This window comes from Dendrobates tinctorius, unplaced genomic scaffold, assembly GCF_039654945.1.
Source record: "Dendrobates tinctorius isolate UK_male_01 unplaced genomic scaffold, ASM3965494v1 ptg000097l, whole genome shotgun sequence".
Classification (NCBI taxonomy): Eukaryota; Metazoa; Chordata; class Amphibia; order Anura; family Dendrobatidae; genus Dendrobates; species Dendrobates tinctorius.
This window is the reverse complement of record NW_027361765.1, coordinates 1-68,704: the sequence shown is the minus strand read 5'-3', so window position 1 is coordinate 68,704 and position 68,704 is coordinate 1. Positions and strand designations below refer to the sequence as shown.

The window sequence follows — 68,704 nt, the reverse complement described above, 5'->3', positions numbered from 1 at the left end:
GTGAAGTCTTGCTTTATGCAGGACGAGCTGACGTTTTTATTGGTACAATTTTCGGGCACATGAGTCTTTTTTTATCACTTACTATTCAGATTTTTGGGAGACAGAATAAGCAAAAACCAGCAATTCATGAATTTCTTTTGGGGGGCGATAATCCTGTGTATGGTAAAATTGATAAGACAGTTTTATTCTTCGGGTCAGTACGATTACAGCGATATCTCATTTATATTTTTTTTATGTTTTGGCGCTTTTATATAATAAAAACCATTTTATAGAAAAAATAGTTGTTTTTGCATCACTTTATTCTGAAAGCTATAACTTTTTTATTTTTTCGCTGATGATGCTGTATGGCAGCTTATTTTTTGCAGGACAAGATGACATTTTCAGCGGTACCATGTTTATTATATCCGTCTTTTTGATCGCGTGTTATTCCACTTTTTGTTCAGCGGTATGATGATAAAGTATTGTTTTTTTTATGATGTTCACTAAAAGGGTTAACTAGCGGGACATTTCATAGGTTGGGTCGTTTTGGACGCGGCAATATGTGTACTTTTATAGTTTATATTATTTTTCATTCAAATATTTATTTAGAGATTGAAAAAAATCAATATATATTCTATTTGTTTTATTCTTTTAAAATATTTTAACAATAATTTATATTTTTTTTAACTTTTTCTTAAGTTTTTTACTTATTCCATAGTTTCCTAGCTCTGGTGACCTGGATGTTGTCATGACAACATCCGCTCTCCATAGCAAAGATTGGGACCCTGCATCACGCCGCGGGGTCTCCGATCCAAAGGCAGAGGGGCTGTTAGCTCTGTGCCACTTCCGGAATGCTGAGATCTTGTTTGATCGCAGTATTTCGGGGGTTAAAGTGTCATGATCGGTCTGTTCGTGTGATAACCTGGAGCTGCCGATAAGACCGTGGGTCAAAGCGCTGCGTGGTCATGCTGTCACATGTCAGCGTGATCCGGCAGCTGTGACTTGTCACCCGCGGTTATGCTACCGCCGGTATTGTCTGTCACAGCACTACAGGGTCATGCTGGCAGATGTCAGTGTTACCCCGCAGCTGACTGTGATCTGCAGTGGTGACCTGCGGTACAACAGAAGGTGTGGGCCGATGAAACTACTGCTCCCATCGGGGCTGCTGAGGGGAGAGTAGCCACATCTGCCGGTGCCTGTGCTCACAGGTAAAAAAAAATGTAAAATTACATTCATCTAATATATAAAGCTCAAAGTGTGTATGTATGTGTGTGTGTGTGTGTGTATGTCCGGGATAGGCATCCGCACCGTCGCAGCTACAGCCACAAAATTTGGCGCAGTCACACATCTGGACCCCAAGAGCATCCTAAGCTATGTTGTGAGGTGAAATTTTAACGCCGCGCGTTCCAATTCACCAAACAATTTTGCCCCTGTCTACATAATGGGGAAAAAGTGTGTGAGCGTCAAGCCCCGCCCCTCATTATGATGTCATAATGCCCCTATCTACATAATGGGGAAACAGTGTGTGCGTATCAAGCCCCGCCCTCATTATGATGTCACAATGGTTGCCATGGCGACGCTGATGTCATCAAGCCCCGCCACTCATTATGATGCCATAATGGTTGACTATGGGATGGAGGATGTGTGATGGGTATATGGGCACTGGACTGTGGGAAGGAGGATATGTATGACGGGTATATGGGCACGGGCCTATGGGATGGTGGATATGTATGACGGGTATATGGGCACGGGACTATGGGATAGAGGATGTGTGATGGGTATATGGGCACTGGACTATGGGATGGAGGATATGTATGACGGGTATATGGGCACGGGACTGGGATGGCGGATATGTATGATGGGTATATGGGCATGGGACTATGGGATGGAGGATATGTATGATGGGTATATGGGCATGGGACTATGAGATGAAGGATGTGTGATGGGTATATGGGCATGGGACTATGGGATGGCGAATATGTATGATGGGTATATGGGCATGGGACTATGGGATGGAGAATATGTTTGATGGGTATATGGGCATGGGACTATGGGATGGAGGATAATTATAATTTGTTATAACTAACCACAGTTAGTTACTATTCCCGGGCAGCGCCGGCCTCTTCAGCTACATTTTTTAAGGTGGGAATAAAAAATAAATAAGAATTTTGACACTGTTTAGAGGTGATGCATTTAAAACTTTCACGTTTACCTGTTCATAGGTTTATATCAGGGCTTGATGTCATCAAGCCCCGCCGCTCATTATGATGTCATAATGGTTGACTATGGGATGGAGGATGTGTGATGGGTATATGGGCACTCGACTATGGGATGGCGAATATGTATGATGGGTATATGGGCATGGGACTATGGGATGGAGGGTATGTATGATGGGTATATGGGCACGGGACTATGAGATGGAGGATATGTATGATGGGTATATGGGCATGGGACTATGAGATGGAGGATATGTGATGGGTATATGGGCACTGGACTATGGGATGGAGGATATGTATGATGGGTATATGGGCACCTGACTATGGGATGGAGAATATGTATGACAGGTACATGGGCACGGGACTATGGGATGGAGGATGTGTGATGGGTATATGGGCACTGGACTATGGGATGGAGGATATATATGACGGGTATATGGGCACGGGACTATGGAATGGCGGATATGTATGATGGGTGTATGGGCATGTGACTATGGGATGGAGAATATGTATGATGGGTATATGGGATGGAGAATATGTATGATGGGTATATGGTCATGGGCCTATGGGATGGTGGATATGTATGATGGGTATATGGGCACGGGACTATGGGATGGAGGATAATTATAATTTGTTATAACTAACCACAGTTAGTTACTATGCCTGGGCAACTCCGGGCTCTTCAGCTAGTATTCACATAAAAATAAAAACCCATTATACTCACCTCACACCAAATCCCCAATGCCGTAGTTGCCTAGAGATAATGTAAAATAATAAACCAACATTTACTCCCTGTCTGCCATAGTCCATGTAATCCAGATTGTCCAACGATGATCTCGCATGTAGACCAGTCACATAGGGCTCTACCCAGCCGTCCGCAAAACACTGACAGGAGCTAATCGCTCGCGCAGTGTATCACTGAGCCACCGTAAGAGTTCACTGGGGTATGTCAGCTTTCACTTACAGCACTACCACTGTGTGAGAAATTTCCCACCCAGCGGTGCCGTAAGTGAGAGCAGCAGAGCTGATGAACTACTTTATGGTGAACTCTCATGGCGGCGCACTGATACACAGCGGGAGGAATACCTCCTATCAGTTTATCACTGGAGCCGGGTAGAGCAGTCACATCTCTTGATGTGACTGTGTTACATGTGAGATTGATGTGGGACACTCGGTAAATGGACTACATCAGACAGGGAGTATTATATGTTGGTTTATTATTTTATTTTTGTTGAAGGAGACGAGGGAGTCACAGATTAGGCATTCAGTAAGTATGGTAAATTAAGATTATTAAAGGAGTCTCTGTGATTATTTCAAATAAAGGACTTTATTCTGGCTGTGTCTTTATTTACCATATAACTATAGGATTAGTAATGGATAGTTATCTTATAGACGCTTTGCCATTACTAAGCCGTGGGCTTGATGTCACCGGACAATACAAAGGTGACATCAACCCCACAAATATGAACCCCACTTGCCACCGCTGCAGGGCAAGTGGGAAGAGCAAGGCTAAGTGCCAGTTTTGCCACATCATATAGATGCGCCTTTTCTTGGGTGGCTGAGAGCTGATGTTTTTAGCCTAGGGGTCCAATATCTATGGCCCCTTCCTAGGCTATTAATATCAGCCCGCAGCTGTCTGCATAGCCTTTGCTGGTTATTAATTACATGGGTACCCCACATCATTTTTTGGGGATCCCCCTTTTAATAGCCATTAAAGGCTAAGTATACAGCTGTGAGCTGATATTAATAGCCTGGTTGTTGTCTGGTTACAGCCCATGTAAAGTCGTTCTGTTAACGCTCCTACATAGGCTGATGACAATGTGTGCGTAGGTTTGTGTGTGTTTGTGTTAACTTATCGGCTTAGTAATGAGGGTGTCAGGCTGAGTGTGAGCTTTTGAGTGTGAGCGTCAGCGTGTGAGTGTAAGCGTGAGCGTCAGAGTATGAGCGTAAGTGTGAGCGTGAGTGTCAGTATGAGTGTGACTATCAGCATGTGAGTGTGAGCATCAGTGAGTGAGTGTGAGCATGCGTGTAAGGATCAGCGTGTGAGATTGTGTGATCGTCAATGTGAGTGTGAGGTTCAGCGTGTGAGTGTGAGCGTCAGCGTATGAGCATGAGTGTGAGCGTAACAGTCAACGTGAGTGTGAGCGTCAGCATGTGAGCATGAGCATCAATGTATCAGTGTGAGTGTGAGCGTGCGTGTGAGAATCAGCATGTGAGTGTGAGCGTCAGCATATGAGTGTGAGCGTGACACAGCGAGCAGCACCAACTAAGAATCGCTGCTGGCTGCCATCCTCGGTGACCGTTTACTTGTCAGTATAACTTTGCAGTCACCAACAAAATGGCTCTGCACTGTGTTCCTAAATGTCATCCTCTCTTATCCCTTAGCAAACACCCACAAGGGGAGGAGAGCAGGGACATCACACACATGTGAGCAGATTCAGTCCATATTTCCTGCTGTGTTAATGTGAGCTAATTGTACACTAGGTTTTTGTGTCAAATTTCAATAGCTGCTCCCTTAGTGTTTGAAAGTGGAAATACCCAAACCTTTTCAAATTATTTTTCATATTTTACTAAACTATAAACAAATGATAATATTTTTTAAGAAAATTTAAACATTAATTCTTTACATTTTTTTTTAAATTGCTGAAAAAAATGTTTTTTATTTATAGCACCTTCCCTTTAAAGTCCTCCCTGGAAGGAATTTCATCCAGGATGTTGGCTGGGACCACCCATTTGACCCTTTTCCTCCTCAGAGGATTCCCCAGTAAAATCACTCCAGTCCCCTTTATTCTTGGCATTATATGTTGTTTTGAGGGGACCCTTTAATGAAAGAGTATCCTCTCCTTCCCAATCCGCTCTGTTCTTTCTCTGGGGGGTTTCTTTACCTCAGGTAGTGTAAAGGGCTCAGCAGCCTGATATTATGAGAGGGGAGGGGAGAGATGACCTCCAGATTCCCCCTTGTACCAAGTCATCAACTTGCTGGCTGGGCTGCATAAGTGAGCCTCGATCCTTCAGCCCATCCTGAGCCTGCTGCTGCTGGGGGGCGACTGCCCCATCTCCTTACCCCCTCCATGCTCATCCTTCACTCCCCTCCATCCAGTCTGCCGAGTGCAGCGTCCTCCTCGTGCGCTGTGGCTGCCTTCTCTGCGCAGCAAGATGGTTCCGGCACCGCCAAGACCGCTTGCTCACGTAGGAGGAAGGTATCCAGAGCTGTAGTGGGAACAACCATCATCGCCCCTATCTGCGCAGGGGTACTGATTCTCTTGGAACCCATTTGAGGAGAAAGTGCTGCAAGCTGTATTAGTTGTAATGTCCGGTGGGAGTTCCTCAGCCAAGCGTCCTCTCAGCACAGCTTCCCAGACACACACCTCCAACAGCAATTTTAAGATCTCTTCACAGGTGTTCAATGATATTAAGATCCGGATTCATTGCTGGCCACTTCAAAACTCTACAGCACTTTCTCGATGCTTATTAACATATGTTTGGTGTCATTGTCCTGCTGGAAGATCCATGACCTAGGATACAAACCCAACTTTCTTCTACTGGACACTATATTGTGACCCAAAATTCATTGGTAGTCTTCAGATTTCATGATGCCTTGTACACAGACTATGCACCCAGTGCCAGAGGCTGCAAAATAACCCTAAAACATCTTTGAAACTCCACCATGTTTGACTGTAGGAACTGTGTTCTTTTTTTGTAGGCCTCTTCCATTTTCTGTAAACAGAATGATATGCTTTAACAGAAAGCCCTATATTGGTCTCATCTGTCCTCAAGACACTTTCCCCGAAGGATTTTGGCTTACTCATGTACATTTTGCCAAACTGCAGTCTACCTTTTTTATATCTGTGTCAGCAGTGGGTTCCTCCAGGGTCTCCTACCATAGCATTTCATTTAATTCAAATTTGAATATTTTGCGCTGACAGTTATGCACCCTGACCATGCAGGACAGTTTGAATTTCTTTGGAACTTGATCGGGGCTGCTTATCGACCATACGGTAAACCTGCGTTGCAATCGATCATTAATTTTTCTCTTCCTTCCATGTCCAGAGAGATTAGCTAAAGTGTTATGAGTTCTAAACTTCTTGATTATGTTATGCACTGTGGACAAAGGAACATCAGGATCTCTGGAGATGGACTTGTAACTAGAGTTGGGCGAAACGGGTCGGTCAAATTCAAAAGTCGGCGACTTTCGCTGAAGTCGGGTTTCATGAAACGAAACCTGACCATAGCGTGAGGTCGGCCACGAGGTCGGCGACCCGAGCACCAAAGTCGCGTTTCAAATAAATGATGCTTCCAGCGCCCTTTTTCAGCCAATGATGGAGGACGCACACTGTGGGCAACGCGATGACATAGGCATCGGTCACCACCATCTTTGAGAAGGGCATGCAAGTGATTGGCTGGCTTTGTGTGGCGTCACAGGGGCTATAAAAGGGCGTGCACACCGACCATCATCTTACTTCTGCCGATCTTAGCATTAGGGAGAGGTTGCTGCTGCTGATTCAGAATAAGGGAGAGCGTTAGGCAGGGAAGAAGAACCAAAAACTGCTTCTGCTGTTAGCGATTTACACTGTACAACACAACAGTTTGTGTGCAGTGACATCAGCTCTGTTGGTTATTAGGCTGCCTTATAAGGCTCCCTGATAGCTGCATTGCTGTTTGCACTCTGCTGTACAAACTGCTTTTTTTAAAAGCAAAAATACTGTTCTTCCTCTTTTCTGCACAGTTACCATTTTTCCACCCTTTTGTGTGCAGCAGTCCTGCTTATTAGGCTGCCTGTGTCCATACTTGGACTGAGAGCATCATTGACAGCCTCCTAAAATCTCTAGTGAGATCCAAATTCTCACCAATACTATATACACCCTCCACCTTGTCATACACCATCCAATTTCAGCCTGTTACATTGAGGTGTAATCTCTACTGGGCCTGACACAATAGTTCAGCATCCTCAAATCTCTACTAAGATTCAAATTCTCACCAATACTACATACACCCTCCACCCTGTCATACACCATCCAATTTCAGCCTGTTACATTGAGGTGTAATCTCTACTGGGCCTGAGACAATAGTTCAGTGTCCTCAAATCTCTAGTGAGATTCAAATTCTCACCAATACTACATACACCCTCTACTGTTATGAATGGGTCACCAAGGAGGAAAAAAGCAACACACGCTAAGTCTCAGAAAACCAGAGAGGTTGGTAAACTATGCAGACTGCAGAGCCCTGATCTTAACACACAACTAGAGGCAGTCGTGGAGCGTGCCTACGATGGTCCTGGATGCCTTGTCACAATAGGAGAGCTAAATAAGCCTAAAGTAAGAAAAGAGGAAAACTAACTCCCCAGAGCAGACCCCAAAGGAAAGACAGCCCCCCACATGTATTGAAGATGAAGCAAGATGAAAACACAAACAAAGGCAGAAAAATAGGCTGAGCAAACGATGGGGCCAAACTAACTTGAAAGGACAGGAAAGGAAAGATACTGTCTGCAATCTGCCAAAAAACCCTACCAAAAATAATGTCCAACTCTTCTGATAACAAAATTAACCCTGAAGTCACTAGACTTCTCCCAATATATCAGCACTCTGGAATATTCTGAGACAGAGCAAAAAGAGGCCAATCTAATAAAGGACAAAAAGGCAAATTGGCAAATACAGATAAATAAGAGTGGAAATTCAGCACAGCCCAGCCAGGCTGGCTGACCACACAAAAACTGAGTTGACCAACAAGAGCAAGTGTGAACATTAGCAAAAAACAAACTTAACTTGAGATGACTGGAGCAGAGCTGAAGTCCAAGACCTGAGAAACAGACTGAATCACCAGCAACAGGATAGGGCGTTGGCTGTCTTATATCCAGTCTGATACTCCAGAGATCCAATCACTATCCTCCTCAGCAGGTGGCAGACCATTACCAATTAAACTAACCTCACTACCTCCTGTCACTACCAGAGGGAGAACGGAAGGAGAACTCCCAGCTGGTTGAGCAGAAAATGAGCTCATAACAGTACCCCCCTTTGAGGAGGGGTCACCAAACCCTCATCCACGTCACCAGACTGATCGGGATGGGCCCGGTGAAAAGCACGAACCAATCTATCAGCATGAATATCCGAGGCAGAGACCCAAGAATTATCCTCCTGGCCATAACACTTCCATTTGACCAAATACTGGAGTCACCGTCTGACCAAGCGAGAATCCAATATTTTCCCTACCTCATATTCCACATTGCCTTTAACCAAAACACGGTCAGGAGGAGCCGCCACAGGAACTACTGGCTCAACAAACCTCTTCAACAGTGATTTGTGAAATACGTTATGGATTTTGAACGTAACTGGAAGAGCCAACCGAAAAGAGACAGGATTAAGAATCTCCAAAATCTTATAAGGTCCAATAAATCTTGGCTTAAATTTTGGAGATGCAACTTTCATAGGAATATTCTTAGGCGACAACCAAACCATATCACCCACTTTAAAGCGGGGACCAATGGTCCTATGCCAGTTGGAAAAACGCTGGGCCTTTTCCTGAGAGAGTGACAACTTATCCACCACTTGGTCCCATTTCTGCTGCATTCTCACAACCACAGTGTCCACACCTGGGCAGGACGAAGATTCCACTTGTCCTGAAGAGAATCGAGGATGAAACCCAAAATTACAGAAAAAGGGTGACATCAAAGTGGCAGAACTAGCTCTATTGTTCAGCGCAAATTCGGCCAAGGGCAAAAATGAGACCCAATCATCTTGATCAGCAGATATAAAACATCTTAAATAAGACTCCAAGGTCTGGCTTGTTCTCTCAGTCTGCCCATTGGTCTGAGGATGAAACGCGGAGGAGAAGGATAACTGAATTCCCAGATTGGAACAAAAGGCTTTCCAGAATCTGGAAACAAACTGGACCCCTCTATCAGACACAATGTTCTCAGGAATCCCGTGTAACCGAACCACCTGTTGTAAAAACAAGGGTACCAACTCAGCGGAAGATGGCAACTTTGGGAGTGGTACAAGATGGACCATCTTCGAAAATCTATCACAAATCACCCAGATAACAGTTATTCTCTGAGAGGCAGGAAGATCAGAAATAAAATCCATTGAGATATGGGTCCATGGCCTCCTGGGCACCGGGAGGGGCATCAGCAACCCACTAGAACGAGAACAGGGTTTAGACCAAGAACAAGTCCCACAGGACTGTACAAAATTCCTGACATCACGAGACAAGGCAGGCTACCAAAACGACCGACTCACCAAATCTCTGGTACCAAAAATACCTGGATGACCAGCCAATGCGGAGCAATGGACTTCAGACATCACTCTCTTTCTCCACTGGTCAGGAACATACAATCTTCCCATAGAGCAACGCTCAGGTTTATCCTCCTGAAATTCCTCCAGGGCGCGTCTCAAATCGGGCGAAATGGCAGAAAGAACAACCCCCTCACCTAGGATAGTAGTAGGCTCTGTCACATTAAGAGAATCAGCAAAGAAACTCCTACAAAGGGCGTCTGCATTAACATTCTTAGTGCCCGGAAGAAGAGACCACAAAATTAAAACGCGTGAAAAACAAGGCCCATATAGCCTGTCTAGGATTCAAGCATTTAGCCGACTCGAGATAAATCAGATTCTTGTGATCGGTGAGGACCACAGATTGATGTCTAGCTCCCTCCAACCAATGTCTCCACTCCTCAAATGCCCATTTCATGGCAAACAATTCCCGATTCCCCACGTCATAGTTGCTCTCAGATGGGGAGAACTTTCGAGAAATTAAGGCACAGGGATTCATCTTAGAAGTCACAGGATTTTTTTGGGACAAAACAGCTCCTGCACCAATCTCAGAAGCGTCTACCTCCACTTGAAATGGAAGTGAGACATCAGGTTGCCGTAGAACTGGAGCTGAAGTAAATCTCCGCTTAAGCTCCTGAAATGCTGAGACAGCCTCAGGAGACCAATTCAGCACATCAACTCCCTTCTTGGTCAGATCAGTCAGTGGTTTGACAATACTAGAAAAATTACCTATAAATTTACGATAGAAATTAGCAAAACCCAAAAAACTTCTGGAGAGCCTTCAAAGAAGTAGGCTGAACCCAATCATAAATGGCCTGTACCTTGGCCGGGTCCATTTCAATAGTCGATGGAGACAAGATAAATCCCAAAAATGAAATCCTCTGTACACCAAAGAGGCATTTCGATCCCTTAGCAAACAGGGAATTCTCCCTCAAAATCCGGAACATAGTCCGGACATGTTCCACATGGGAATCCCAATCACTAGAAAAGATCAAAATACAATCCAGATAGATGATCAAAAACTTATCTACAAAGTCTCAAAAAATATCTTTCATAAAGGACTGGAAGAGAGAAGGGGCATTGGAGAGCCCAGAAGGCATCACCAGGTACTCAAAATGTCCCTCTGGAGTATTAAACGCCGTCTTCCATTCATCCCCGTGCTTGATGCGAATAAGATTATACGCCCCCTGAGGTCAAGCTTAGTAAACCAGCAGGCACTCAACTCTGGAGAATAAATCAGACATCAGAGGTAACGGGTACTGATATTTAACTGTCATCTTGTTAAGTGAACAATAATTAATACACGGTCTTAATGAACCATCTTTCTTGGCCACAAAAAAAAAAAACGGCGCCCAAAGGCGACGAGGATGGTCTAATATGACCCTTCTCCAACGACTCCTTAATATAGGATCGCATAGCATCATGTTCGGGTACAGGTAAGTTGAAAAGCCAAACCTTGGGAAATTTACACCCAGGCATCAACTCAACTGCAAAGTCAAAACTTCTATGAGGAGGCAAAGATGCAGACTTACTCTCACTAAATACATCAGAGAAATCAGCCAGATAATCAGGAATATCATGAGACTGAGGAGAGGTGGAGAAAACAGGAGCGTCCCTAAGAACACACTGACAACCCCAATTCACCACAGACACAGATTTCCTATCCAAAACTGGGTTATGAGTTTGCAACCAGGGGAAACCCAGAACAATAGTATCATGTAAATTATGCAGAACCAAAAATTTACAATTTTCTTGGTGATCTGGGGCAACTCGCATTATCACCTGGGTCCAAAACTGAGGTTTATTCTCTGCCAAAGGAGTGGCATCAATACCCCTCAAAGGAATAGGCATCTGTAGAGGCGTCATGGACAAGCCACAACGTTTAGCAAAGTCCAAATCCATCAGATTCAGAGCTGCTCCTGAATCCACAAAAGCCTTTGTGGAAAATGTGGACAAGGAGCAGATCAAAGTAATTGCCAAAAGGAACTTAGGTTGTACACTGCCTTCAGCAAATGTGTGTGCAAAACGTTTCTCTCGTTTAGGGCAGACAGAAATAGTATGAGAGGCGTCTCCACAGAAAAAACACAGCTTATTACGCCTTCTAAACTCCTGACGTTGCGCCTTAGACAACACCCCATCACATTGCATAGGTTCAGACATTTGTTCAGAAAGTGGCAGCGCCTCCCGTGTAGTCTTACGTTCACGTAAACGCCGATCAACTTGAATGGCTAATGACATAGAGCCATTCAGACCAGAGGGAACAGGAAATCCCACCATAACATCCTTTACGGTCTCTGATAAACCTTTCCGAAAGAGAGCTGCCAGTGCACTATCATTCCATGTAGTAAGGACCGCCCACTTTCAGAATCTTTGACAGTATAACTCTGCAGGATCCTGACCCTGGCTTAATGCCAACAGGGTTCTCTCAGCTTGATCAACGCCATTAGGTTCATCATACAACAACCCCAAAGCCTGAAAAAATGCATCCACATAAGTCAGAATAGGATTTTCAGGTGTCAGAGAAAACGCCCAATCCTGGGGATTGCCGCGCAGCAAGGAGATGACAATTTTAATCTGCTGCACAGAGCTCCCCGATGAGTTAGGCTTCAAGGCAAGAAATAATTTACAACTATTCATAAAATTCAGAAATTTAGACCGATCCCCAGAAAACACATCAGGAGTAGGGATCTTGGGTTCAGCAACATGTGACTGAAGGAGGTAGGTAGAAATTCCCTGCACTTCAGCAGCAAGTTGCTCCACATGATCAGACAGTTGCTTAATCTCCATTAGGAGAAAAAAAATCCTCCTATGGCCCCAGAGAAAAAGAGGAAAAAATATAAAAAAAAAACTGACACTTTTTTTCTTTCCCTTTTTTTTTTCTTAAACAATTCCTTCCTGCTTATGAGTACCCTAGAATCTGCGGTATGGCTGGTGATTCTGTTATGAATGGGTCACCAAGGAGGAAAAAAGCAACACACGCTAAGTCTCAGAAAACCAGAGAGGTTGGTAAACTATGCAGACTGCAGAGCCCTGATCTTAACACACAACTAGAAGCAGTCGTGGAGCGTGCCTACGGTGGTCCTGGATGCCTCGTCACAACAGGAGAGCTAAATAAGCCTAAAGTAAGAAAAGAGGAAAACTAACTCCCCAGAGCAGACCCCCAAAGGAAAGACAGCCCCCCACATGTATTGACGGTGAAGCAAGATGAAAACACAAACAAAGGCAGAAAAATAGGCTGAGCAAACGATGGGGCCAAACTAACTTGAAAGGACAGGAAAGGAAAGATACTGTCTGCAATCTGCCAAAAAACCCTACCAAAAATAATGTCCAACGCTTCTGATAACAAAATTAACCCTGAAGTCACTAGACTTCTCCCACTATATCAGCACTCTGGAATATTCTGAGACAGAGCAAAAAGAGGCCAATCTAATAAAGGACAAAGAGGCAAATTGGCAAATACAGATAAATAAGAGTGGAAATTCAGCACAGCCCAGCCGGGCTGGCTGACCACACAAAAACTGAGTTGACCAACAAGAGCTAGTGTGAACATTAGCAAAAAACAAACTTAACTTGAGATGACTGGAGCAGAGCTGAAATCCAAGACCTGAGAAACAGACTGAATCACCAGCAACAGGATAGGGCGTTGGCTGTCATATCCAGTCTGATACTCCAGAAATCCAATCACTATCCTCCTCGTCAGGTGGCAGAACATTACCAATTAAACTAACCTCACTACCTCCTGTCACTACCAGAGAGAGAACGAAAGGAGAACTCCCAGCTGGTGGAGCAGAAAATGAGCTCATAACACTCTACCTTGTCATACACTATCCAATTTCAGCCTGTTACATTGAGGTGTAATCTCTACTGGGCCTGAGACAATAGTTCAGTGTCCTCAAATCTCTAGTGCGATTCAAATTCTCACAAATACTATATACACCCTCCACCTTGTCATACACCATCCAATTTCAGCCTGTTACGTTGAGGTGTAATGTCTACTGGGCCTGAGACAATAGTTCGGCATCCTCAAATCTCTAGTGAGATTCAAATTCTCACCAATACTATATGCACCTTCTACCTTGTTTTACAGTACCATATAGCTGGTGGTTTTTTGGGTACATTTTCACAAAAATGAGGAAGTATGGTGGAAGAGGCCGTGGAAGTGGGCGGGGGTTGCCAGCTGGGTCGTGTTGGTGGTGCATCTGTTAGTAGTGACAAAAGCATAATAGCACCTAAGGCAGGAGGTGTTGAGCCTGCGTCATTGTCTGGCTCCACAAGGCCTCGAAGGCTCCCTTTTCTGGGAGTAGATAAACCGCTTTTAAAGCCGGAGCTTCAGGAACAAGTTTTAGCTTACATTGCTGACACAGCCTCCAGCTCTCTCGCCTCCTCTTCTGAAGTTTCAAAAAATAAAAGCACTGAGTCTTCAGTGGAGGCTCCTGGTCAGGAACAACACCTTTCCTTGTGTCCTTCACCCCTACTAAAAGTGAAGGATGCGGCAGGCCACACTACAGATTACTCCATGGAGCTCATTTCACATACCATGCCTGGGTTATCAAGTCAAATCGTGAATTCCCCAGTCCAAGATGAATCTGACATGGAGTGCACTGATGCACAGCCACTGCTAGATTTTTCTGCTGGTACATTGACTCAGAGCACTACATTGTCCTCGCAGTGTACTGAGGCAGAATCAGACCCTGATGAAACTCAGGTGCCCCTTCCCGCATGCTATACCACCTTACACGGTGACACAGAGGAAGGTGCACATGAAATTGAAGAGGAGGTGATGGATGACCCAGTTGTTGACCCAGATTGGCATCCATTGGGAGAAGAGGGTGCCGCTGCCAATAGCTCAGAAGAGGAGGAGGATCCACAGCAGGCAACCACATCGCAACAGCTGTTATCTGGCAGGACCGTAGCAGTCCAAAAACGGGTTAAAAAAACCAAAAGAGTTGCAGGACAGCTTGGCCAGACGGTCAAATTAGCACAGCGTGCAAGGCCTCAAAATGTCTTCCATAGTAGGAAGAGTGCAGTGTGGCACTTTTTTTAACAAAATTCTAATGATCAGGCAAAAGTTATCTGTAAAAAGTGCGCAAAGATCTTTAGCCGAGGGAAAAATCTGAGAAATTTGAATACCAGTTGCATGCTTAGACATTTAACTACCATGCACTTGCAAGCGTGGACGGATTACCAAACCTCACGTACCACTGTAAGCCCACCGGTTAGCACACCACCAGCAGCAAATGTCGAGGTGTCGTCGCAAGGGCAAATCAGTCATGGAATCACAATGTTATTGCTACGAAAGACTGAATCTAGGCCATCAGCAACACCACCAACACCATCACCATCACCAACCCTCTCTCAGTCCGCCATGTCCACCGCTAGTTCCACCATATGCAGCTCTCAAGTCCAACTCACCCTACCAGAGACTCTGAGTAGGACACGAAAGTACTCATCCTCTCATCCACGTACACTGGCTTTGAACGCCCACATTGCCAAACTAATCTCGTTAGAGATGACGCCCTACTGGTTGGCTGAAAGCAAAGCTTTCCGCAAGCTCATGGCCTACGCAGTACCACGCTATGACCTACCCAGTCGGCACTTCTTTTCGTGAAAAGCCATCCCAGCCCTCCACATGCATGTGAAAGACCGCATTGTCCATGCACTCAAGCAATCAGTGAGTGGAAAGGTGCACCTCATAACAGATGCATGGTCCAGTAGGCATGGCCAGGGCCGTTACGTGTCCATCACTGCATACTGGGTTAATGTGGTGGATGCAGGGTCCACAGGGGACAGCGGCGGTGTGACAGTGCTGCCTATCCCACGGTATAGGAAACAATTGGCTGTAGGCGTTCGACCCTCCTCCTCCTCCAGAAGCAAAAGCTCGTCCACAGAGCGCAGTCGCACGAGCACTCCATCCGCAGCTGCCAGTGTTGCACACGAGGTGTCCCACTTTCGAACAGTTAGTGGTAAGCGTCAGCAGGCTGTGTTGAAGATGATGTGTTTGGGCGACATCAGACACACCGCGGAGGTACTGGCTGACTACTTGCAGCGACAAACTGAGTCATGGCTGGACAGTCTACATCTTGAGGCAGGCAAGGTAGTAAGTGATAACGGCCGGAATTTTGTGGCAGCCATAGCCCTTTCAAAACTCAGACACATACCTTGCCTGGCTCACACCTTGAACCTGGTGGTGCAGTGCTTCCTCAATAATTATCCGGAGTTAACAGCCCTGCTCCATAAGGTGCGAAGACTGTGCTCGCACATCCGCTGGTCGCCCGTATACTCCAGTCGTATGCAGAAGCTGCAGCGATTGCTCCACCTTCCCAAGCACCACCTAAATATCGACGTTGCAACAAGGTGGAACTCCACTCTGCACATGGTTCAGAGGCTGTGTGAACAGAGGCAGGCTGTAATTCATTTGTGGGAGGATACACAGTCAGGCGGTTTGCGGGCAGACATGGAGTTGTCTGGTGTGCAGTGGTCGAAGCTGAAAGACCTCTGTAAAGTCCTTCAGTGTTTTGAGGAATGCACACGGCTGGTAAGCGCAGATGACGCCATCATAAGCATGAGCATCCCACTTATGTGTCTGCTCATGCAAACCTTGATGCACATTAAGGAACAGGCATCTGCAGCTGAGGAGGAAGAGGAGGAGGGAAGCCTTGATGACAGTCAGCCATTGTCTGCTCAGGGAAGTCTCGTGGACGAGGTGGAGGAAGAAGAGGAGGATGTTGGGGATGATTATTTAGGGGAGGAGGATGCTTCTCAGGGGGCAAGACAAAATGTTGGCATGGCAAGGTCAGATACAGGGTTTGTGCATGACTGGAGGGATGTTGATTTGCCAGAAAGTGCTCCTCCACCCAGCACTCGCAGTGCATCATTGACACCTGGAACATTGGCCCACATGTCTGATTATGCCTTGCAGATCCTAAAGAGGGACCACTGCATTGCCAAAATGATGAACGATGATGACTACTGGTTGGCCAGCATCCTGGATCCACGCTATAAAGGCAAATTCCAAAACATCATGCCACAGGAGAACCTAGAGCTAATATTGGCTAACAGACAAGCAACTCTGGTAAACCGTTTGTTTGAGGCATTCCCTGCACACAGCGGCGGTGATGTTTCTCCCACGAGCCGTAGGGGGCAACATGGAAGAGGTGTTCGTGGGGCACACAGCCGAAGTGGCGTTGGACACAGGGGTTTCATGACCATGTTGTGGACTTATTTCTCAATTACCGCTCACACGACTGGTAATACTACATCATGTGACAGGAGGCAGCAGTTGTCAACTATGTTAACAAACTACTTCTCCCATATCGATGTTCTCCCTCACCGGTCATTCCCTTTTGACTATTGGGCCAGTTAACTTGACACCTGGCCTGAATTGGCACAATATGCCTTACAGGAGCTCGCTTGCCCTGCTGCTAGTGTGTTATCTGAAAGAGTCTTCAGTACTGCTGGATCAATCCTGACAGAAAAAAGGACCCGTCTGTTGACCCAAAATGTTGATGATCCAACCTTCATTAAAATGAACCATGCATGGGTTTCAAATGATTTTGTCCCACCCTCCCCTGCTGACACGTAGGTTGCCAGAAAAATGGCTCGCTTTTGTCCTCCTCTTCCGCGGACTTCTCCAATTACTCCATTTGCAGCTGCTGAATGTCCAACATCAACATATGCCAATTTTTCCACCTCCTTAACTGGGCTGCCTCCCCCCACAAGGCCGGGGTCACCACCTGGCGCACGCACCCATGCGAATGCCATTGCCCTGGACATGTGGGTGGGCCCACTCTTGGGCAACGGCACTGGCACAGGGTCCCTCATAGTACAATCAAGTGTCTCTGACGGTGGGGGTGCACACCGGCGTACTATGAGGGGCCCTGTGCCAGCACCGCCGGCCACGAGTGGGCCCCCCCTGCTTGCTCAGGGCACCAGCACTTGCAATACTTACCTCTCCCTGCTCCACCACTGTGTAGTCTGGCCTGTTAAATACTTCACTGGGACTGGCAATACAATTTTGGTGAAATGATAGATGATGTTAAGATGTAGCTATGCCCTGTCCTGCTGGGCTCTATCGTCAGATGATCAATGGCTTCCTTTTGTTATGGACGCAGACTCACAATGAGTTGCAGTGGTGGTTTATCATCAGCTTAACGGGTTTCTGACTCACAGACGTGTGACATTCCTGCCCACATTTTTAAATGTGTCCTCTCATGCCAATCCAATTGAATCGCCTACGGCCTGTGGCTTCTGTCTTTTGCTCTCCAGAGTTACCTGACAGATCATGATAGGCAGTGAGGACAATGTCTACATCTCTCCCTGTGATCACAATTTGATGGAGATGAGTAAAGGTGATGGGTTCCATGGTACTGCGATACAGCAAACATTTCTTCTCAAGAACTGTTTTTGCTGTCTCCACAGACAAAGTAATTGAGGGTCAGCATCGCCTCTGAGAATTCTCCCGGGAGTTTTTCCCGTGATTAGTAATTCCAAAATTTCTGCAATCACTCGACTTTCCGTCTGTGCTTGTATCGATCTCGTTTCCTCTTGCGGACAGTCTTTTAATGTTTAAACTATACTGTACCTGCTATCCAGTGATACTGTACCGTTTCTCAACTTTCTACAATCACGTCGAATCCATACTGGGCCTGAGACCGTCTGAGTCTGCCTCCTGATATAAAGACATAGATTTTTAATGTGTAAACTATGCTATATATACCTGTTATCTGGTGATACTGTACCCTTTCTCAACTTTCTACAATCTTGTCGAATTCATACTGGGCCTGAGAACGTCTGAGTTTGCCTCCTGATTAGAGATGAGCAGTGTTCGAGTCGACCTGTTCGCCAAGTTAAAATTCCAGCTGTTTTGGGTGGTGTTCGAGCCGTTCATTGAACTCGAACACTTTGCTTAAAATTCGGCTGTTCGAGGTTCCGTTCGAGAACGGTTCGTTCACCAAAAGTGTAACTTCATTTTCACATCAATAATGGTTTTCAATGTTAATAGACTGTTTCATGGCATAGTAGCGGTGTGTAGTAGCAAGCGGTGTAGTGCACCTGTCAAGGAGCTACACCGTGTGTATTTCTAATAATTTTTTACCGCATCTTGTCTAGAAAATCCTTTAGGGCCTTGTAGCACTGTCTGCTACTCAGCAGAGGAGCCCACCAGTGAGCCTAGCTATGCCGCCAGTTTATGAAAGAACCAGATTTGGACTGCATTTAGCACAGTTAATACTTTGGGCCCAGTAACTGTGTCTGCTACTCATCAGAGGAGCCCACCCGTGAACCAAGCTGTGCCGCCTGTTTATGTAAGAACCATTTTTTAACTCCATTTAGCCCAGTGAATACTTTGGGACTAGTACCGGTGTCTACTGCTCAGGAGAGGAGCCCACCTGTGAACCTAGCTATGATGCCCTTTTATGTAAGCACTGTCTGCTCCTCAGCTGAGTTGCCCACCCGTGAACTAAGCTATGCCGCCTGTTTATGTAAGAACTTCGTGCTACTCAGCATAGGAGCCCAGCTGTTAAGCAAGCTACAGCACCTGTGGTTTGGACACTTAATTTTTCCATTCTTTCTGGAATGCCAGTTAGGCCTAATTCCGGAATTCCGGTTGACCTGCACCTACTGGGAAATCCTCGTTCGCGGGGAAGAATTGGAATCCCAGATCCCCATCACTAACGGTGTTCAGCGGGTTATCTGCACCTGTAAGCGACACACGCTGGTCCTTTCAGTGTAGCGCGCATGCAGCCCCGGACATGTAAGGGCATGACAGACCTGTTATTGCTCGATCTCGCGTGCCAGAGCCTCGCGTGTCCCTCTAGCAAGCTTGACGCGTACTGCGGGGGCATGTCGGAGTCTCGTTCGTTAACGGAATTAAGCTGACAAATCGCTAGCACAACTAAAAACGGACATCCACCACCACCCACTGAATCGACAAAGCTTGCAATCTGTCCATCTTTTCTGTAGCTGGCATGGTTGAGGTTTCCAGGGTGGAGTCGAATTAAGCCGCAGGCTCCACTCCTGGTGGTGCCTTTCTGGACATTCCTTTAAGGTTCAGCTTTGCAACCATACTGCCCCCGGAAACCAAACACTTTGCCTTCATGGACGCTGTTCGGAGGTTCGTGGGAATAACGCCACCCGATTGGCAGTTGGCATAATTTATGGTGGGAAGTCCGATGGTATATGATCGTCTTCGATTTCAGATTTTTATTCTTTCTTTGTATTTTACATTTTTATTCCAGCCTTTCTTGACTTCATAAGGGCATGACATGCCTATATCTGTGTCTCCTCTTCCTCCACCTCTTTTCTATATGTAGTTGCCCTTTTCCATATGTTATTTTTATATTCTGAGGATTTTGTCTGCTTTGGGACACCTTTTAAGGTGTTTTGTAATTGTTTTCTATGTGTTAGTATGTGTTTGTGTTTTCCTGCCATTGTTTTCAATGGTGTTCGACGGTGTTCGTTGAACGTTCGACGAACATTCGACGAACTTGCCTCCTGTTCGACGAACCAAAACGAACTCGAACACTAGCGGGGTGGCTCAACACTACGCCTGATATATTGACGTACATTTTTAATGTTTAAAATATGTGTCATGTCTGCCATGTCTGCCTTGTCTGTTTTGCCTCAAGAACCCCTGGAGCGGTGTGCACGCGCATCTCGTGTCTGCTATCCTGCATGTTCCCTAGAGCAGTGTGCACACTCACCTCATGTCTCCTTTCCTAGGATCCTGCACTGTCCGGTTCAGCAATCGTTTCTGCATGTCTGAAACCCTGATCATGTGACCTTTCCTAGGATCCTGCACTGTCCGGTTCTGCAATCGTTCCTGCATGTCTGAAACTCTGATCATGTGACCTTTTCTAGAATCCTGCACTGTCCAGTTCTGCAATCATCCCTGCATGTCTGGAATCCTGATCATGTGACTGTGCTCTGTGATCCTAGAGGAAGCTCTTCCCTGGTCCTGACCCGGAAGTGGTGGTGCTATGCCCTATATCAGACCGCCCCTTCCTATGCTCAGGGCCTGAGTATTGTGTTGCTTCTCTGCATGGCTGCTTAGTCTGTGGGGTTGCTCCCTCTATTCTGTGCCCTTGCACTCTGCTCTTGCTCCGTGCTCGCATTCCATCTCTTGTCTTGTCTTGTGCTTTGTCTCGTGTTGTCCTCCGTGCTCTGTTTGTCCTCGCTATGTCTTCTTGCTATGTCCGTTCTGTACCCTTTCCCTGGTGTGTCTTCCTACACGTGCAGGTCTCCGTTCTGTACCCTGTCCCTGGCGTGTCTCCCTACACGTGCAGGCCTCCTCTCTGTACCCTGTCTAGTCCCAAGGTTCTCCCTTGGCCCGGCTCTGGGCTTCGGCCTACGCTCCGCTGCTAGACTCTGTCCCTGTCCCTGACGTGTCTGTCTACACGTGCAGGCCTCCGTTCTGTGCTCTGTCCCTGGCGTGTGCAGGCCTCGCCTTGTACTTTGCCCCTGGCATGTCCTTTGCATGCGCAGGGTCCTGTCTACTACTCTATGCCTTGTCTCTGATACTTTGTGCGCTCTTGCACTTTTCGTACTAGGCTTTGCTGTGCTGTCTGCACGCGTCTCTGTCCTGTATCTTTGCCTAGCCCTGCCTTGTGGCTCCGTGCCTCCGTGCACGTGCATGGTCGCCTGTGCCTGCCTGGTGTGCCTCAGCCATGCCGCCTCTAGCTGTGCTCGCCTGTGTGCCTCGGCCGTGTCCCGTCCAGTGCTATAGTGGTTACCGGCTGCGTGAGCTGCAGCGGTGCCGCCTCTAGTCGTGCCCGCCTGCTTATGCCACCGTCGGTACCACCTGCCGGTGCCCCAGCCGTGGTTTCCGTGCTCCCTTGTACGCACACTAGTTCTCGCACTGTGCCTTTTCGTGCTACTCTTGCACAAAGCCTTTTGCCTCTTTTGCTCTGCTCTGAACCCTAGTTTGCCTGCCGGATTCCGTAACCTGCCAACCGCTGCCAGAGGTCTGGACCTAGATGACTGCGGCCTGATGTCCGGAGCTGATGTCTGTAGCCTGATTTCTGGACCCTGTCGGTTGATGCCAGCACCCCGGATTCCGATGCCATTGAACCCGTCCCTGGCGTGCCCTCGCACGCGCAGGCCACCATCCTTGTACCCATCCCTGGCATGCCCCTCGGCATGCGCAGGTCTCCGTTCTGTGAATCTGATCCTGGCGTGTCTCCTTGCATGCACCCTGTTTTGTCTCCTAGTTTGTCTGCCGGATTCCTGAAGCCAGCTGACTACTGCTGGAGGTCTGGAGCCAGATGTCTACACTCTGATGCCTGGACCCTGTCAGCCCTTGCCAGTCTTCTGGAGTCCGATTCCTCGCACCCTGCCTTGGACTTTGGTGTGCCCTGGCACGCACCTTGTTATATGGATTCTGTGTGTTCACGTTTTGCACCTGTTTTACCTTGAAGAGTTCCTCATGCATTGGACCTCGGCGTGCCCTTGCACGCATCTTGCTTTGTGTTCTTTGTGTGTTCACCTTTGCATCTGTTGTACCCTGAAGTGTTCCTGAATGAAGTTTACTTGAACTAATGCCTTGTCTCGTCTTGCTTCCTGAGCCGGCCGTCTGGTCCAGCAGCCGTGGTGGCTCACCCCCTTGGTCTTGCCCCTGACACTCCCTGTATAGGGGGTGGTTCCTCACTAGGTCAGCTCACCCTAGGTGGCTGGGTGCCACAGCCCAGAGGGTCCACTCATTCAAAGAAAAACGACTCAGCGTAAGCTGACGTTCGTCACAATATGCTATATATACCTGGTATCTGGTGATACTGTACCCTTTCTACCAGGAAGTCCTCCTCCACCCACCACTCTATGTGTATCATTGACACCTGGAACATTGTCCCACATGTGTGATTATTTCTTGTGGATCTTCTTGTTATATTGTGGTGTGATCCATCCTGAGCGTGTGACAGTCTGTGGGTTAGTCCTGCAATTTAGATGTACATTTAAAAATTACACCAACAGTAGTGTATACAGCTCTACGTTTGTGATACATTACCCATTTCCTGCTTTTTATATTCTGGTCTAATCCAAACTGACCAAGTGAGAGTTATTTTCTGACTGTGGAAATAAATACTGAGATTGACAACAATGACCCCTACACTGTGTACAGCTGTACTCTTCAGATCCATTACCGTTTTACGGCTTTTTATATTGTGTTGTAATCCATACTGAGCCTGGGAGCATCTGTCTGCCTCCTGAAATATCTGCGGAGATTTAGAATGTTTAAACTATACTATATATACAGTACCTGCTATCTGATGATACTGTACACTTTTTCTACTTTTTATATTCTTGTCTAGTCCATACTGAGCCTGTGAGCATCTCTGTGTGACTGATGGAATAAATAGGGAGATTGACAATTCCTTTGACTTTATGGAGCTGTACGCTTCTGATACGTACCATATATCTGATGTTATTTTGGGTACATTTTCTCCAAAATGTTGAAGTATGGTGGAAGAGGCTGCGGATGTGGGCATGGGGGGGCCAGCTGGTGCTGGTGGTGGTGCATCTTCTGGTAGTGGCAAAAGCACAATAGCAGCTAAGGCAGGAGGTGTTAAGCCTGCGTCATGGTCTGGCTCCGGAACGCCTGGAAGGCTACCTTTTCTGGGAGTAGGTTAACCACTTTCAAAGCCGAAGCATCAGGAACTGGTTTTGGCATACATTGCCGAAACAGACTCCAGCAAATATGCCCTCCTCTTCTGAAGTCTCAAAAAATGCAAGCACTGATTTGTCAAGTGCTGGCTCCTGGTCAGGAAGATCCCCTTTCCTTGTGTCCTTCACCCCCACCAGAAGTGAATGATGCAGCAGGCCACACTTCACATTAATCTATGTAGCTTTTTCTATCATACCATGTCTGGGTTATCAAGTCAAATCGTAAATTCCCCAGTCCAAGATGAATCTGACATGGAGTGTGGGTGGCCAGCCAGGGCAGTGGGGTTAATCGGTACCGGGCCGGTGTCTCAGAGGGATGTGTCACGTTGCTGGTGATGACCCGTTCCGTAGCCCTGGGCGTCCATGCAAAGGGGTGAATAACGTTTATAGGTGAATGATACGTGACGCCACCTGTGGTTTCTGATCAGATTGACCCGCGTTACAGTGTCGCTTCTCTAGGACAGATGTTGTGGTGTAGCTAAGGTGTAGAAGCCCTGCACAGGTAGGGCCGTAGTAGCAGGGCAGATGAAAGAGTTAGTAGATGGTGTGCAGTGCAGAATGTAGCAGAGCTGTGCGCCAGGCGCAGGAGAAAGATGACAGACACAGTCATGCAGTTCCTTTACCTGTACTTGGTAAGTGCTGTCCAGGACCCAGAGTACAGATGGAGAAGGAGTTGGTCAGCCTGGAAGCAAATTTGGAATTCTCTCTCTGCAGATAGGTAGTGAGGCCTCTGTTCTAGCGCTTATCTGAGGTACTCGCAGTGCTAAGTTCAATGAAGTTCCCCCTGTTGACTCTCTTTTGGAACTTTCTCGTATGGCAGGCAGCCATAGCCTTTTCCTTCTGGCTCACACACGTCGCTGCTGGGGCCTCCGAGCCATAGTTGGGAACAGAGCATTTACAGCTGCTACTTCCTCCAGTTTCTGCTGCAGGACCATCAGTGTCCCTACAAACTCGGAGACCGGAATCTGGACCATGCGCTCCAGCTAGGAGTGAGCCTTAACTCTGCTCATCCTCCAGCTCCCCTTCTCACGTCCACACACTTCCCCTTCCCTTCACAGACTTCCCTAACTTACCTTCTCCCGACCACAGAGAGCAGCTCCTCAGCAGTCAGGTTCAGAGGTCTCCATGCTGGCCTGGAGTGGAAACTGTGTTGTGTGTTGGTTTAACTGCTAGAGAGATCCTTCGTTGCTCCCAAGCATGACATCACACTCTCTAGGAGGAAGGTAATGTCACTGTGGCAACCGTACTCCTGGGGGTGCCACAAGTGCACTGATGCCCAGCCACTGCTAGATGATTCTGCTGGTACATTGACCCAGACCACTACATTCCCCTCGCACTCTACACAACCAGAATCTGACCCTGATGAAACTCAGGTTCCCCTTCCCGCATACTATACCACCTTACACGGTGACAAAGAGGAAGGTGCAGATGAAAGTGCAGGTTCCTTGAGCAGGTGGGGGGCGTACTCATGGGCGACGGCACTGGCACAGAGCCCCTCATAGTACGCAAAAGTGTCTCTGCCGATGGGAGGGCCCTCCACCCGCCGTCAGACACACCACCGTACTATGAGGGGCCCTGAGCCAGTTCCGTCACCAACGAGTGGACCCCCCCTGCTTGCTCAGGATCACAGCACTTGCAAAGTTGAAATACTTACCTCTCCCTGTTCCACCGCCGTGACGTCTTCCGCATTTCCTGACAGTGACATTCTGGTCACAGAGCGTGATGACATCACATCTGTACGTCGTCTGTCTAAACAGTCCAAGTGCAGTGAGATGGAAGATGGGGACGACGAGGAGTCCAGACTAGTACAGGGATTCCCTAGCGAGGAGACTTATTTAATTGTTTTCAATGTTGGGACAGCAATTTTTGGGGAGCACTATACTCTGGAGAATGATATATGAGGCCCACCATACCCTGGAGCATTCCAAAGGTGGACATCAGACAATGGAGCAGCATTTACAGGGCCCATTATACACTGGAGCTGTCATGATACCAGTGCTGGTGGACCTGCATTTCTGGGGTTAATGTTTTGATCTCAGTGCAGACTCTTACCTGCACACCTGGGACTTAATATGGTGGCCTCTCATTGGTTCTGGGAAAGCTTCTTATAGCCTCAGGAAGCTCCCATCCCCGTCAGTTATACTTTCACCCTTGGCATAGTGTGGTGACCCCTGAGTGTGTTTGTGCTGTGTTCTGGTTGCTTGATACTCTGTGTACGACTCGGTCTGTTCTCTGGATATTGCCTGTTGGATTCTGCTTGGTACCTTCTATGTCTGTTTGGTTTTTTACCCCTGCTTGGCCCCAGCTATCCGTTCTGTCTCATCCCTGGTACTTTATCGCTATCTCTGTGTATGACCTCCGTTTTGCCTGACTCTGAGTATTTCTGCTTTGTGCCCTGCCATCTCTGGAAGCAGGATGCTAAGCCCTGTCCCTTGCAGTCACATGACCGTAGGTCCTTCACTGCTTGCTAGACTTCAGCGTCCCCAGGTCCTGTTTGTACTTTCCGGCTGTACCTGACCCCGGGCCCCTCTTCAGTGCGGGGGAGTCCCTGCTCAGCGGAGGCTGCACACCGGCGCTGACAGGACCCTGACAGGAGCATTAGAAATGGGGCCCATTATATTTGGAGCATTATTTGGGCCCATAAGACAGTGGAGCTTCATCCTTGGGGACTAGGATCTTGTGGTCGCCTACCCTTAGTTCTGATATAAAGAAATTCATTTCTGGTTGTGGGGTCTGCGCTTGTTCTAAAAGCTCTCATAGCCGGCCGGCGGGGAAGCTGATGCCCTTGGCAGTTCCCGAAAGACCATGGACCCACCTGTCCATGGATTTTATTACCAATCTTCCCTCTTCCAGGGGTAATAGGGTGGTATGGGTAGTGGTGGACAGATTTTCAAAGCAGGCTCATTTTGTACCCCTGTCCGCATTACCTTCTGCTGAGACCTTATCCAGGTTGTTTGTGCAGCATGTGGTCCGCTTGCAAGGGGTATCCCTGAATGTGGTGTCTGATCGTGGTGTGCAGTTTGTGGCTAAGTTTTGGCGGGCTTTCTGCAAAAAATTAGGGATATCTCTGTCCTTTTCATCTGCATACCATCCCGAGAGTAATGGTCAGATGGAATGCACTAATCAGTCTCTGGAACAGATCCTCAGATGTCTGACTTCTGCTAGACAGAATGACTGGTGTGATATACTGCCATTGGCTGAATTTGCCTTCAATAGTCGTGTGAGTCAATCCACTGGTATGTCCCCTTTCTTGATCAACTATGGGTTCAGTCCTCACTTTGGTGAGTTTTCTCATCTAGATTTGGGGTGTCCCGGGGCTGAGGACTCTGTTCAGCGGTTAAAAGATACATGGGCAGAAGTCCAGCGGCGTATATCTAGGTCTCAAGGCAGGTATAAGTTTTTCGCGGACAGGAAACGAACACCTGGTCCCATGTTTCAGGTTGGAGAGAAAGTTTGGCTCTCCACGTGAAACATTAAGTTAAAGATTCCATCAGCCAAGTTGGGCCCCAAATTCATTGGCCCGTACAAGATTGTGGAAAAAATCAACCCAGTGGCGTACAGGCTGTGCCTTCCACCCTCTTTCAAGATCCTTAACGTCTTCCATAGATCTCTACTGAAACCTTTTGAAGCAGTCCGGGGAGAATCCGAGTCCGCTGCTCCTCCGGTTTCGGTTGAGGGACATGTGGAATATGAGATTGGTCACATCATAGATTCCATGTTGGTACGGCGGCAGTCAGTACAGTACCTAGTTCATTGGCAGGGGTATGGGCCAGAGGACAGGTCCTGGGTGCCGGCTCGGTTGATGCATGCGGATCGCCTGGTTTGGGCTTTCCATGCTAGGTACCCGGGCAAGCCTGGGGGTCCAGAGGCCCCCCGTTGAGAAGGGGTACTGTCATGATACCAGTGCTGGTGGACCTGCACTTCTGGGGTTAATGTTTTGATCTCAGTGCAGACTCTTACCTGCACACCTGGGACTTAATATGGTGGCCTCTCATTGGTTCTGGGAAAGCTTCTTATAGCCACAGGAAGCTCCCATCCCTGTCAGTTATACTTTCGCCCTTGGCATAGTGTGGTGACCCCTGAGTGTGTTTGTGCTGTGTTCTGGTTGCTTGATACTCTGTGTACGACTCGGTCTGTTCTCTGGATATTTCCTGTTGGATTCTGCTTGGTACCTTCTATGTCTGTTTGGTTTTGACCCCTGCTTGGCCCCGACTATCCGTTCTGTCTCATCCCTGGTACTTTACCGCTATCTCTGTGTATGACCTCCGTTTTGCCTGAGTATTTCTGCTTTGTGCCCTGCCATCTCTGGAAGCAGGACGCTAAGCACTGCCCCTTGCAGTCACATGACCGTAGGTCCTTCACTGCTTGCTAAACTTCAGCGTCCCCAGGTCCTGTTTGTACTTTCCGGCTGTACCTGACCCCGGGCCCCCCTACAGTGCGGGTGAGTCCCTGCTCAGCGGAGGCTGCACACCGGCGCTGACAGGACCCTGACAGGAGCATTAGAAATGGGGCCCATTATATATGGAGCATTATTTGGGCCCATAAGACAGTGGAGCTTCATCCTTGGGGACCAACATATACTGTAGCATTATGTGGAGCTCATCATATATTGTATGGAACATTATATGGGACCAATGATTCTGTATGGAGAAATATATGGGCCTCATTACTCTGTATAGTGCACTATGCGGTGGCCATAATACTGTATGGAGTAATATACTGTCCGTTTTTGGAGCTATTGGAGAATTTAAAATGGATATCAGTCATGAAATGTAAGAAGTGAAGTATTTTTCATTGTACTATACCGCTATTTCTCTGCCGTATCAGAGGATCATGAATTGTGGCATGTGTTAAAGGAGCCCATTGACACTCTTTGGCCCAGGGCCAGTTGCCATGAATACCACCCTGGCTGCCTTACAAGTACATCACCTGTGTTGATTGCTAATAGCAGGACCTAAGAGGAGACCAAGACAGCCGCACATCCCTAACCCCTGTGCTGTTTCGCATTAGCTTCTTCCGGGGGTCTTAATGCAGGAAAATGAGGTGTTTTATATTGTTAGATGTCCAATAACCCAGGTCGTGGGATTGAAAATAGGGGGAGGAAAGATGAAACCTTAATCACCATTTTTGTATTCAGTGAATGTGATGTGTAACTAGTAGGACAAGTAAGAAGATGGAAGCGGCCAGTCATAGACATCATCGGTACATTGCGCTTGTGAAGAATCTGCTGAGTTTTGGGGTGCCAGTTACTAGTAATTAAAAGGAACTACTGGATCTTTAAAAGGGGGTTTATTACAAACAAGGTATTTACAATGACATACATAAGGGAAGTCTAACTAAGAGGAAAGGGTACAATTAAAGGGAAGAGGTTACAGGAGAGGGTAGTAGAAGCTGGGATGTGGGAAAAGAGATATAAATCTGATCCTTACATATATATTAAACCAATACACATCCACACCCATATACAAGCCATGACTCCACCCTTGCTCCGGTATTCTTTGTAGTAGAGTGTCCAATCATCTTCTCCTTGATGGCGTCCTTGGATTTAGGATAAAGTCCTGGTGTCAAAAGGCCTGAGGGCATTCAGTTTAGGCCAAGACTAGATGTCCATCTGAAGAACAATGGCTTGTACTTCACCTCCACATGGAATGTGTGTCCAAGATAAGATGTTCAATTGAGGAGTAATAGCTTATACTCCCAACCACACAGGGGTTATGTATCCTCCAAGAGGTTGGAGACACAATGTCCATCTACAAAGTAGATTCTCTTTATTGAAATAACAAAGGACTTTTCAGTCCTGTACATAATTGCCTTCCTGTGTAATCACATCTTAGATCTTATGGTCAGTCCCTTTTATGTAGGTTTTAGCTGTTATGTAGAGCTCAAAGAATGTTCGCTGCCCTTATAATATATAAACTGTCCATGTTGGCTCCAACAGCTTGATACACTCCCTCTCTGTAAAAAAAGGACTTCTGTAGTAGTGCACAATGGCCCACATGTGTGTTAGCGTGGATGGTCAGGAGCCGGAATCTCCAGGAGTGGACCCTCTGGACCGTGGCACCGAGGGGCCCCGGGCGAGCTGCCAGGAGGAACCGACCCCTATACAGGGGCAGTTAGGAGCAGCCCCAGGGGTTCAAGTACCACGGTAGCTGGTACCGAGAGGGGCGGCTCAGGATGGACTGGAGTAGGACAGTGGGACTGAAGTGTAGATGACAGAACAGGGATGGCACACAGGAGACAGGAATGGAGTAAGACTATAGACTGGAACGTGGAGGAACTGAAGCGTAGATGACAGGACAGAGTTGGAACACAGGAGACAGGAATAAAGGAGGACGGAAGGACTGGAGCAGGATGGAACAGTAACACCGGAGGCAGGACTGGAGTAGGATGGCAGGACTGGAACAGGAACACCGGAGGCAGGACTGGAGTAGGACGGCAGGACTGGAACAGGAACCCCGGAGGCAGGACTGGAGAAGGACGGCAGGACTGGAAAAGGATGGAACAGGAACACTGGAGGCAGGACTGGATTAGGACGGCAGGACTGGAGCAGGATGGATCAGGAACACCGGAGGCAGGAGACGAGGAAACAGGAACACTGGAGCAGGACTGAGAATAACTGTTATCGAACACGGAAGACAGGCTGCGAGGCTGCTGCAGGAAACCCTGAGGACAGCACCGAGAGACTGTAGAGAGCACAGGAGGAAGCAGGGCCCAGTGTGCAAGGTAACAACGATCAGGCGCCTCCCTCAGGGGGAAGAGGCCTGATATAGCCCCGTCTGGTCTGCCATTGGTCCGAAGGTGCTTCCGGGTCAGGGCACAGCCAGAGCACAAGAAGCAGCAGCGAGGCGCGGCCACGGCCTATGGCTCATGCGCATTGCATGCAGGGATGGCGTCGGCCGCGAGCCCGTCAGAGGTGACTGCCGTTGCCGTGGGGTGGAGAGAGGCTGCGGCGTGGGAGCTGAGGCCGGGTGAGTATGACGGAGCGGTGTAACAGTACCCCCTCCCCTAAGCCGCCCTCCCCAGAGATTAGCAAGAAATCTCTTGAGGATACGGGGAGCATTGATATTCTCCCGAGGCTCCCAGGATCTCTCCTCAGGACCAAAGCCCTTCCAATCAACAAGAAAGAATGTCCTACCTCTAACCCTCTTCATAGCGAGAAAGTCCTGCACTTCAAGACATCATCGGCACCCAATGGCTGAGGACCAGGATCAGGCAAGGAAAGGAAGCGATTCAGCACCACAGGTTTCAGGAGGGAGACTTGGATGAGTTCAGAACCCGGAGCGAAGCAGGCAACCTCAATTTGTAGGCGACTTCGTTGATACGTCCAAGAATTTCAAACGGACCGATGTAACTTGGTCCCAACTTGTAGGAGGGCAGTTTCAACTGGATGAATTTGGAGGAGAGCCAGACTTTGTCCCCAACACGATATGGTGGAGGATCCAATCTCCTTTTGATGGCATAATTCTTCATCTGATCAGCGGACATCTTGAGTGACGTATTGGTCTCGGCCCAAATCTTGGAAAATTCAGAGGACAAGGCGTTGGCCGCAGGTACCTCAGAGGCAGGGGTTATCGGAAGAGGAACTCCAGGATGTCTGCCAAAAACAATGAAGAATGGAGACTTGGCCGAGGACTCGCCAGCATGGTTGTTATAAGCAAACTCTGCCCAGGGGAGTAAGTCGACCCAATCGTTCTGGTGGGAGCTGGAGAAATGACGTAGGTACCCCATCAATGTCTGGTTGGTATGCTCTACCTGTCCGTTGGACTGTGGATGGTAGTCCGAGGAGAAGTCGAGGGAAATGTTCATGAGCTTGCAAAATGAATGCCAGAACTTGGAGGTAAACTGATCCCCTCGGTCAGACACAATGCTTTGAGATAGTCCATGGAGTCTGAAGATTTGGTGAATGAAAACTTTGGCCAGCTCCGGCGTCAAGGGAAGACCAGGCAGAGGGACGAAGTGGGCCATCTTGGAAAAGATCCACCACCACCAAAATGACTGTGCAGCCCGAAGAGCGGGGTAGGTCGGTGATGAAATCCATGGCGATGTTTTCCCAAGGAACCGTAGGAACGGGCAACGGAAGCAACAAGCCGGACGGAGGTCTTCTTGGCACTTTGTTTTTAGCACAGGATGGACAAGAAACCACAAAGTTGAGTACATCTTGGCGAAGCGTGGGCCACCAGTAGTGACGCGTGATAAGATCAAGAGTCTTCTTAGTTCCGGCATGGCCGGCCAGTTTGGAGGAGTGCCCCCATAGGAGGGCCTTTCGCTTGAGGTTCTCAGGCAGAAGTTTCTTGCCTGGAGAAGGAGTAAGCCAGTTCACTGGAGCCACTGTGATGATCCTAGTGGGATCAATGATATGCAAAGGTTCCTCCGTTGTTTCATGTGGCTGGAAGACCCTGGACAGGGCATCGGCTTTGGTATTCTTGTTGCCAGGACGGAAACAGAGCTCAAAGTCAAATCGGGTGAAAAATAAGGACCATCTGGCCTGACGAGGGTTGAGTCTCTGGGCAGACTGGAGATAGCCCAGATTCTTGTGGTCTGAGAAGATGACAAAGGGATGAACAGCTCCTTCCAGGAGGTGACGCCAATCCTCCAAGGCCAACTTGATGGCCAGGAGTTCCCGGTCGCCGATCGAGTAGTTACACTCGAATGGAGAGAAGGCCTTCGAGAAGAAGCCACAAGGATGCAGGCGACCGGAGGCAGTTCTCTGGGACAATACTGCCCCGGCACCTGTCGAGGAAGTGTCCACCTCGAGTACAAAAGGTCAACTGCTCTCAGGGTGATACAGGACCGGAGCCGTGGAGAAAGCCCGTTTTAGGGTCAGAAAGGCCTCCTCCACCTCAGGAGTCCAATCTTTGGGTGTAGTCCCCTTACGGGTGAGAGCAGAAATAGGTCTTGTGATCGTGGAGAAGTGGGAGACAAATTGCCGGTAATAATTGGCGAATCCAAGAAATCGTTGTATCGCCTTTACTCCGACGGGGCGAGGCCATTTGAGAATGGCAGACAACTTCTCGAGGTCCATCTTTAGACCAGCATCGGAGATAATGTATCCCAGAAACGGCAGAGAGGTCTGTTCGAAGAGACATTTCTCGATCTTCGCATACAGGCGGTTCTCCCCAAGACGCTGTAACACCAGGCGGACACTTTGTGTGGGACAAGAGGTCCGGCGAGAAGACGAGGATGTCGTCTAAGTACACGACCACACAGGAGTACAAGAGATCCCGGAAGATCTCATTGACGAACTCTTGAAACAACGCAGGAGCATTGCAAAGACCAAAAGGCATGACCAGGTACTCGTAATGGCCGTCTCGAGTGTTGAAAGCGGTCTTCCACTCGTCACCTGCATGGATACGGACCAGATTATAGGCTCCTCTGAGGTCCAGCTTGGAGAAGACCCAAGCCCCTCTGAGACGGTCAAACAGCTCCAGAATGAGTGGAAGAGGGTACCTGTTCTTGATGGTAATCTCATTCAAGCCCCTGTTGTCAATGCACGGCCGTAGAGTTCCATTATTCTTTTTGACGAAGAAGAACCCGGCTCCCGTGGGTGAAGAGGATTTCCGTATAAAGCCTTTGGCGAGGTTCTCTCGGATGTTCTCGGACATGGCGGTGGTCTCTGCAGGAGACAAGGGGTAGATTCTGCCCCTTGGAGGGGTTGAACCGGGAACAAGTTCAACTGGGCAGTCAAACGGCCGGCGTGGAGGAAGGACCTCCACTTCCTTCTTATCAAAAACATCGGCGAAAGAGCTGTAGGCTGGAGGAAGACCCGGAAGGTCTGGAGGTGACCGAGGAGCGGCCGCCAGGTGGACAGGAGTCAGACAGCGAGCTTGGCACGGGTGCCCCCAGCGGAGTATCTCCCCAGAAGACCATTCGAGAACAGGCTGATGAGTCCTTAACCATGGAAGACCGAGTAGAATGGCGTGAGAGAGCTTAGGCAAAACGTAGAAGGCTATCTTCTCTCGGTGTAAGGCTCCAACTTGCAACTCCACTTCTTCAGTGACCAAGGTGACGGTCACCTGTAGCGGTTTGCCATCCACTGCGGCAATCTGGATAGGGTTAGATAGAGTAACCATGGGAATTTGGTATTTGTCCACCTCTTCAGGTTGAATGAAGTTACCTGCCGAGCCCCAATCCACGCAGGCCACCTCGGAACCATGTCTCTCCCCTGAAACCAAAAGCACAGAAATCGTAAGAGGTTGAGAGGGATCATCATCACCCAGGGAGGCCTCTCTTACCTGACCTAGGTGGAGAAGTTTGCCTGTCTCTTAGGACAGGTGCGGACATAGTGTGACGAATCACCGCAATAGAGGTACAGACCTTGTGCCCGCCTCTCTCTCTGACGCAACTCTGCCAACTTTTGGTGATCTATCTGCATGGATTCGACCGAGGAGGGAGAAGAGGACCCGGCCGAATGGGGACTGGCAGAACGGGTGAAAAGGGGAACTGGCCTGGTGGACCTCCTGTCTCTCGCTGACTCGCGAGTGCGCTCCTGGAAGCGCAGGTCAATGCGGGTAGCCAGCGAGATAAGGTCCTCTAAAGTGGACAGGGTATCTCGACCTGCGAGTTCATCTTTTATTCTTCCTGAAAGACCATGCCAGAATGCCCCTACCAAAGCCGCGTTATTCCAGCCGAGCTCAGAGGAGACAGTGCGAAAGCGAATAGCGCACTGTCCGACCGTGAGAGAACCCTGATGTAAGTTAAAGAGTGACTCAGTGAGAGAGGCTAACCGGCCCGGCTCATCGAAGACCCTGCGAAAATTATCCAAGAAAACCGGGAGACTCGAGACTACAGGGTCGTCACGTTCCCAGAGGGGATTCAACCAAGACAGGGCCTCCCCCTCCAGGTTGGACATGATGAAGGCCACCTTGGCCCAATCAGAGGGATATTGCTGAGGCAACCATTCAAAGTGGAGGCTACACTGATTTAAGAACCCCCTACAGAGCTTGGGATCCCCGGTGAAGCAAGGCGGTTTGGCAAGGCGGGGATTCGGGAGAGCTGTAGACGCGGAGGGAGGAGTCGGGGCTGCAGTAGTGGCCTGGAGGGCTGACAAGCGACTGTCAAAGGAGGCCATGTAAGACAAAATGTGGGCTTGAGTATCTTGTTGCTGACCCAGCTCCTGTTGGAGACTGGCCAGTTGAGTGGCATTTCCAGGATCAGCCACCTGCAGGGCCGACAAACGGGTGTCCATAGACTTCATGATCGACATAATGCGTCCCTGATTCTCCCGCAGGAAGAGCAACTCTTTCTGAGTAGCAGCAGTAGTACCGGCGGAGTCCATGGCCTGATCGTACTGTTAGTGTGGGTGGTCAGGAGCCAGAATCTTCAGGAGTGGACCCTCTGGACCGTGGCACCAAGGGGCCCCGGGCGAGCTGCCAGATGGGACCGACCCCTATACAGGGACCGTTAGGAGCAGACCCAGGGGTTCGAGAACCACGGTATCCGGTACCGAGAGGGGCGTCTCAGGATGGACTGGAGTAGGACAGTGGGACTGAAGTGTAGATGACAGAACAGGGCTGGTGCACAGGAGACAGGAATGGAGTAAGACTATAGACTGGAACGTGGAGGAACTGAAGTGTAGATGACAGGACAGAGTTGGAACACTGGAGACAGAAATAAAGGAGGATGGAAGGACTGGAGCAGGATGGAACAGGAACACCGGAGGCAGGACTGGAGTAGGACGGCAGGACTGGAACAGGATGGAACAGGAACACCGGAGGCAGGACTGGAGTAGGATGGCAGGACTGGAACAGGATGGAACAGGAACACCGGAGGCAGGACTGGAGTAGGATGGCAGGACTGGAACAGGATGGAACAGGAACACTGGTGGCAGGACTGGAGTAGGACGGCAGGACTGGAGCAGGATGGATCAGCAACACCGGAGGCAGGAGACAGAGGAAACAGGAACACTGGAGCAGGACTGAGAATAACTGTTAGCGAACACGGAAGACAGGCTGCGAGGCTGCTGCAGGAAACCCTGAGGATGGCACCGAGAGACTGTAGAGAGCACAGGAGGAAGCAGGGCCCAGTGTGCAAGGTAACACAATGATCAGGCGCCTCCCTCAGGGGGAAGCGGCCTGATATAGCCCCGTCTGGTCTGCCATTGGTCCGAAGGTGCTTCCGGGTCAGGGCACAGCCGGAGCACAAGAAGCAGCAGGGAGGCGCGGCCGCAGCCTATGGCGCATGCGCATTGCATGCAGGGATGGCGTCGGCCGCGAGCCTGTCAGAGGTGACCGCCGTGGCCGTCGGGTGGAGAGAGGCTGTGGCGTGGGAGCGGAGGCCGGCTGCGGCGTGGGAGCGGAGGCCGGGTGAGTATGACGGAGCGGTGTAACAGTGTGGAACGCATGTGGATCACATGGTGCGGCACCACCGGAAGTTCTGAGGTACAACATGCACGCATGCGCATAGCATATGACTGCAATAGGGGCTCTATGAGCAATTGTACTAGATCGAGCATACGCACGATGCACAGCCTTTGACTGCCATAGGGACTATACAAGGTATAGGTTAAGCAGGTGCAAGAGCAAACATGAATCAATTGTGAAAGAAACTAGAGTATACAATAGATGACCACAGGGGCTGACAGTAAGGGAATGAAACATAATGGTGATTTAAATGAGTGTGAATGAAGAGACAATTACAGGAAACAAAAGAAAAGAGGAAGTGAATGTACAGTAACTGGGAAAAAATGTAATGAATATTAAGTGCTGTTAGTGCTAAAATACTATAGGGAACAAAATATGCATATACAGTATATGTAGACATATACAGTGGGGCAAAAAAGTATTTAGTCAGTCAGCAATAGTGCAAGTTCCACCACTTAAAAAGATGAGAGGCGTCTGTAATTTACATCATAGGTAGACCTCAACTATGGGAGACAAACTGAGAAAAAAAAATCCAGAAAATCACATTGTCTGTTTTTTTTTTCATTTTATTTGCATATTATTGTGGAAAATAAGTATTTGGTCAGAAACAAGCAATCAAGATTTCTGGCTCTCACAGACCTGTAACTTCTTCTTTAAGAGTCTCCTCTTTCCTCCACTCATTACCTGTAGTAATGGCACCTGTTTAAACTTGTTATCAGTATAAAAAGACACCTGTGCACACCCTCAAACAGTCTGACTCCAAACTCCACTATGGCGAAGACCAAAGAGCTGTCAAAGGACACCAGAAACAAAATTGTAGCCCTGCACCAGGCTGGGAAGACTGAATCTGCAATAGCCAACCAGCTTGGAGTGAAGAAATCAACTGTGGGAGCAATAATTAGAAAATGGGAGACATACAAGACCACTGATAATCTCCCTCGATCTGGTGCTCCACGCAAAATCCCACCCCGTGGGGTCAGAATGATCACAAGAACGGTGAGCAAAAATCCCAGAACCACGCGGGGGGACCTAGTGAATGAACTGCAGAGAGCTGGGACCAATGTAACAAGGCCTACCATAAGTAACACACTACGCCACCATGGACTCAGATCCTGCAGTGCCAGACGTGTCCCACTGCTTAAGCCTGTACATGTCCGGGCCCGTCTGAAGTTTGCTAGAGAGCATTTGGATGATCCAGAGGAGTTTTGGGAGAATGTCCTATGGTCTGATGAAACCAAACTGGAACTGTTTGGTAGAAACACAACTTGTCGTGTTTGGAGGAAAAAGAATACTGAGTTGCATCCATCAAACACCATACCTACTGTAAAGCATGGTGGTGGAAACATCATGCTTTGGGGCTGTTTCTCTGCAAAGGGGCCAGGACGACTGATCCGGGTAGAAAACCTTTGGAGGGAGTTGAAAGTCCGTGTTGCCAAGCGAAAAGCCAAAAACATCACTGCTCTAGAGGAGATCTGCATGGAGGAATGGGCCAACATACCAACAACAGTGTGTGGCAACCTTGTGAAGACTTACAGAAAACGTTTGACCTCTGTCATTGCCAACAAAGGATATATCACAAAGTATTGAGATGAAATTTTGTTTCTGACCAAATAATTATTTTCCACCATAATATGCAAATAAAATGAAAAAAAAACAGACAATGTGATTTTCTGGATTTTTTTTTCTCAGTTTGTCTCCCATAGTTGAGGTCTACCTATGATGTAAATTACAGACGCCTCTCATCTTTTTAAGTGGTGGAACTTGCACTATTGCTGACTGACTAAATACTTTTTTGCCCCACTGTATGTATCAGTGGTATTGAGTATATTGCTAAGACCACAAAGGGGATAATAAGGACAAAAAGGGAAGTAAAGAAATAAAAGAATGGGTGACCCCTATATCATTACCAGTGCTAAATAGTTCTATTCCCTATACAAAAAATAATGAAAAGGATGAAAACAGTGAACAAATGCTTGAGACGTAAAAATAAGAAGATTAATGGAGGAGGAGAAAAAGGAATAGAGAAAAAACTGGAAAAACAAGGGAAGGGGGGATAAGAGGGACCAGATTATTGGTAAAAGGTAATTTCATGATAAAAGTATGCAATGTCCAAACGTAAAGTCAATGAAGAAAATGATTGATACGGATCATGTACACGTATATAGTCCAAAATGTAGTTGTTATTTTGCATCCTGAAGATTCTGTTTTACTTGTCACAGAGTTTTTTTTTGTTTTTTGTTCAGTATTGCACTTTCTCCCTGTGTACAGCCCCAAGATCAGCAGCCAACGAAAGATCCCTCTAAGCCAACTTCCCAGACTCTCAAACCCAATGACCAGAATATCAACAAAGGTAAGTACTAGGATAAACAGATAAAGATCAAAAAGACATGAGAAAAGCAGAACAACAAACAGTTTAAAACCAATAAAATTAATATTAAAAATTCCCCTGAAACTCCCATGAAACTTCATAAGATATACTATATATATTTACACATATATACATATTTTTAGGAATGAAGAATTAAGAGCTAAAGAAAAGCCCCAAAGCCAGTTGTTTCTTTCAAACCATAGGGTGAAAGCGTACCAAGACGAAAGATCCAAAGGCTTTCAAATTGTGCCAATGCTCTACCCAGGTCTCCACCCCTGGGGCCTATGTCAATCTGATCAATAACTTTGATCTTAAAGGCTATGTGCACACATTTCAGATTTAGATGCGGATCCACAGCATTTTTAGCCCCTTGGATTCGCATCAAATCTGCAGTGTCATGCACAGCCAATGTTAGTGAACGGGAAATTAGCGTTTGTTGTGCACATGCTGCGGAAAAATCCTTGCAGATTTGCAGCTTTTTTTTCTGCAGCATGTCAATTCGTTTTGCGGATCTGCAGCATGTCTGCACCCATTGACTTCCATTGAGTCAGGCACATCCGCAGCAAAACCGCAGATGTAAAAAAATTCTGTGGATTTGCTGATCAGCAGGAGGGAAGTGTGTGGGCAGAGTGTGGGTGGAGACTGTGTGCATGTCTGTTTGCGGGGGTCTGTGTGTATGTGTGTGTGTCTGTGTGTGGGTGTGTCTGCATGTGTCCCTGGGTGTGAGCGTGTCTGTGTAATCAGCCATTGTCTGATGGGACTACTACTCCCATCTGGCTATGAATGCTCACAGTGATAGCATTGCCAATGATGGGAATGCATGTGTTCAGTAGTAAGAAAAAAAAAACATACAGTACATACATATACACAGGCAGTACTTACAGTACACACAACATATATCGTAGAGTACATACTCACCAATCACCTGGTCCTCGAAGCCCTTGATCTCCTGTAATAAAAATAAAAATAATAAACCAACCTATACATTACCTTTCTGCCATAGTCCAGTTAATAATGAGTGTCCCACAATGATCTCCCATGTAGAACAATGACATCGGGCAATGTGAGTGCTCTACAGGGGCTCCTGCGATGAACTGACAGGCGGAGGTAATCCTCCACGATGTATTCCTTTGCCGCCAGGGGAGAGGTCCCCTAACCCTAACCCTAATTCTCATGCAGCATTGTCGTAAAGTGAGAGGATGAACTCAGGTAACCTCTTCGGTGATGCACTGCAGGGGCCATCGTGGGAGGCCCTATAGAGCAGTGACATCACCCATGGGACACTCATTATTAAATGGACTATATCGGAACAGGGAGTATTTGTTTGTCTATATATATATTTTTTTGCAGGAGATCGAGGGCGTCACATGGATTAGGCATATAATAAAGATGGCAAAACTGTGTAGAGCTTTATTTTATTGAAACTTTTTTTCTGGCTGTGTCTTTTTTTTAACCCTTAACAACTATAGGATTAGTAATGGATAGGTGTCTTATTGACACCTCTCCATTACTAACCGGTCTTGATGTCACCTTACAATACAATCAACAAAAGTGTCAGTCCACATTGATGTCAGATTTTATGCCAACAATCCATATGGGCCAACCAAGAGTGAAGTAAATGAAATGTGAGGCATACCGATCTATGTGTCAGAGATGTGAGGTCAGTTGCCCAAATTCATTTAACCATTTAAAAACATAAGATACTTATTGAAATCTGTGAAAATTGGCTGTATGTCTACTTTGATGTCATTTGTAATGCCCAGAAACAGTGTGGACCAGCCTAGAGAGAAATGATTTTGATGCTGGGCATCCATTTGTGTGTGATTCCAGTTTGAGATTAGTTGGCACTAAGTCATTTAACCCTTTTGATAACAGTTTTTTACATGTGAGGCATACTGATCTATGTGTCAGAGATGTGAGATCAGTAGCCCAAAGTCATTTAACCATTTAAAAACACAAGGTACTTATTGAAATCTGTGAAAATTGGCTCTCTGCTTACTTTTATGCCAGTTGTAATGCCCTGAACCAGTGTGGGCCAGCCTAGAGAGACATGATTTTAATGCGAGGCATCCTAATCTGTGTGCTGGTGGTGTGAGATTAGTGGCGTAAAGTACAGTTGTGCTCAAAATGTTCCATACACCAGAAGAATATTTGTTTTCTTGGTCTTTTTTGAGAGAATATGAATGATAACACCCAAACTTTTTCTCCACTCATGGTTAGTTGTTGGGTGAAGCCATTTATTGTCCATCTACTGTGTTTTCTCTTTTTAAATCATAATGACAACCCAAGACATCCAAATGACCCTGATCAAAAGTTCACACACCCCATTTCTAAATACAGTGTATTGTCCCCTCTAACATCAATGACAGCTTGAAATCTTTTGTGGTAGTTGTGGATGAGGTTCTTTACTTTCTCAGATGGTAAAGCTTCCCACTCTTCTTGGCAAAAAGCCTTTAGTTTCTGAAAATTCCTGGGCTGTCTAGCACAAACTGTCCGCTTGAGATCTTGCCAGAGTGGCTCAATGATATTGAGGTCAGGAGATTATGATGGCCACACCAAAGCTTCATTTTGTTCTGCTGTAGCCAATGACAGGTTGACTTGGCCTTGTGTTTTGGATCGTTGTCATGTTGGAATGTCCAAGTATGTCCATGCGCAGCTTCTGGGCTGATGATTGCTTGACCTAGCAGCCCATTTTTCAAGTGCCTCCTTATTGTGCATCTTGAAACAACCACACCTCTAGTTTTCAGAGAGTCCAGTATTTCAGCTGATGTTATTTGTGGGTTTCTCTTTGCATCCCAAACAATTTTTCTGGTAGTTGTGGACGAAATTTTAGTTTGTCTTCCTGACTGTGGTTTTGTTTGTAGAGAGCCTCTGATTTTCCATTTGTTAATCACAGTTTGAATGCTGCTGACTGGCATTATCAATTTCTTGGATATCTTTTTGTATCCTTTTCCTGTTTTTTACAGTTCAACTTCCTTTTCCTGTAGATCTTTTCACAATTCTTTTGCTTGTGTGTGCATGTTATCAGGCCAAAATCACCAGTTTATGTGAACTTTTGATTAGGGTCATTTGGATGTATTGGGCTGTCATTATGATTTAATTTACCATGAGTGGAGAAAAAGTTTTGGTGTTATTATTCATATTTTCAGAAAAAAGGCCAAGAAAGCAAAAATTCTGCCTGAGTATGTAAACTTTTAAGCACAACTGTAGTTTAATTATTTATACCAGTCACTTGTTTACATCTGTGAAATTGCCTGTCTGCCTACTTCGATGCAAGCAGTAATGTTCAGAACCAGTGTGGGCCAGAAATGATTTTGATGCCGAGTATCCCTTTGTGTGTGATTCCAGTTTGAGATCAGTTGGCCCTAAGTCATTTAACCCTTTAGATAACAGCTTTCTGTGCTTGCTTTGATGGCCATTATTGTGCCAATAGTATATTTTTTGTAGTCGCTTTTAAGTCTGTTCACCTCAGGGCACCAAATATTGTATTTTATTTTTGTGAAATTTTTTGGTCTTATTAAACTAGCAAAAAAAAATCAGAAAATAAATTGTTGTAACTAAAAAACTGCTGAATAAAAAGAAATCAACTTCAGCATCGACCAACCTGTGAATGTGTTCTCTAAAATGTTGTTTTTGAGTCTGGGATTGAATTAACAACCTTGGCATTATTAGTACCACCCTCTCTCCAACTGAGCTAGCTGGCCATGTGTGTGGTGTTAACCCTTACTGGAAGAACTGGAAAATATGGGCAAGGGCAATCATTCTTTTTGTTGGATGCATTTATTCCACATGTGGTGATTTTTGGTGGTAGATGCACATGTAGTGAGTGACAATCAAGCAGTAAAATATAAACAGCGTCTGAATATGAATATATTGCATGATCGATTAAGTTTTTAAAGCAATTTAAAGAATTGTATCAAGAATATAAGAGACCTTCCCGTCTGGGAATCAAATATCTATTTCCCATATCACAGGCAGGGTTATCTACCACTATACTAACAAATATTGGCTGACATTACATTCCATTCCTAGAAATGTGAGTGATAAAATGAACCACTGTGGACATGGCTATTTATTATTTTTGCCTTTTTATTTTATTTTGCCTGTTTTTTTCTGTAGACATAGCTGAATGAAAGCTTGCTTTTTGCAGAAGGAGATGTAGTTTTAAATTACACCATCCATTTTACCATATCATGTACTGAAAAATGGCAGACAAAATTATAAGTGGTGTGAGATTATAAAGAAAACTTCAATTTTGCACTCGCTCGGCAGAGTAAGTGATTCTGTGCATGAGAGAATTGGGTCATGATGGGACAGCTGTTTATAGTGTTTGGGAGCTTTTGTCAAACATTTGTTCGGCTGGCATTTATGACCTCATTCAGACAGCTGTATTTTTAATGAAGCTCACTAACCATATAATATAATGATCTGGTATCAAGTCTAACAATTTAAAGATTACAACAGCTACATTAATACATCACCAGAACTGCCATCAGTACATGACTACAGCAACAGAACCTCCATCAGTATATGACTACATCAGCATGTGAATTCAACACAAGACCCATCATTAGCACGTGAATACAGAACCAGAATCACTATCTGTATATGAAGATAGCACCAAGATTAACACAGAGATCAACTGCAATGTTTGGTTAACAACCACCTTATACAGTAAAGAGCAAAAGGGTAACAATGTTTTGAACCTTTGTCTTTCATGCTCCATATCTCATTATCCACTTATGCTTTGAACTTGAGACTGCCATCATTTGATAGACAATCATCTTTGTTATCTCATATTTAAATTTGACTTACAACTATATAGCATATTACTAGTTATGCACATTCTTGTCATGCAGCTGCATTGTTACTGCAATGCAATTTTTATTATTTTTAAGCATTTTTTAAATCCACCTTTGGCTATCAACACTGTGTGATAACTTCTGGGCATGCTCTCGAACAGATTCCAACATGTGTCAACCACCGCCATTGATCCTTGTCAAGCATCCAATGCCTTTGGCTGTGAAACAAGCCCATATAATCAGGCTTCCTCCACCAAATTTGACATCTCCTTGAATTTCTCAATCTGCTAGCCTCTTTTGCTTTTGTTTTTTCAGACTTTCGTGTCATATCTTCAAAACACATGTGCAAAAAGTTTAAAATGTACTTGTTTGCAAGCTAAAACACTTCTCATGACAAGTTGAGGCTTCTTCATTTTTTTTCAGGCCACCATTTCAGTCTTGTGTAATGTGTGCCACACGGTGCTTGCATCGACGTCTGTGATCTCACTATTATGAAACATACAAGTGACCTCCACTGCTTTATTTGTTATGCCACAACCGATGGACTGATGTTCCAACTTGTTGATATTTTGCTGGATGTCCACCTTTTGGTTTCTGAATGGATGGATGGACTTCATTTCTTATTCTTCCAACTGTTATGGCATTCACATGATGCATTTAGCCAATTTTCTTGGCCAAGAGACCATTATCGATGAGCTGGATGATGCTGTTTCTCTTTTCCTGGGAATCCGTCTTCATGGCTGCTCCTCAATTGAAATTGATGACCTATCACTTTGGAATCAACCAAATAATACACTGAGCTATTAGGGAATGTGAGTGCTGGTTGTTTTTTGTAGTATTCAGGATGAAAAATATTTATCCACATCCATGAGCAAAACAGTAACAATGCAGTGACATGACAAGAATTTGCATAACTAATCATATGCTAAATACCTACAAGCCAAATTTATGTATAAGATAGACATGATTATTTTCTATAAAATGATGGTAGTCTCACAATCAAAGTCGTAGTGGATGGTGAGATATGGAGCCTGAAAGTCAAAAGTTCAAAACATTGTTACCCTTTTGCTTTCACTGTAAATTTGTACCACGTGAACGTACAAGTCCTAGTGTGTCCTTAATAGGAATGAGTGGACTCGTGGATAGAAATCAATGGGACCTAAACTTCGGTGCTTTAAAATTGCTGTAAAATTGCCATATTAATAACTAGGGGGGCTGCAAAAGGGGGAAAGAGCAAGACAAGTGTCCTGCAAACAAATGTGGATAGGGAAATTACTTAAAATAACAGAATGAAAAAAAATGTAAAAAATTCTTGAACCAGGAGTCAGAGGTCCAAGTGGTCGAGGAGGTGGACATGGCAGTGTAGGTGGAAGAGGCAGGGGAGGGCATATCCAACATCATTCATTTTCTTTAAGGGAACTGACTTAAATGAGCATAGAATTTTTAAAAAATGATAATAATCTAGAGTCATGAGCTGGAGGTTCAAATAGAGAAGGTAAACATATCTGTGTTGGTCGAAGAGGCAGGCTAGGAGGTATCCAACACTTTTGTTTGTTTGCTTTTTATACAGGCCATGCAATACTCTGCACTTCTTTGGATTAAAATCAATGAGTGCATCAAATAGTGGACGTGGCTGTGTTGATCCTGGTGGTGTTGTAGCTGCTACAGGGATTGAAAGGACATGGTCAATCTGTGCCTGCTATACGACCAAATGAAACATTTTCCTTTGGTGCACGCAGGAGCCAAGGATGTTCTGTGTAATTTAACAGGCACGGATACTGCCGGATGAATAGTTAGGCCAGAATAAGTAGAGGTGGTTTTAGTTTGCTTGTGTGAAAGTGCTTTCAGTTTCTTTGCTTTGTCTTCCACCTGGTCCCCTGCTGAAAGTGCCAATTTCGCACCAGCAGCAAACAGGCATCTGTCTTTCACCTCGCCTTGCAGGCGATTTTATGAGAGAGAAAGAGGTCTAGGGAGGGCCAGAGAATATGGGGTGGGAGATATTGCAAGATTAGTTCAGAGATATATACAGGAGACAGATTATGGATGGCTTTATAAGTCAGTGTTATTAGCTTGAAGTGGATATGTTGTATAATTGGGAGACAATGAAGGGATTTGCAGAGTGGAGAAGTGAAGGAGTAGCAAAGACAAGTGGATTAGTGGGGCACTAGAATAATGGATAGACTGAAGAGGTGGGATGATGCGATGGGGGATGATGAGGTCCTAGACCCCACATGGTGTTAAGGCCATCAGAGTGATGTGGGCAGTTTGGAGGAAGAGGTGGTGATCACGCTGTTAGGAGGAGAACCAGGAGAGAATTATGTCCTTGCGATTGATAGAGTGGAGCATGGTGAGGAGAAGCTGGTAAATCACAGTGTCAAATGCAGCAGAGAGATCCCGGACAATCAACAGGGAGTAGTGACCATTGGATTTTGCTGTTAATAAGTCATTAGAGACTTTAATAAGGGCAGTTTCAGTAGAGCGTGAAAGTTGGAAACCAGATTGTAAAGGGTTGAGAAGAGAATTATCTGAGAGACAGCAGATGAGTTGGGAGTGGACCAAGCATTCCAGGAGCTTGGAAATATTGGTAAAACTGGAGACTGGTCTGTAGATAGCAACGCAGTTCTGATTCATGATGGCTTTTTAAGTTAAAGGTTTCTGATGGCATGTTTGAAATATGAGGGAAAGACAGTGGATGAAGTCTGCTGAAAGTGATCTTCTCCACAGACACTCATCATTCCTTGAGCAGAGCTGGAGAAAACATGTTTGCAGTGTGTGCCAGGGCTACTGTCATCTGTGCTGGGTATTTCTGCATGTAGCAGGTGCTGCTTGATCCAGGGTGCTTTGCAATGTATTCTTATAATGCAACAATGCTGAGTCTGGATAGGAGAGGGAGGAGATGGGAGCTAAAGACTGTTTTCCATAAGCAGGTAGGTATTGATGGCACGTAGATTTCTGTATGTGCGGTAAGTGAAGGTGTCTTTAGAGAGACTTCTTGGCAAAGATGGAAATACGTTTTTGGTGAGAGAGTGGGAAAGGAAAGTTAATAAAGTCATGCAGTGAGTAGAACAGGGAGAAGACCAGATCCAAAGAATTCCTGTCTTCTTGTGTAGGAGAGTTGATAAGCTGTGAAAAAACAAAGGAGAAAGTTAAAAAAAGAAGATGGGAGGTAGATGGGAGAGCGGAGTAACGATTGTTGATTAGATTAGCAGGGTTTCTATATGCAGTAGGATGAGAGTTATGTATACAAGTGGAGGGACGCACAGGGTTGGGAGAGATGTCACCAGCTACTAGGAGAAGAAATCAAAAGAGAAAGAGAAGGTGGTTCAATGATTTGTGTGAGTGTTTAGTGTGCTGTATGGTGGTAGTGGATGGTTTGAAGAAATTGAGGAAAGTCAGTAAGGCCTCAGTGTTGCACAATGAAGAGTGGAGAAGAGAGATTAATGCAGAGTGATAGTGTAGAATATCTGAAGGGGGAGTAAAGGTGAAGTTAAGGGGCAGCTCAACCATACATGAAGCAGCGCAGTATAAAAATTAGATGGTGTAGTGAAACTGAACAGGAAGCATGTTTGTTACAATATCTGGCATAGCTGATCTGTCTACTGCTCTGTCCACTTGCCATGTTTAACTTGTCAAACAGTTTGCAAATATTACACTAAAAATATATATTTCACATGTGCCCCAGCACAGGCAGATGTGGATATATTGGAAGTGTGTGCCGAGATGTAGGTCCAATTAACCTTGTTGAGTATTTAGGCAATTAGCCAGATAAAACAGCAGGCATTACTATGCAAAATAAGCAACAATCCTGGAATTAAAACATAATTAAATATAAAGTAAAAGGTAGAGAGGAATATTTAGAAGCAAATCTAACAGCAAATTGTAAATCTGCAGGCTTAAATTTTGTGAAGTCAAGATTTCACACCAGAGATGTAACACAAGCATATTAGTTAAAGATACCTTCTGTTCACTTCTGTTACATTTCTGGTATATTTCTGCTATGCACTTAAAATCTGCACTTAAACAGGCTGCACTCAGAGACCAAGGTCAGAGACCTCTAGCACTAAATTTATACAAAGTTAATTGCACAAGAAAGGGATCAGCTGAGAAAAGAAGGGAGGAGCTGCAGGGAGACATGTAAAACCACTAGAGGCACAGCTGAAAGAAACACAAGTGAAAACAAAGCAAGACTAGTTACACAGCAGAGAAGCAGCAGAAAGAACATAGAAAGCAGAAATGTGTGAAAAAAGATCTATAGCTATGGGAAATAATCATCAACACAGGAAGCTGGAAACCTATGAATGAGAAACATATAGCATGTGAGTGCTCAGAGGATCCACTGTGGGCCCTGCTCATTTTTCCTTTTTTGCACTTTCAGATAAGAGAGGTGAGACTGTGAAGAAAACTGCCATTTTGCCCTCACTGGCCAGAGTCAGTGCTCCTTTGGATGAGAGAAATGGGCCAGCCAGCAGACATCCGAATGATGGCAAAGCTGTCTATAGTGTCTGGGAGATTTAGTCAAACTTTTGCTCGGCTGACAACTATGGCCTCATTCACACAGCGGTTTTTTCTAGGCAGCACACTGACCCTAGAAGGATCTAGTGTCCTTAACAAGGGCGAAGAGATAGTAGAAGTGGTTATTAGCCATTTTTACCCTACATACAGGAGCCTCAATACTGAATAGAAGCAGGAAGTAGCGCAAATAAACTTTGACATCCAGGTACCTTTATAGATGATGTTTGCTCTTATTGGAGTCTTTCTCATCCTTTTTGTTTCCATCTGTTCTAGATGCCATGATAACTTTGGACATGCTCTGCTCATCTCTGCAGACAATTCCCTCTTCTCCGCTCTTCTGCAGGACATGTCGATGGGGTGTCCTTGAATAGCAAGGACACCGTGTAGTTTATCAACAATGACACAAATGTCAACAGCAAAATCCACACCAACTATAGTTAGTAAATGCCTGCTACAGGCTTCAATTAACACCACAACATAGAGACAACTACTTCTGCAAATCAGTTAGGCACACGATTCGAGACGGTAAACACTGTGAGCAAAATGCGGAATCGGAAGAAACCAGCTTCAGCATCGATCTACCTGGGATGAAACTAGTGAACATGACCTCTAAAAAGCTGCTCCTGGCCCGTACGGGGATCGAACCCGCGACCTTGGCGTTATTAGCACCACGCTCTAACCAACTGAGCTAACCGGCCATGGGTGTGGCATTACGTCCCTGCCGGGAAAAAAATGGAAAGCTGTACGAGCGCGATCCTTTTTTTTTTTTTTTAGGGGGGGGGGGGGGGGGATGGATTTAGCACACATGTAGGGACTTTTGGTGGTAGACGCATATGTAACGCGTGACAGTCGAACAATAAAAGATCAAAAGCTCCTGCTTATGAAGATATTGCCGGATCAATCAGGTTCACGTAGCAGTGGCAAGAACATAAGAAACCTCCCCGTCGGGGAATCGAACCCCGGTCTCCCGCGTGACAGGCGGGGATACTCACCACTATACTAACGAGGATTGGCTGCGTCGAAACCTCTGACATCACACTCCGAGAAAGTGCACACGAGGCATGTGAGTGCTCAGAGGATCCACTGTGGGCCCTGCTCATTTTTCCTTTTTTGCACTTTCAGATAAGAGAGGTGAGACTGTGAAGAAAACTGCCATTTTGCCCTCACTGGCCAGAGTCAGTGCTCCTTTGGATGAGAGAAATGGGCCAGCCAGCAGACATCCGAATGATGGCAAAGCTGTCTATAGTGTCTGGGAGATTTAGTCAAACTTTTGCTCGGCTGACAACTATGGCCTCATTCACACAGCGGTTTTTTCTAGGCAGCACACTGACCCTAGAAGGATCTAGTGTCCTTAACAAGGGCGAAGAGATAGTAGAAGTGGTTATTAGCCATTTTTACCCTACATACAGGAGCCTCAATACTGAATAGAAGCAGGAAGTAGCGCAAATAAACTTTGACATCCAGGTACCTTTATAGATGATGTTTGCTCTTATTGGAGTCTTTCTCATCCTTTTTGTTTCCATCTGTTCTAGATGCCATGATAACTTTGGACATGCTCTGCTCATCTCTGCAGACAATTCCCTCTTCTCCGCTCTTCTGCAGGACATGTCGATGGGGTGTCCTTGAATAGCAAGGACACCGTGTAGTTTATCAACAATGACACAAATGTCAACAGCAAAATCCACACCAACTATAGTTAGTAAATGCCTGCTACAGGCTTCAATTAACACCACAACATAGAGACAACTACTTCTGCAAATCAGTTAGGCACACGATTCGAGACGGTAAACACTGTGAGCAAAATGCGGAATCGGAAGAAACCAGCTTCAGCATCGATCTACCTGGGATGAAACTAGTGAACATGACCTCTAAAAAGCTGCTCCTGGCCCGTACGGGGATCGAACCCGCGACCTTGGCGTTATTAGCACCACGCTCTAACCAACTGAGCTAACCGGCCATGGGTGTGGCATTACGTCCCTGCCGGGAAAAAAATGGAAAGCTGTACGAGCGCGATCCTTTTTTTTTTTTTTTAGGGGGGGGGGGGGGGGGATGGATTTAGCACACATGTAGGGACTTTTGGTGGTAGACGCATATGTAACGCGTGACAGTCGAACAATAAAAGATCAAAAGCTCCTGCTTATGAAGATATTGCCGGATCAATCAGGTTCACGTAGCAGTGGCAAGAACATAAGAAACCTCCCCGTCGGGGAATCGAACCCCGGTCTCCCGCGTGACAGGCGGGGATACTCACCACTATACTAACGAGGATTGGCTGCGTCGAAACCTCTGACATCACACTCCGAGAAAGTGCACACGAGGCATGTGAGTGCTCAGAGGATCCACTGTGGGCCCTGCTCATTTTTCCTTTTTTGCACTTTCAGATAAGAGAGGTGAGACTGTGAAGAAAACTGCCATTTTGCCCTCACTGGCCAGAGTCAGTGCTCCTTTGGATGAGAGAAATGGGCCAGCCAGCAGACATCCGAATGATGGCAAAGCTGTCTATAGTGTCTGGGAGATTTAGTCAAACTTTTGCTCGGCTGACAACTATGGCCTCATTCACACAGCGGTTTTTTCTAGGCAGCACACTGACCCTAGAAGGATCTAGTGTCCTTAACAAGGGCGAAGAGATAGTAGAAGTGGTTATTAGCCATTTTTACCCTACATACAGGAGCCTCAATACTGAATAGAAGCAGGAAGTAGCGCAAATAAACTTTGACATCCAGGTACCTTTATAGATGATGTTTGCTCTTATTGGAGTCTTTCTCATCCTTTTTGTTTCCATCTGTTCTAGATGCCATGATAACTTTGGACATGCTCTGCTCATCTCTGCAGACAATTCCCTCTTCTCCGCTCTTCTGCAGGACATGTCGATGGGGTGTCCTTGAATAGCAAGGACACCGTGTAGTTTATCAACAATGACACAAATGTCAACAGCAAAATCCACACCAACTATAGTTAGTAAATGCCTGCTACAGGCTTCAATTAACACCACAACATAGAGACAACTACTTCTGCAAATCAGTTAGGCACACGATTCGAGACGGTAAACACTGTGAGCAAAATGCGGAATCGGAAGAAACCAGCTTCAGCATCGATCTACCTGGGATGAAACTAGTGAACATGACCTCTAAAAAGCTGCTCCTGGCCCGTACGGGGATCGAACCCGCGACCTTGGCGTTATTAGCACCACGCTCTAACCAACTGAGCTAACCGGCCATGGGTGTGGCATTACGTCCCTGCCGGGAAAAAAATGGAAAGCTGTACGAGCGCGATCCTTTTTTTTTTTTTTTAGGGGGGGGGGGGGGGGATGGATTTAGCACACATGTAGGGACTTTTGGTGGTAGACGCATATGTAACGCGTGACAGTCGAACAATAAAAGATCAAAAGCTCCTGCTTATGAAGATATTGATCAATCAGGTTCACGTAGCAGTGGCAAGAACATAAGAAACCTCCCCGTCGGGGAATCGAACCCCGGTCTCCCGCGTGACAGGTGGGGATACTCACCACTATACTAACGAGGATTGGCTGCGTCGAAACCTCTGACATCACACTCCGAGAAAGTGCACACGAGGCATGTGAGTGCTCAGAGGATCCACTGTGGGCCCTGCTCATTTTTCCTTTTTTGCACTTTCAGATAAGAGAGGTGAGACTGTGAAGAAAACTGCCATTTTGCCCTCACTGGCCAGAGTCAGTGCTCCTTTGGATGAGAGAAATGGGCCAGCCAGCAGACATCCGAATGATGGCAAAGCTGTCTATAGTGTCTGGGAGATTTAGTCAAACTTTTGCTCGGCTGACAACTATGGCCTCATTCACACAGCGGTTTTTTCTAGGCAGCACACTGACCCTAGAAGGATCTAGTGTCCTTAACAAGGGCGAAGAGATAGTAGAAGTGGTTATTAGCCATTTTTACCCTACATACAGGAGCCTCAATACTGAATAGAAGCAGGAAGTAGCGCAAATAAACTTTGACATCCAGGTACCTTTATAGATGATGTTTGCTCTTATTGGAGTCTTTCTCATCCTTTTTGTTTCCATCTGTTCTAGATGCCATGATAACTTTGGACATGCTCTGCTCATCTCTGCAGACAATTCCCTCTTCTCCGCTCTTCTGCAGGACATGTCGATGGGGTGTCCTTGAATAGCAAGGACACCGTGTAGTTTATCAACAATGACACAAATGTCAACAGCAAAATCCACACCAACTATAGTTAGTAAATGCCTGCTACAGGCTTCAATTAACACCACAACATAGAGACAACTACTTCTGCAAATCAGTTAGGCACACGATTCGAGACGGTAAACACTGTGAGCAAAATGCGGAATCGGAAGAAACCAGCTTCAGCATCGATCTACCTGGGATGAAACTAGTGAACATGACCTCTAAAAAGCTGCTCCTGGCCCGTACGGGGATCGAACCCGCGACCTTGGCGTTATTAGCACCACGCTCTAACCAACTGAGCTAACCGGCCATGGGTGTGGCATTACGTCCCTGCCGGGAAAAAAATGGAAAGCTGTACGAGCGCGATCCTTTTTTTTTTTTTTTAGGGGGGGGGGGATGGATTTAGCACACATGTAGGGACTTTTGGTGGTAGACGCATATGTAACGCGTGACAGTCGAACAATAAAAGATCAAAAGCTCCTGCTTATGAAGATATTGCCGGATCAATCAGGTTCACGTAGCAGTGGCAAGAACATAAGAAACCTCCCCGTCGGGGAATCGAACCCCGGTCTCCCGCGTGACAGGCGGGGATACTCACCACTATACTAACGAGGATTGGCTGCGTCGAAACCTCTGACATCACACTCCGAGAAAGTGCACACGAGGCATGTGAGTGCTCAGAGGATCCACTGTGGGCCCTGCTCATTTTTCCTTTTTTGCACTTTCAGATAAGAGAGGTGAGACTGTGAAGAAAACTGCCATTTTGCCCTCACTGGCCAGAGTCAGTGCTCCTTTGGATGAGAGAAATGGGCCAGCCAGCAGACATCCGAATGATGGCAAAGCTGTCTATAGTGTCTGGGAGATTTAGTCAAACTTTTGCTCGGCTGACAACTATGGCCTCATTCACACAGCGGTTTTTTCTAGGCAGCACACTGACCCTAGAAGGATCTAGTGTCCTTAACAAGGGCGAAGAGATAGTAGAAGTGGTTATTAGCCATTTTTACCCTACATACAGGAGCCTCAATACTGAATAGAAGCAGGAAGTAGCGCAAATAAACTTTGACATCCAGGTACCTTTATAGATGATGTTTGCTCTTATTGGAGTCTTTCTCATCCTTTTTGTTTCCATCTGTTCTAGATGCCATGATAACTTTGGACATGCTCTGCTCATCTCTGCAGACAATTCCCTCTTCTCCGCTCTTCTGCAGGACATGTCGATGGGGTGTCCTTGAATAGCAAGGACACCGTGTAGTTTATCAACAATGACACAAATGTCAACAGCAAAATCCACACCAACTATAGTTAGTAAATGCCTGCTACAGGCTTCAATTAACACCACAACATAGAGACAACTACTTCTGCAAATCAGTTAGGCACACGATTCGAGACGGTAAACACTGTGAGCAAAATGCGGAATCGGAAGAAACCAGCTTCAGCATCGATCTACCTGGGATGAAACTAGTGAACATGACCTCTAAAAAGCTGCTCCTGGCCCGTACGGGGATCGAACCCGCGACCTTGGCGTTATTAGCACCACGCTCTAACCAACTGAGCTAACCGGCCATGGGTGTGGCATTACGTCCCTGCCGGGAACAAAATGGAAAGCTGTACGAGCGCGATCCTTTTTTTTTTTTTTTAGGGGGGGGGGGGGGGGATGGATTTAGCACACATGTAGGGACTTTTGGTGGTAGACGCATATGTAACGCGTGACAGTCGAACAATAAAAGATCAAAAGCTCCTGCTTATGAAGATATTGCCGGATCAATCAGGTTCACGTAGCAGTGGCAAGAACATAAGAAACCTCCCCGTCGGGGAATCGAACCCCGGTCTCCCGCGTGACAGGCGGGGATACTCACCACTATACTAACGAGGATTGGCTGCGTCGAAACCTCTGACATCACACTCCGAGAAAGTGCACACGAGGCATGTGAGTGCTCAGAGGATCCACTGTGGGCCCTGCTCATTTTTCCTTTTTTGCACTTTCAGATAAGAGAGGTGAGACTGTGAAGAAAACTGCCATTTTGCCCTCACTGGCCAGAGTCAGTGCTCCTTTGGATGAGAGAAATGGGCCAGCCAGCAGACATCCGAATGATGGCAAAGCTGTCTATAGTGTCTGGGAGATTTAGTCAAACTTTTGCTCGGCTGACAACTATGGCCTCATTCACACAGCGGTTTTTTCTAGGCAGCACACTGACCCTAGAAGGATCTAGTGTCCTTAACAAGGGCGAAGAGATAGTAGAAGTGGTTATTAGCCATTTTTACCCTACATACAGGAGCCTCAATACTGAATAGAAGCAGGAAGTAGCGCAAATAAACTTTGACATCCAGGTACCTTTATAGATGATGTTTGCTCTTATTGGAGTCTTTCTCATCCTTTTTGTTTCCATCTGTTCTAGATGCCATGATAACTTTGGACATGCTCTGCTCATCTCTGCAGACAATTCCCTCTTCTCCGCTCTTCTGCAGGACATGTCGATGGGGTGTCCTTGAATAGCAAGGACACCGTGTAGTTTATCAACAATGACACAAATGTCAACAGCAAAATCCACACCAACTATAGTTAGTAAATGCCTGCTACAGGCTTCAATTAACACCACAACATAGAGACAACTACTTCTGCAAATCAGTTAGGCACACGATTCGAGACGGTAAACACTGTGAGCAAAATGCGGAATCGGAAGAAACCAGCTTCAGCATCGATCTACCTGGGATGAAACTAGTGAACATGACCTCTAAAAAGCTGCTCCTGGCCCGTACGGGGATCGAACCCGCGACCTTGGCGTTATTAGCACCACGCTCTAACCAACTGAGCTAACCGGCCATGGGTGTGGCATTACGTCCCTGCCGGGAAAAAAATGGAAAGCTGTACGAGCGCGATCCTTTTTTTTTTTTTTTAGGGGGGGGGGGGGATGGATTTAGCACACATGTAGGGACTTTTGGTGGTAGACGCATATGTAACGCGTGACAGTCGAACAATAAAAGATCAAAAGCTCCTGCTTATGAAGATATTGCCGGATCAATCAGGTTCACGTAGCAGTGGCAAGAACATAAGAAACCTCCCCGTCGGGGAATCGAACCCCGGTCTCCCGCGTGACAGGTGGGGATACTCACCACTATACTAACGAGGATTGGCTGCGTCGAAACCTCTGACATCACACTCCGAGAAAGTGCACACGAGGCATGTGAGTGCTCAGAGGATCCACTGTGGGCCCTGCTCATTTTTCCTTTTTTGCACTTTCAGATAAGAGAGGTGAGACTGTGAAGAAAACTGCCATTTTGCCCTCACTGGCCAGAGTCAGTGCTCCTTTGGATGAGAGAAATGGGCCAGCCAGCAGACATCCGAATGATGGCAAAGCTGTCTATAGTGTCTGGGAGATTTAGTCAAACTTTTGCTCGGCTGACAACTATGGCCTCATTCACACAGCGGTTTTTTCTAGGCAGCACACTGACCCTAGAAGGATCTAGTGTCCTTAACAAGGGCGAAGAGATAGTAGAAGTGGTTATTAGCCATTTTTACCCTACATACAGGAGCCTCAATACTGAATAGAAGCAGGAAGTAGCGCAAATAAACTTTGACATCCAGGTACCTTTATAGATGATGTTTGCTCTTATTGGAGTCTTTCTCATCCTTTTTGTTTCCATCTGTTCTAGATGCCATGATAACTTTGGACATGCTCTGCTCATCTCTGCAGACAATTCCCTCTTCTCCGCTCTTCTGCAGGACATGTCGATGGGGTGTCCTTGAATAGCAAGGACACCGTGTAGTTTATCAACAATGACACAAATGTCAACAGCAAAATCCACACCAACTATAGTTAGTAAATGCCTGCTACAGGCTTCAATTAACACCACAACATAGAGACAACTACTTCTGCAAATCAGTTAGGCACACGATTCGAGACGGTAAACACTGTGAGCAAAATGCGGAATCGGAAGAAACCAGCTTCAGCATCGATCTACCTGGGATGAAACTAGTGAACATGACCTCTAAAAAGCTGCTCCTGGCCCGTACGGGGATCGAACCCGCGACCTTGGCGTTATTAGCACCACGCTCTAACCAACTGAGCTAACCGGCCATGGGTGTGGCATTACGTCCCTGCCGGGAAAAAAATGGAAAGCTGTACGAGCGCGATCCTTTTTTTTTTTTTTTAGGGGGGGGGGGGATGGATTTAGCACACATGTAGGGACTTTTGGTGGTAGACGCATATGTAACGCGTGACAGTCGAACAATAAAAGATCAAAAGCTCCTGCTTATGAAGATATTGCCGGATCAATCAGGTTCACGTAGCAGTGGCAAGAACATAAGAAACCTCCCCGTCGGGGAATCGAACCCCGGTCTCCCGCGTGACAGGCGGGGATACTCACCACTATACTAACGAGGATTGGCTGCGTCGAAACCTCTGACATCACACTCCGAGAAAGTGCACACGAGGCATGTGAGTGCTCAGAGGATCCACTGTGGGCCCTGCTCATTTTTCCTTTTTTGCACTTTCAGATAAGAGAGGTGAGACTGTGAAGAAAACTGCCATTTTGCCCTCACTGGCCAGAGTCAGTGCTCCTTTGGATGAGAGAAATGGGCCAGCCAGCAGACATCCGAATGATGGCAAAGCTGTCTATAGTGTCTGGGAGATTTAGTCAAACTTTTGCTCGGCTGACAACTATGGCCTCATTCACACAGCGGTTTTTTCTAGGCAGCACACTGACCCTAGAAGGATCTAGTGTCCTTAACAAGGGCGAAGAGATAGTAGAAGTGGTTATTAGCCATTTTTACCCTACATACAGGAGCCTCAATACTGAATAGAAGCAGGAAGTAGCGCAAATAAACTTTGACATCCAGGTACCTTTATAGATGATGTTTGCTCTTATTGGAGTCTTTCTCATCCTTTTTGTTTCCATCTGTTCTAGATGCCATGATAACTTTGGACATGCTCTGCTCATCTCTGCAGACAATTCCCTCTTCTCCGCTCTTCTGCAGGACATGTCGATGGGGTGTCCTTGAATAGCAAGGACACCGTGTAGTTTATCAACAATGACACAAATGTCAACAGCAAAATCCACACCAACTATAGTTAGTAAATGCCTGCTACAGGCTTCAATTAACACCACAACATAGAGACAACTACTTCTGCAAATCAGTTAGGCACACGATTCGAGACGGTAAACACTGTGAGCAAAATGCGGAATCGGAAGAAACCAGCTTCAGCATCGATCTACCTGGGATGAAACTAGTGAACATGACCTCTAAAAAGCTGCTCCTGGCCCGTACGGGGATCGAACCCGCGACCTTGGCGTTATTAGCACCACGCTCTAACCAACTGAGCTAACCGGCCATGGGTGTGGCATTACGTCCCTGCCGGGAACAAAATGGAAAGCTGTACGAGCGCGATCCTTTTTTTTTTTTTTTAGGGGGGGGGGGGGGGGATGGATTTAGCACACATGTAGGGACTTTTGGTGGTAGACGCATATGTAACGCGTGACAGTCGAACAATAAAAGATCAAAAGCTCCTGCTTATGAAGATATTGCCGGATCAATCAGGTTCACGTAGCAGTGGCAAGAACATAAGAAACCTCCCCGTCGGGGAATCGAACCCCGGTCTCCCGCGTGACAGGCGGGGATACTCACCACTATACTAACGAGGATTGGCTGCGTCGAAACCTCTGACATCACACTCCGAGAAAGTGCACACGAGGCATGTGAGTGCTCAGAGGATCCACTGTGGGCCCTGCTCATTTTTCCTTTTTTGCACTTTCAGATAAGAGAGGTGAGACTGTGAAGAAAACTGCCATTTTGCCCTCACTGGCCAGAGTCAGTGCTCCTTTGGATGAGAGAAATGGGCCAGCCAGCAGACATCCGAATGATGGCAAAGCTGTCTATAGTGTCTGGGAGATTTAGTCAAACTTTTGCTCGGCTGACAACTATGGCCTCATTCACACAGCGGTTTTTTCTAGGCAGCACACTGACCCTAGAAGGATCTAGTGTCCTTAACAAGGGCGAAGAGATAGTAGAAGTGGTTATTAGCCATTTTTACCCTACATACAGGAGCCTCAATACTGAATAGAAGCAGGAAGTAGCGCAAATAAACTTTGACATCCAGGTACCTTTATAGATGATGTTTGCTCTTATTGGAGTCTTTCTCATCCTTTTTGTTTCCATCTGTTCTAGATGCCATGATAACTTTGGACATGCTCTGCTCATCTCTGCAGACAATTCCCTCTTCTCCGCTCTTCTGCAGGACATGTCGATGGGGTGTCCTTGAATAGCAAGGACACCGTGTAGTTTATCAACAATGACACAAATGTCAACAGCAAAATCCACACCAACTATAGTTAGTAAATGCCTGCTACAGGCTTCAATTAACACCACAACATAGAGACAACTACTTCTGCAAATCAGTTAGGCACACGATTCGAGACGGTAAACACTGTGAGCAAAATGCGGAATCGGAAGAAACCAGCTTCAGCATCGATCTACCTGGGATGAAACTAGTGAACATGACCTCTAAAAAGCTGCTCCTGGCCCGTACGGGGATCGAACCCGCGACCTTGGCGTTATTAGCACCACGCTCTAACCAACTGAGCTAACCGGCCATGGGTGTGGCATTACGTCCCTGCCGGGAAAAAAATGGAAAGCTGTACGAGCGCGATCCTTTTTTTTTTTTTTTAGGGGGGGGGGGGGGGATGGATTTAGCACACATGTAGGGACTTTTGGTGGTAGACGCATATGTAACGCGTGACAGTCGAACAATAAAAGATCAAAAGCTCCTGCTTATGAAGATATTGCCGGATCAATCAGGTTCACGTAGCAGTGGCAAGAACATAAGAAACCTCCCCGTCGGGGAATCGAACCCCGGTCTCCCGCGTGACAGGCGGGGATACTCACCACTATACTAACGAGGATTGGCTGCGTCGAAACCTCTGACATCACACTCCGAGAAAGTGCACACGAGGCATGTGAGTGCTCAGAGGATCCACTGTGGGCCCTGCTCATTTTTCCTTTTTTGCACTTTCAGATAAGAGAGGTGAGACTGTGAAGAAAACTGCCATTTTGCCCTCACTGGCCAGAGTCAGTGCTCCTTTGGATGAGAGAAATGGGCCAGCCAGCAGACATCCGAATGATGGCAAAGCTGTCTATAGTGTCTGGGAGATTTAGTCAAACTTTTGCTCGGCTGACAACTATGGCCTCATTCACACAGCGGTTTTTTCTAGGCAGCACACTGACCCTAGAAGGATCTAGTGTCCTTAACAAGGGCGAAGAGATAGTAGAAGTGGTTATTAGCCATTTTTACCCTACATACAGGAGCCTCAATACTGAATAGAAGCAGGAAGTAGCGCAAATAAACTTTGACATCCAGGTACCTTTATAGATGATGTTTGCTCTTATTGGAGTCTTTCTCATCCTTTTTGTTTCCATCTGTTCTAGATGCCATGATAACTTTGGACATGCTCTGCTCATCTCTGCAGACAATTCCCTCTTCTCCGCTCTTCTGCAGGACATGTCGATGGGGTGTCCTTGAATAGCAAGGACACCGTGTAGTTTATCAACAATGACACAAATGTCAACAGCAAAATCCACACCAACTATAGTTAGTAAATGCCTGCTACAGGCTTCAATTAACACCACAACATAGAGACAACTACTTCTGCAAATCAGTTAGGCACACGATTCGAGACGGTAAACACTGTGAGCAAAATGCGGAATCGGAAGAAACCAGCTTCAGCATCGATCTACCTGGGATGAAACTAGTGAACATGACCTCTAAAAAGCTGCTCCTGGCCCGTACGGGGATCGAACCCGCGACCTTGGCGTTATTAGCACCACGCTCTAACCAACTGAGCTAACCGGCCATGGGTGTGGCATTACGTCCCTGCCGGGAAAAAAATGGAAAGCTGTACGAGCGCGATCCTTTTTTTTTTTTTTTAGGGGGGGGGGGGGGGGGGATGGATTTAGCACACATGTAGGGACTTTTGGTGGTAGACGCATATGTAACGCGTGACAGTCGAACAATAAAAGATCAAAAGCTCCTGCTTATGAAGATATTGCCGGATCAATCAGGTTCACGTAGCAGTGGCAAGAACATAAGAAACCTCCCCGTCGGGGAATCGAACCCCGGTCTCCCGCGTGACAGGCGGGGATACTCACCACTATACTAACGAGGATTGGCTGCGTCGAAACCTCTGACATCACACTCCGAGAAAGTGCACACGAGGCATGTGAGTGCTCAGAGGATCCACTGTGGGCCCTGCTCATTTTTCCTTTTTTGCACTTTCAGATAAGAGAGGTGAGACTGTGAAGAAAACTGCCATTTTGCCCTCACTGGCCAGAGTCAGTGCTCCTTTGGATGAGAGAAATGGGCCAGCCAGCAGACATCCGAATGATGGCAAAGCTGTCTATAGTGTCTGGGAGATTTAGTCAAACTTTTGCTCGGCTGACAACTATGGCCTCATTCACACAGCGGTTTTTTCTAGGCAGCACACTGACCCTAGAAGGATCTAGTGTCCTTAACAAGGGCGAAGAGATAGTAGAAGTGGTTATTAGCCATTTTTACCCTACATACAGGAGCCTCAATACTGAATAGAAGCAGGAAGTAGCGCAAATAAACTTTGACATCCAGGTACCTTTATAGATGATGTTTGCTCTTATTGGAGTCTTTCTCATCCTTTTTGTTTCCATCTGTTCTAGATGCCATGATAACTTTGGACATGCTCTGCTCATCTCTGCAGACAATTCCCTCTTCTCCGCTCTTCTGCAGGACATGTCGATGGGGTGTCCTTGAATAGCAAGGACACCGTGTAGTTTATCAACAATGACACAAATGTCAACAGCAAAATCCACACCAACTATAGTTAGTAAATGCCTGCTACAGGCTTCAATTAACACCACAACATAGAGACAACTACTTCTGCAAATCAGTTAGGCACACGATTCGAGACGGTAAACACTGTGAGCAAAATGCGGAATCGGAAGAAACCAGCTTCAGCATCGATCTACCTGGGATGAAACTAGTGAACATGACCTCTAAAAAGCTGCTCCTGGCCCGTACGGGGATCGAACCCGCGACCTTGGCGTTATTAGCACCACGCTCTAACCAACTGAGCTAACCGGCCATGGGTGTGGCATTACGTCCCTGCCGGGAAAAAAATGGAAAGCTGTACGAGCGCGATCCTTTTTTTTTTTTTTTAGGGGGGGGGGGGGGGGATGGATTTAGCACACATGTAGGGACTTTTGGTGGTAGACGCATATGTAACGCGTGACAGTCGAACAATAAAAGATCAAAAGCTCCTGCTTATGAAGATATTGCCGGATCAATCAGGTTCACGTAGCAGTGGCAAGAACATAAGAAACCTCCCCGTCGGGGAATCGAACCCCGGTCTCCCGCGTGACAGGCGGGGATACTCACCACTATACTAACGAGGATTGGCTGCGTCGAAACCTCTGACATCACACTCCGAGAAAGTGCACACGAGGCATGTGAGTGCTCAGAGGATCCACTGTGGGCCCTGCTCATTTTTCCTTTTTTGCACTTTCAGATAAGAGAGGTGAGACTGTGAAGAAAACTGCCATTTTGCCCTCACTGGCCAGAGTCAGTGCTCCTTTGGATGAGAGAAATGGGCCAGCCAGCAGACATCCGAATGATGGCAAAGCTGTCTATAGTGTCTGGGAGATTTAGTCAAACTTTTGCTCGGCTGACAACTATGGCCTCATTCACACAGCGGTTTTTTCTAGGCAGCACACTGACCCTAGAAGGATCTAGTGTCCTTAACAAGGGCGAAGAGATAGTAGAAGTGGTTATTAGCCATTTTTACCCTACATACAGGAGCCTCAATACTGAATAGAAGCAGGAAGTAGCGCAAATAAACTTTGACATCCAGGTACCTTTATAGATGATGTTTGCTCTTATTGGAGTCTTTCTCATCCTTTTTGTTTCCATCTGTTCTAGATGCCATGATAACTTTGGACATGCTCTGCTCATCTCTGCAGACAATTCCCTCTTCTCCGCTCTTCTGCAGGACATGTCGATGGGGTGTCCTTGAATAGCAAGGACACCGTGTAGTTTATCAACAATGACACAAATGTCAACAGCAAAATCCACACCAACTATAGTTAGTAAATGCCTGCTACAGGCTTCAATTAACACCACAACATAGAGACAACTACTTCTGCAAATCAGTTAGGCACACGATTCGAGACGGTAAACACTGTGAGCAAAATGCGGAATCGGAAGAAACCAGCTTCAGCATCGATCTACCTGGGATGAAACTAGTGAACATGACCTCTAAAAAGCTGCTCCTGGCCCGTACGGGGATCGAACCCGCGACCTTGGCGTTATTAGCACCACGCTCTAACCAACTGAGCTAACCGGCCATGGGTGTGGCATTACGTCCCTGCCGGGAAAAAAATGGAAAGCTGTACGAGCGCGATCCTTTTTTTTTTTTTTTAGGGGGGGGGGGGGGGATGGATTTAGCACACATGTAGGGACTTTTGGTGGTAGACGCATATGTAACGCGTGACAGTCGAACAATAAAAGATCAAAAGCTCCTGCTTATGAAGATATTGCCGGATCAATCAGGTTCACGTAGCAGTGGCAAGAACATAAGAAACCTCCCCGTCGGGGAATCGAACCCCGGTCTCCCGCGTGACAGGCGGGGATACTCACCACTATACTAACGAGGATTGGCTGCGTCGAAACCTCTGACATCACACTCCGAGAAAGTGCACACGAGGCATGTGAGTGCTCAGAGGATCCACTGTGGGCCCTGCTCATTTTTCCTTTTTTGCACTTTCAGATAAGAGAGGTGAGACTGTGAAGAAAACTGCCATTTTGCCCTCACTGGCCAGAGTCAGTGCTCCTTTGGATGAGAGAAATGGGCCAGCCAGCAGACATCCGAATGATGGCAAAGCTGTCTATAGTGTCTGGGAGATTTAGTCAAACTTTTGCTCGGCTGACAACTATGGCCTCATTCACACAGCGGTTTTTTCTAGGCAGCACACTGACCCTAGAAGGATCTAGTGTCCTTAACAAGGGCGAAGAGATAGTAGAAGTGGTTATTAGCCATTTTTACCCTACATACAGGAGCCTCAATACTGAATAGAAGCAGGAAGTAGCGCAAATAAACTTTGACATCCAGGTACCTTTATAGATGATGTTTGCTCTTATTGGAGTCTTTCTCATCCTTTTTGTTTCCATCTGTTCTAGATGCCATGATAACTTTGGACATGCTCTGCTCATCTCTGCAGACAATTCCCTCTTCTCCGCTCTTCTGCAGGACATGTCGATGGGGTGTCCTTGAATAGCAAGGACACCGTGTAGTTTATCAACAATGACACAAATGTCAACAGCAAAATCCACACCAACTATAGTTAGTAAATGCCTGCTACAGGCTTCAATTAACACCACAACATAGAGACAACTACTTCTGCAAATCAGTTAGGCACACGATTCGAGACGGTAAACACTGTGAGCAAAATGCGGAATCGGAAGAAACCAGCTTCAGCATCGATCTACCTGGGATGAAACTAGTGAACATGACCTCTAAAAAGCTGCTCCTGGCCCGTACGGGGATCGAACCCGCGACCTTGGCGTTATTAGCACCACGCTCTAACCAACTGAGCTAACCGGCCATGGGTGTGGCATTACGTCCCTGCCGGGAAAAAAATGGAAAGCTGTACGAGCGCGATCCTTTTTTTTTTTTTTTAGGGGGGGGGGGGGGGGATGGATTTAGCACACATGTAGGGACTTTTGGTGGTAGACGCATATGTAACGCGTGACAGTCGAACAATAAAAGATCAAAAGCTCCTGCTTATGAAGATATTGCCGGATCAATCAGGTTCACGTAGCAGTGGCAAGAACATAAGAAACCTCCCCGTCGGGGAATCGAACCCCGGTCTCCCGCGTGACAGGCGGGGATACTCACCACTATACTAACGAGGATTGGCTGCGTCGAAACCTCTGACATCACACTCCGAGAAAGTGCACACGAGGCATGTGAGTGCTCAGAGGATCCACTGTGGGCCCTGCTCATTTTTCCTTTTTTGCACTTTCAGATAAGAGAGGTGAGACTGTGAAGAAAACTGCCATTTTGCCCTCACTGGCCAGAGTCAGTGCTCCTTTGGATGAGAGAAATGGGCCAGCCAGCAGACATCCGAATGATGGCAAAGCTGTCTATAGTGTCTGGGAGATTTAGTCAAACTTTTGCTCGGCTGACAACTATGGCCTCATTCACACAGCGGTTTTTTCTAGGCAGCACACTGACCCTAGAAGGATCTAGTGTCCTTAACAAGGGCGAAGAGATAGTAGAAGTGGTTATTAGCCATTTTTACCCTACATACAGGAGCCTCAATACTGAATAGAAGCAGGAAGTAGCGCAAATAAACTTTGACATCCAGGTACCTTTATAGATGATGTTTGCTCTTATTGGAGTCTTTCTCATCCTTTTTGTTTCCATCTGTTCTAGATGCCATGATAACTTTGGACATGCTCTGCTCATCTCTGCAGACAATTCCCTCTTCTCCGCTCTTCTGCAGGACATGTCGATGGGGTGTCCTTGAATAGCAAGGACACCGTGTAGTTTATCAACAATGACACAAATGTCAACAGCAAAATCCACACCAACTATAGTTAGTAAATGCCTGCTACAGGCTTCAATTAACACCACAACATAGAGACAACTACTTCTGCAAATCAGTTAGGCACACGATTCGAGACGGTAAACACTGTGAGCAAAATGCGGAATCGGAAGAAACCAGCTTCAGCATCGATCTACCTGGGATGAAACTAGTGAACATGACCTCTAAAAAGCTGCTCCTGGCCCGTACGGGGATCGAACCCGCGACCTTGGCGTTATTAGCACCACGCTCTAACCAACTGAGCTAACCGGCCATGGGTGTGGCATTACGTCCCTGCCGGGAACAAAATGGAAAGCTGTACGAGCGCGATCCTTTTTTTTTTTTTTTAGGGGGGGGGGGGGGGGATGGATTTAGCACACATGTAGGGACTTTTGGTGGTAGACGCATATGTAACGCGTGACAGTCGAACAATAAAAGATCAAAAGCTCCTGCTTATGAAGATATTGCCGGATCAATCAGGTTCACGTAGCAGTGGCAAGAACATAAGAAACCTCCCCGTCGGGGAATCGAACCCCGGTCTCCCGCGTGACAGGCGGGGATACTCACCACTATACTAACGAGGATTGGCTGCGTCGAAACCTCTGACATCACACTCCGAGAAAGTGCACACGAGGCATGTGAGTGCTCAGAGGATCCACTGTGGGCCCTGCTCATTTTTCCTTTTTTGCACTTTCAGATAAGAGAGGTGAGACTGTGAAGAAAACTGCCATTTTGCCCTCACTGGCCAGAGTCAGTGCTCCTTTGGATGAGAGAAATGGGCCAGCCAGCAGACATCCGAATGATGGCAAAGCTGTCTATAGTGTCTGGGAGATTTAGTCAAACTTTTGCTCGGCTGACAACTATGGCCTCATTCACACAGCGGTTTTTTCTAGGCAGCACACTGACCCTAGAAGGATCTAGTGTCCTTAACAAGGGCGAAGAGATAGTAGAAGTGGTTATTAGCCATTTTTACCCTACATACAGGAGCCTCAATACTGAATAGAAGCAGGAAGTAGCGCAAATAAACTTTGACATCCAGGTACCTTTATAGATGATGTTTGCTCTTATTGGAGTCTTTCTCATCCTTTTTGTTTCCATCTGTTCTAGATGCCATGATAACTTTGGACATGCTCTGCTCATCTCTGCAGACAATTCCCTCTTCTCCGCTCTTCTGCAGGACATGTCGATGGGGTGTCCTTGAATAGCAAGGACACCGTGTAGTTTATCAACAATGACACAAATGTCAACAGCAAAATCCACACCAACTATAGTTAGTAAATGCCTGCTACAGGCTTCAATTAACACCACAACATAGAGACAACTACTTCTGCAAATCAGTTAGGCACACGATTCGAGACGGTAAACACTGTGAGCAAAATGCGGAATCGGAAGAAACCAGCTTCAGCATCGATCTACCTGGGATGAAACTAGTGAACATGACCTCTAAAAAGCTGCTCCTGGCCCGTACGGGGATCGAACCCGCGACCTTGGCGTTATTAGCACCACGCTCTAACCAACTGAGCTAACCGGCCATGGGTGTGGCATTACGTCCCTGCCGGGAAAAAAATGGAAAGCTGTACGAGCGCGATCCTTTTTTTTTTTTTTTAGGGGGGGGGGGGGGGGATGGATTTAGCACACATGTAGGGACTTTTGGTGGTAGACGCATATGTAACGCGTGACAGTCGAACAATAAAAGATCAAAAGCTCCTGCTTATGAAGATATTGCCGGATCAATCAGGTTCACGTAGCAGTGGCAAGAACATAAGAAACCTCCCCGTCGGGGAATCGAACCCCGGTCTCCCGCGTGACAGGCGGGGATACTCACCACTATACTAACGAGGATTGGCTGCGTCGAAACCTCTGACATCACACTCCGAGAAAGTGCACACGAGGCATGTGAGTGCTCAGAGGATCCACTGTGGGCCCTGCTCATTTTTCCTTTTTTGCACTTTCAGATAAGAGAGGTGAGACTGTGAAGAAAACTGCCATTTTGCCCTCACTGGCCAGAGTCAGTGCTCCTTTGGATGAGAGAAATGGGCCAGCCAGCAGACATCCGAATGATGGCAAAGCTGTCTATAGTGTCTGGGAGATTTAGTCAAACTTTTGCTCGGCTGACAACTATGGCCTCATTCACACAGCGGTTTTTTCTAGGCAGCACACTGACCCTAGAAGGATCTAGTGTCCTTAACAAGGGCGAAGAGATAGTAGAAGTGGTTATTAGCCATTTTTACCCTACATACAGGAGCCTCAATACTGAATAGAAGCAGGAAGTAGCGCAAATAAACTTTGACATCCAGGTACCTTTATAGATGATGTTTGCTCTTATTGGAGTCTTTCTCATCCTTTTTGTTTCCATCTGTTCTAGATGCCATGATAACTTTGGACATGCTCTGCTCATCTCTGCAGACAATTCCCTCTTCTCCGCTCTTCTGCAGGACATGTCGATGGGGTGTCCTTGAATAGCAAGGACACCGTGTAGTTTATCAACAATGACACAAATGTCAACAGCAAAATCCACACCAACTATAGTTAGTAAATGCCTGCTACAGGCTTCAATTAACACCACAACATAGAGACAACTACTTCTGCAAATCAGTTAGGCACACGATTCGAGACGGTAAACACTGTGAGCAAAATGCGGAATCGGAAGAAACCAGCTTCAGCATCGATCTACCTGGGATGAAACTAGTGAACATGACCTCTAAAAAGCTGCTCCTGGCCCGTACGGGGATCGAACCCGCGACCTTGGCGTTATTAGCACCACGCTCTAACCAACTGAGCTAACCGGCCATGGGTGTGGCATTACGTCCCTGCCGGGAAAAAAATGGAAAGCTGTACGAGCGCGATCCTTTTTTTTTTTTTTTAGGGGGGGGGGGGGGGGATGGATTTAGCACACATGTAGGGACTTTTGGTGGTAGACGCATATGTAACGCGTGACAGTCGAACAATAAAAGATCAAAAGCTCCTGCTTATGAAGATATTGCCGGATCAATCAGGTTCACGTAGCAGTGGCAAGAACATAAGAAACCTCCCCGTCGGGGAATCGAACCCCGGTCTCCCGCGTGACAGGCGGGGATACTCACCACTATACTAACGAGGATTGGCTGCGTCGAAACCTCTGACATCACACTCCGAGAAAGTGCACACGAGGCATGTGAGTGCTCAGAGGATCCACTGTGGGCCCTGCTCATTTTTCCTTTTTTGCACTTTCAGATAAGAGAGGTGAGACTGTGAAGAAAACTGCCATTTTGCCCTCACTGGCCAGAGTCAGTGCTCCTTTGGATGAGAGAAATGGGCCAGCCAGCAGACATCCGAATGATGGCAAAGCTGTCTATAGTGTCTGGGAGATTTAGTCAAACTTTTGCTCGGCTGACAACTATGGCCTCATTCACACAGCGGTTTTTTCTAGGCAGCACACTGACCCTAGAAGGATCTAGTGTCCTTAACAAGGGCGAAGAGATAGTAGAAGTGGTTATTAGCCATTTTTACCCTACATACAGGAGCCTCAATACTGAATAGAAGCAGGAAGTAGCGCAAATAAACTTTGACATCCAGGTACCTTTATAGATGATGTTTGCTCTTATTGGAGTCTTTCTCATCCTTTTTGTTTCCATCTGTTCTAGATGCCATGATAACTTTGGACATGCTCTGCTCATCTCTGCAGACAATTCCCTCTTCTCCGCTCTTCTGCAGGACATGTCGATGGGGTGTCCTTGAATAGCAAGGACACCGTGTAGTTTATCAACAATGACACAAATGTCAACAGCAAAATCCACACCAACTATAGTTAGTAAATGCCTGCTACAGGCTTCAATTAACACCACAACATAGAGACAACTACTTCTGCAAATCAGTTAGGCACACGATTCGAGACGGTAAACACTGTGAGCAAAATGCGGAATCGGAAGAAACCAGCTTCAGCATCGATCTACCTGGGATGAAACTAGTGAACATGACCTCTAAAAAGCTGCTCCTGGCCCGTACGGGGATCGAACCCGCGACCTTGGCGTTATTAGCACCACGCTCTAACCAACTGAGCTAACCGGCCATGGGTGTGGCATTACGTCCCTGCCGGGAAAAAAATGGAAAGCTGTACGAGCGCGATCCTTTTTTTTTTTTTTTAGGGGGGGGGGGGATGGATTTAGCACACATGTAGGGACTTTTGGTGGTAGACGCATATGTAACGCGTGACAGTCGAACAATAAAAGATCAAAAGCTCCTGCTTATGAAGATATTGCCGGATCAATCAGGTTCACGTAGCAGTGGCAAGAACATAAGAAACCTCCCCGTCGGGGAATCGAACCCCGGTCTCCCGCGTGACAGGCGGGGATACTCACCACTATACTAACGAGGATTGGCTGCGTCGAAACCTCTGACATCACACTCCGAGAAAGTGCACACGAGGCATGTGAGTGCTCAGAGGATCCACTGTGGGCCCTGCTCATTTTTCCTTTTTTGCACTTTCAGATAAGAGAGGTGAGACTGTGAAGAAAACTGCCATTTTGCCCTCACTGGCCAGAGTCAGTGCTCCTTTGGATGAGAGAAATGGGCCAGCCAGCAGACATCCGAATGATGGCAAAGCTGTCTATAGTGTCTGGGAGATTTAGTCAAACTTTTGCTCGGCTGACAACTATGGCCTCATTCACACAGCGGTTTTTTCTAGGCAGCACACTGACCCTAGAAGGATCTAGTGTCCTTAACAAGGGCGAAGAGATAGTAGAAGTGGTTATTAGCCATTTTTACCCTACATACAGGAGCCTCAATACTGAATAGAAGCAGGAAGTAG

General features: G+C 46.6%; 34 non-coding genes across 34 annotated transcripts; all 34 read right to left on the bottom strand.

Moving 5' to 3' along the window:
• Window positions 1-47,778: 47,778 nt before the first annotated feature.
• Window positions 47,779-47,852, bottom strand: TRNAI-AAU (transfer RNA isoleucine (anticodon AAU)). The gene has a single exon. It is a non-coding gene; the product is annotated as a tRNA-Ile (tRNA).
• A 239-nt stretch (window positions 47,853-48,091) lies between these two features.
• Window positions 48,092-48,163, bottom strand: TRNAD-GUC (transfer RNA aspartic acid (anticodon GUC)). Its single transcript has one exon. It is a non-coding gene; the product is annotated as a tRNA-Asp (tRNA).
• An 874-nt stretch (window positions 48,164-49,037) lies between these two features.
• Window positions 49,038-49,111, bottom strand: TRNAI-AAU (transfer RNA isoleucine (anticodon AAU)). Its single transcript has one exon. It is a non-coding gene; the product is annotated as a tRNA-Ile (tRNA).
• Window positions 49,112-49,350: 239 nt separating this feature from the next.
• Window positions 49,351-49,422, bottom strand: TRNAD-GUC (transfer RNA aspartic acid (anticodon GUC)). Its single transcript has one exon. It is a non-coding gene; the product is annotated as a tRNA-Asp (tRNA).
• Window positions 49,423-50,296: 874 nt separating this feature from the next.
• On the bottom strand, window positions 50,297-50,370 carry TRNAI-AAU (transfer RNA isoleucine (anticodon AAU)). The gene has a single exon. It is a non-coding gene; the product is annotated as a tRNA-Ile (tRNA).
• A 234-nt stretch (window positions 50,371-50,604) lies between these two features.
• TRNAD-GUC (transfer RNA aspartic acid (anticodon GUC)) lies at window positions 50,605-50,676 on the bottom strand. The gene has a single exon. It is a non-coding gene; the product is annotated as a tRNA-Asp (tRNA).
• Window positions 50,677-51,550: 874 nt separating this feature from the next.
• On the bottom strand, window positions 51,551-51,624 carry TRNAI-AAU (transfer RNA isoleucine (anticodon AAU)). The gene has a single exon. It is a non-coding gene; the product is annotated as a tRNA-Ile (tRNA).
• A 233-nt stretch (window positions 51,625-51,857) lies between these two features.
• Window positions 51,858-51,929, bottom strand: TRNAD-GUC (transfer RNA aspartic acid (anticodon GUC)). Its single transcript has one exon. It is a non-coding gene; the product is annotated as a tRNA-Asp (tRNA).
• An 874-nt stretch (window positions 51,930-52,803) lies between these two features.
• TRNAI-AAU (transfer RNA isoleucine (anticodon AAU)) lies at window positions 52,804-52,877 on the bottom strand. The gene has a single exon. It is a non-coding gene; the product is annotated as a tRNA-Ile (tRNA).
• A 238-nt stretch (window positions 52,878-53,115) lies between these two features.
• TRNAD-GUC (transfer RNA aspartic acid (anticodon GUC)) lies at window positions 53,116-53,187 on the bottom strand. Its single transcript has one exon. It is a non-coding gene; the product is annotated as a tRNA-Asp (tRNA).
• Window positions 53,188-54,061: 874 nt separating this feature from the next.
• TRNAI-AAU (transfer RNA isoleucine (anticodon AAU)) lies at window positions 54,062-54,135 on the bottom strand. The gene has a single exon. It is a non-coding gene; the product is annotated as a tRNA-Ile (tRNA).
• Window positions 54,136-54,370: 235 nt separating this feature from the next.
• Window positions 54,371-54,442, bottom strand: TRNAD-GUC (transfer RNA aspartic acid (anticodon GUC)). Its single transcript has one exon. It is a non-coding gene; the product is annotated as a tRNA-Asp (tRNA).
• An 874-nt stretch (window positions 54,443-55,316) lies between these two features.
• On the bottom strand, window positions 55,317-55,390 carry TRNAI-AAU (transfer RNA isoleucine (anticodon AAU)). The gene has a single exon. It is a non-coding gene; the product is annotated as a tRNA-Ile (tRNA).
• A 234-nt stretch (window positions 55,391-55,624) lies between these two features.
• TRNAD-GUC (transfer RNA aspartic acid (anticodon GUC)) lies at window positions 55,625-55,696 on the bottom strand. The gene has a single exon. It is a non-coding gene; the product is annotated as a tRNA-Asp (tRNA).
• Window positions 55,697-56,570: 874 nt separating this feature from the next.
• Window positions 56,571-56,644, bottom strand: TRNAI-AAU (transfer RNA isoleucine (anticodon AAU)). Its single transcript has one exon. It is a non-coding gene; the product is annotated as a tRNA-Ile (tRNA).
• Window positions 56,645-56,882: 238 nt separating this feature from the next.
• Window positions 56,883-56,954, bottom strand: TRNAD-GUC (transfer RNA aspartic acid (anticodon GUC)). The gene has a single exon. It is a non-coding gene; the product is annotated as a tRNA-Asp (tRNA).
• Window positions 56,955-57,828: 874 nt separating this feature from the next.
• On the bottom strand, window positions 57,829-57,902 carry TRNAI-AAU (transfer RNA isoleucine (anticodon AAU)). Its single transcript has one exon. It is a non-coding gene; the product is annotated as a tRNA-Ile (tRNA).
• A 237-nt stretch (window positions 57,903-58,139) lies between these two features.
• TRNAD-GUC (transfer RNA aspartic acid (anticodon GUC)) lies at window positions 58,140-58,211 on the bottom strand. The gene has a single exon. It is a non-coding gene; the product is annotated as a tRNA-Asp (tRNA).
• Window positions 58,212-59,085: 874 nt separating this feature from the next.
• Window positions 59,086-59,159, bottom strand: TRNAI-AAU (transfer RNA isoleucine (anticodon AAU)). The gene has a single exon. It is a non-coding gene; the product is annotated as a tRNA-Ile (tRNA).
• Window positions 59,160-59,399: 240 nt separating this feature from the next.
• Window positions 59,400-59,471, bottom strand: TRNAD-GUC (transfer RNA aspartic acid (anticodon GUC)). Its single transcript has one exon. It is a non-coding gene; the product is annotated as a tRNA-Asp (tRNA).
• Window positions 59,472-60,345: 874 nt separating this feature from the next.
• Window positions 60,346-60,419, bottom strand: TRNAI-AAU (transfer RNA isoleucine (anticodon AAU)). The gene has a single exon. It is a non-coding gene; the product is annotated as a tRNA-Ile (tRNA).
• Window positions 60,420-60,657: 238 nt separating this feature from the next.
• TRNAD-GUC (transfer RNA aspartic acid (anticodon GUC)) lies at window positions 60,658-60,729 on the bottom strand. Its single transcript has one exon. It is a non-coding gene; the product is annotated as a tRNA-Asp (tRNA).
• Window positions 60,730-61,603: 874 nt separating this feature from the next.
• Window positions 61,604-61,677, bottom strand: TRNAI-AAU (transfer RNA isoleucine (anticodon AAU)). Its single transcript has one exon. It is a non-coding gene; the product is annotated as a tRNA-Ile (tRNA).
• A 237-nt stretch (window positions 61,678-61,914) lies between these two features.
• On the bottom strand, window positions 61,915-61,986 carry TRNAD-GUC (transfer RNA aspartic acid (anticodon GUC)). Its single transcript has one exon. It is a non-coding gene; the product is annotated as a tRNA-Asp (tRNA).
• An 874-nt stretch (window positions 61,987-62,860) lies between these two features.
• On the bottom strand, window positions 62,861-62,934 carry TRNAI-AAU (transfer RNA isoleucine (anticodon AAU)). Its single transcript has one exon. It is a non-coding gene; the product is annotated as a tRNA-Ile (tRNA).
• Window positions 62,935-63,172: 238 nt separating this feature from the next.
• On the bottom strand, window positions 63,173-63,244 carry TRNAD-GUC (transfer RNA aspartic acid (anticodon GUC)). The gene has a single exon. It is a non-coding gene; the product is annotated as a tRNA-Asp (tRNA).
• Window positions 63,245-64,118: 874 nt separating this feature from the next.
• TRNAI-AAU (transfer RNA isoleucine (anticodon AAU)) lies at window positions 64,119-64,192 on the bottom strand. Its single transcript has one exon. It is a non-coding gene; the product is annotated as a tRNA-Ile (tRNA).
• Window positions 64,193-64,430: 238 nt separating this feature from the next.
• On the bottom strand, window positions 64,431-64,502 carry TRNAD-GUC (transfer RNA aspartic acid (anticodon GUC)). The gene has a single exon. It is a non-coding gene; the product is annotated as a tRNA-Asp (tRNA).
• Window positions 64,503-65,376: 874 nt separating this feature from the next.
• Window positions 65,377-65,450, bottom strand: TRNAI-AAU (transfer RNA isoleucine (anticodon AAU)). The gene has a single exon. It is a non-coding gene; the product is annotated as a tRNA-Ile (tRNA).
• A 238-nt stretch (window positions 65,451-65,688) lies between these two features.
• On the bottom strand, window positions 65,689-65,760 carry TRNAD-GUC (transfer RNA aspartic acid (anticodon GUC)). The gene has a single exon. It is a non-coding gene; the product is annotated as a tRNA-Asp (tRNA).
• An 874-nt stretch (window positions 65,761-66,634) lies between these two features.
• Window positions 66,635-66,708, bottom strand: TRNAI-AAU (transfer RNA isoleucine (anticodon AAU)). Its single transcript has one exon. It is a non-coding gene; the product is annotated as a tRNA-Ile (tRNA).
• Window positions 66,709-66,946: 238 nt separating this feature from the next.
• On the bottom strand, window positions 66,947-67,018 carry TRNAD-GUC (transfer RNA aspartic acid (anticodon GUC)). Its single transcript has one exon. It is a non-coding gene; the product is annotated as a tRNA-Asp (tRNA).
• Window positions 67,019-67,892: 874 nt separating this feature from the next.
• On the bottom strand, window positions 67,893-67,966 carry TRNAI-AAU (transfer RNA isoleucine (anticodon AAU)). Its single transcript has one exon. It is a non-coding gene; the product is annotated as a tRNA-Ile (tRNA).
• A 234-nt stretch (window positions 67,967-68,200) lies between these two features.
• TRNAD-GUC (transfer RNA aspartic acid (anticodon GUC)) lies at window positions 68,201-68,272 on the bottom strand. The gene has a single exon. It is a non-coding gene; the product is annotated as a tRNA-Asp (tRNA).
• Window positions 68,273-68,704: the final 432 nt, after the last annotated feature.